The sequence below is a fragment of the Quercus lobata genome, chromosome 4 (assembly GCF_001633185.2).
Source record: "Quercus lobata isolate SW786 chromosome 4, ValleyOak3.0 Primary Assembly, whole genome shotgun sequence".
Classification (NCBI taxonomy): domain Eukaryota; kingdom Viridiplantae; phylum Streptophyta; class Magnoliopsida; order Fagales; family Fagaceae; genus Quercus; species Quercus lobata.
The window spans coordinates 4,239,381-4,310,217 of NC_044907.1; the positions used below are offsets into that span (position 1 = coordinate 4,239,381).

The following is a 70,837-nucleotide window of genomic DNA, read 5'->3' on the forward strand; positions in this document are numbered from 1 at the left end:
GGGCAATGCCCACTCGACCTTGGTTCTCCTTAAAGTTTTTATTTTTTTATTTTTTAAGAAACAAATACACACATGAAAGAGAAAATGTGGTTCTAATATAAAGGCACATCATAAACTTTATTAAAAAATTATTTCTATTTTTCATAGACATTTCCAAGTTGTAAAAAAATTCATTGTATATAAGAAACAAGTTTTAAAAGAATTCATACCTTTTGACCAATGGGAATCCCATTTCGCTCATCTGTCATAAACATATTAACTTAACATAGGATAACTTTTTGTCCAAAATAAAAAGTGCAAACTAATTCAAATAAAACAAACCTCATTAGTAAAACGAACCTGTGATGTTAATGCAAGAGTCCGTGAAGTAGCTTGGCTGCTGGTATTCACAAGGACCATCAGTAGCATAATTTGCACTATAATAGTTTATGCCAATGAAATCAAAAGACCCTTTAACCATAGAAGATTGCTCTTTAGAAAAGTGTGGCAGTCGTTCATGGACGTGGGCAACCATTTCAGCTGGGTAGAGACCAGAATTTAGTGGTTCCATAAACCTAGAAAAGTTATAAAAGATCTACAATTGGCTGCGTTCCAAAACATTGAACAGTAATTTTTCCTTTTTGGTTTGTGTTTATTATATTAGATGATATGTATATGAATTTCAAGTTTGTATTTAGAAATTGCTGATTTGTTGTATACCCTATCTTTTACTTACAAATAAAAATACCATAGCTTCTCAATCTAGATCAGTTCAGAGGTGACATCAAATTATTTGTCTGCTTTAATTTTATTAACTTATTTTTTATGTATAATTTTTAAAGCCTCACTTTTTAAAAATATATATTACATATAACTATAATTTTGTAGATAATCGGAAAACTACATACCAATCATACATAAAAGCAAGGGCTCGAGATGCTGCATCTTTATCTTCAGTTGACTCGGAATATGGCAATATCCACGGTGAATTTAGTGTAATACCAATTTGACCCTTCTGAGACATCTACATAAATCATATATTCTAAATTTGGATTATTTAGTTAGACTAATTGAGCTCTTCTCAGAGAAAAAATAAAAGTTAGACTAATTGATTGAAAATCGTACTGATTTTCAATTGAGTGGTATATTAGTACATTATTCACCAAATAAAAAGATATTAAATTCAATAAGAATGTGGTGTGAAACTCAAGTTTTACACTCTTCAATCCCAATATGTCATATCATTACATTACATATTAAAAAATAAGTATAATCATACTCAGTCAATTCTAATATATCCATATGAAAATCCAATCCAACCGTGAGATATTGAGTTTTTTTTTTTTTTTTTTTTTTTTTTTTTTTTGAGGAAGGTATTAAGATATTATTAGGTATGTTAAGATTTATTGAGTTTTAAGTAAAAAGCTAATATGACAATCTCATATTAAATTATGTAAAATATAAGTTTTACACCTCATCCTTACCAAATTTAGACTCAAATAAAAATAGTATATTAGTACTTTACAAAGATATAAATAAATCAAGCACAACCTTAACCGTGATATATTCTTAATTATTATTCGGTATCACGTTTAAATTCTAGTTGATTATGCTAGTGAATTACAATAATCATACATATACTATAACACTAACCTGGTACTTGTCCTTATAGACTTTGACTGCAGCTGTATGAGCAAGAATTTGGTGGTGAGCAACCAGGTAAGGTTCAGTAGCTGAATCACCCTCATTACACTTTGAGGACAACCATTTTGAACATCTACCAGGTGCAAATGCACCATTTCCATACCCCATAGTAGTGAAGGTTTGTGGCTCATTTAAGGTGATCCAATGCTTCACCCTATCACCAAACTCTTTATAGCAAAGCTCAGCATAGTCCCTAAAGTCATTTCTGTTTATATAACCGATTGAGATGAGTTAAACTATAATTTGGAATACAGTAATGTTACAAACACAATTTTGTTCACATTTTCTCAACTTACTAAGTTGATAACTTGTTATTGATTTTCAAATTGGATCATTATATATAGATATTACTTTATTATCTATCATTCATAACTGTATCTCTCAACAATAGTGAAAATATTTGTGGACAATGTTTTGTCTATAGAGATGTTATTTGGATTATGTTATATGGATGCGAGTTGGGAGTAGGTAATTATAGTCATTGCTTACACAATTTGGTGATTTAAAAAACCGCCATAGGTGTCTTCAAGTGCCTGTGGAAGGTCCCAGTGGAATAGAGTCACAAATGGCTTCAATCCATTGGATTGAAGCTCATTGATGAGATTGTTGTAATATGTAATGCCTTCCTGATTCACTCCCCCATTTAAGTTTCCACCTAATTAAAATAGAATTCAGTAATATAATTGATTTAAATAATTCAATTTGGAATCACTATACAGGGGTTGATCATCTCAAATTTTATGATCCAAGTGATTTTAGTTTAATTGAACATAGAAACTAGAATTAAACAAAGCATAAATTCAAATCTAAGGATTAAAACCTTCTTGAGGATTTATAAGAAAAAAAAAGCGTAATTTAGTAATCTTACTCGGTAATAATCTGGACCATGAAATCGAAAATCTGTAAGCATCAAACCCAATGTCCTTCATTATACTCACGTCTTCCTGCCAAGTTATTCAATTCATTACCAATCAGTGCCAAATAATACAAGTAAACGAAAAAGGTATCATTGCCACAAATACATAATTAATCTTCACTAACTTGGTCATATGAATGTAAAAGAAAATCCAAAATACAACAAATGAAGTCTTAAATCTGAAATCTTTGGAATCTGATGTAGCTTGCAACAGATTAAGCAAAGTAATAATATGTAAGCAAAGTTTCACTAAGAAAATCATGACAAAAGTATGACTAATGTTAAGTTGAGGTCTTGATGTAGCCCTCTACCTAATAATTAATTTATAAACGACTATAAGAGCAAAAGGACTTTAATGATATAACTTTCTTGAGACTATTATGAGTTAACTATTTCATACGTTTGGTATTGACTATAATTTTCTTATCTTCTCTTGAATTAGCACATCTGCATTATAATAAAACATTGCATTATGTCAACAATATAATATATACCTTGTAACGATGATAGGAATCATCAGCAAGTACTGCATTTTTACCATCCTTTATCTTATCTGCAACACCAAAAAAGTCTCTAAAAAATCAAGTTCTAATTAATATGTTTAAGCAACTAAAGATGTTTGGGTTCAAAAGCTTAGTCTTATGAAAGCATTTTAACGTATTCCATATTAGTAACTTTAAAAAAAAAAAAATTAATTAATTAATTAAACAAATACATTCCGTGCACTTTATTAGAGTTGTTGAGAGTAGTCATGGGTGGCCACCAACTTTAGAAGGATAAAACCTAACAACATTAAAGCTATTTAAACTAATGCAGTAATCTAAGAGCAATTATATCTTTCTTATCACATGAATAATTAATGAACTCATATCATGCATATATCTATGCTTATGCAGTAATCTAAGAGCAATTATATCTTTCTTTTCACATGAATAATGAACTCATATCACATAACTAGGATACACATCTCTCTACACAGAAAGAGAGAGGTGTTACCTGGGTAGCGCTGAGTGAAAGAGTCCCATATACTAGCTCCTCTACCACCTTCATTTGTTGCACCTTCATACTGCACAATAACATAACAAACTAAATCAACAGCCTCTAGTATCATAGATTTTTGCATATATATATAAAATCTTTCCGATATGTTAGTTTTGATTGGAAAAACATGTATATATCTTAGATAATTCGATAGTTGCGGAAGGGAGGATTTGTACTCCAGATGTCTTCATTGGAAACACTAGAAAGTGCCAGTTAAACTACAAAACGGTTTATAGCAATAGGTATATTAATTCAAACACAAACCTGATAAGAAGATGATGCTGTGCCAAATATGAAACCCTCTGGAAAACTGCTTCTATTAACAGAATATTTTGAGTCATAATTCTGAGTTGCACCTTCACCCAAAGCCACTGAGCCAACCATGACAATCAGAAATAGGAGGAAAGGACCACTATTAATCCCCATGATTGATTGCTTTTGATTCTCTAACATGTCCCCCCATCAAGTCTACCTTTATATATATAGGAGAACATGTCAATGGATTAATATATATATATATATATATATTTTTTTTTTTTTTGTTTAGTTCAATAAAAACTTAAAATGTCTCTGTGCCATCAAGCTTTGAGAACTGTTTTGCACTTTCTTTTGGGTATTTTTGGCAATTCAGTTAGCCATAACACATCTCATTGTATACTTATTTGGATCTTGTTGCATGCAATATACGTTGAGAATACTTTCAAAGTATAATTAGTCACATTTCCTCAAAAACTCTGTGACTAAGTAAAATTGTCTAGTTCTAGCTCTTTATTCCCACACCCCTACTTATTTTACGAACAAATAAGTCATTTTCTTTTTAGGTAGGCTAACCAAACTTGTAGTTCTAATCTGCTAGTGAGACATCATGTAATTGCATATTCAATCTTTATTGACAATATTGTATAAAACATGGCATGGCATTGTTATACTTTGTAAAATACTGGTTAAAATATGATTTTGGTTCTTGATTTACTAGTTATAGATTTGGTTTCGTGTTTATATACTTATTAATTATTTTTATTTAGTCCTTCAAATTTTAAAATTACTTCAATGCGAACTTTTACCATATCTTACTAGTTACTATCACGTAATGATGCATAACTTTTTTGTACACAAGCTCTTGTATAATGCAATACATGTAAATACTCGAAAATAAAAATATATTTAGATAGACAGTTGAATTTAATATCTATAAAATAAATAGAAAATATTATGGTAAATCTAACATGTAATTTTAGAAGAACAAAATCTTTTTTTTTCTGAGGTAAATGTAATTGTAAAAGCTATTTGGATATGTTAGGAGGCCACATAATATTCATTTTAATTTGCTTCATGCTTCTCAAATTCTCACTTGTCATGCATATTAAGTTCTACTTACGAGTGTCTATTTTCAATTAATTAACATGGACTGCAGTTTGCATGTTAAAACAAAATACATTTTGTGTTTATGATAAACTCTTATTTTAAATGGTGCCTTAACTATTTATTAATAAACAATTTTAAGAAACTTTTATTATCACTTTTATGAGAAATATAATAAACTGTAAGAGAATTAATTTTTTTTTCCTTTTTTTATAAAAATTTTTAAAAATATTTCTTGAACTAATACCCTAGCCCGTTTGGATTGAGAGGAAAGAAAGGGAGAATGAAAGGGAGTAGAGTAGAGTTAGCTGAAAATAAGTTAATTTTAGGTTAATTCTACTTTACTCTACTCCTCCTCCGTCTCCCTCAATCCAAATGGACAGCATTCATTATTTTTTTTTTCTCTAAACACTAAAGTTGACTGGAAAAAATGAACTAATCAATATTTTCCAATTACAGTGGACCAACCTTTTGTAAGCCTCAGTTGTAATAGTATTTGGTCCTTCTACGCTTCGTTTTTTTTTTTTTTTTTTGGATCATTTAAATATAATTATTTGTCGTATTGTAGCGATTTACCTTTTCTCTTCTTCTTTTTTATGAACATTTACGTTTTCTCTTCTTGTAGCTATGCTCTATTCAATTAACATGAATAGGTAAGAAAATTTGGTAATAATGATTGTAATATATAATAAATTTCAATTTTCATGAAGAGGTAAGAAAAATGGTAACAATTGTCAAATATAATAAATTTTGGTTGGAGGGTCATTTTGAGATCGGCCTTTGTTTACCTATCCAAATATTACCTAAATGATCAAAAGATTCAATACAGAGTTTGGAATCTTATTTATTTCCTAATCTTCAAAGAAACTTAGCATAATACGGTACGGCAAATTGATATATACGAGTTGAAACTTAAACTTTTGAAACTTGAAAGTTAACGATAAATTTTTTTTTTTTAATTTTGTGTGTGCATATATTTTAACAATTAATAATTCTTGCTTAAATTTCTTTAAATCATGACATGATAATCTATAATATGTCTATAATAAAAATAATAATAAAACTGAAGATGTTGAAATTCTAGTTAACTTCATGATATTTTGCCACATAAATTTTTAAGAACTCATCAAAAGCTACTCACACCTTTATCGACTGTTGTGGCCTTTAGAAAGAAATTGTTTATTTAAATTGTAAATGACACTTAAGATTTGTGATCAATTTGATTTTATGGCTTAAAGTTTATAATTTAGATTTAGACCCTTAACACTGCATGGCACTTTGAAACAAGCCCTATTCTCTATATCCGTTGCTAAAATTTTACCACCGATCGCAGATTTATAGCTAAAATAAAATGACTCCAAATCTCCTTTCACAACCCAAATCCAAAGCTAACCACTAAGCAAAAGCCCAACTTAGAGCAAAAATTCAAGCTTTAGTGACCCCAAAAAAAAAAAAAAAAAATTAAACTCATAGATATATCATATATCAAATTAAACTAATTTTAGAAAAAGAAAGCGGAAAATAGCAAAATACCAAAAGAAAAATACTTACATACCCATAATTCACCGTTTCAACACTTGGGCCTTAACGCACTTAGCAAATGCTACCGTTTTGGGCCTCTTCATATTGTGGATCACATATTTGAGATAAACTTATAATTAAGTAATAATTCAGCTACATATTGAGTTTAATTAGTTTGTCTAGAATGTATCTCAAAATTTGACTTTTCATTTATAATTACTAGTGTAAAATACGGTGCATATATAGGGTATATTTAAAAACAATCATAATTATATATATATAAGTTTAAATTATACATGGTATCAAATATGTAATGACTTCTCATTAATTATATATATATATATACCTAGTATCAAATATGCGATGGCTTCTCATGTTTTATATATATATATATATAATATTTAAAATCTAATCGGATTTGGATTTTTTATTTTTCGCACTTAATAATTCACTTGTCACAAAAATAAAAAAATTAGATAAAATACATAGCGCAAAATTGAACTCCAACTGAAATTCAATTTAGAATTTAATTGGATTTAAAACCTTTAATTTTTGCACCTAATAATTCACTTGACGTAAAAATTTAAAATTTAAATTGGACACACAGCGCAAAATTGGACTCCAATTTAGAATCTAATTTTACTTTCTCTAAACTTTGGCTTTAACTATATATATATATATATATATAATTCTCTCTCTCTCTCTCTCTCTCTCTCTCTCTCTCTCTCTCCACATTTTTTTTCTCATTTTAGAGTAAATTAATAAATAAATAAAAAACTGGAACCAAGTAAGTGATAGAAAGAGCTAAATACATACAACCACACAATTCTTGGCTCCATTTCAATAGTTTCACGCATTGCCTCTCGTTTTCCTTTGTTTTATACAATGTGAGATAAAGTTATTTAAAAAAAAAAAAATTAGTGAAAAGCAACCTTTAAAAAATAAGTTAAACTTTTAACAGAATTTTTTATTTATTAATTAAAGAAAATTTTCATTCAATCCATTTTTTATGATGTTATCAAACATAAGAAAATACGAAATATTATTTTCCCATAATGTTTTCCTAATTCATTGTTTACAACTGTTTACACTAATAATTTTTATTATTATTAATTGTTCCAAACTTCCAATATTGCATCTAAAATGTGGTTCTACCTTAGCTATCAACTATGAATCTGATGCTGACATCGAATAGGGGACAAACTCAGAATAATATTTTTTTATAAAATTACAATTAATTGGATCTTATTATATTGATAAATAAGGGAAGGTACAAAGCGTAACTTGTACGGCAAAGCGTAATATTCCTTTTTTATTTTTTATCTTCATAAGTTGCTAAGGTCGTCCATATTGCATGGATGCATTAATGCCATAGCTTAATAATAATGACATAATTGGTGTGAGCAATGGTGACACTCTCAAATATTGTAGCACCATGTGGACGAATTGAACTACCAAAAGTGTCAAAACTAATAATAAACCTAAGCCTATTCCAATAGAAAAAAGTTCTGTTTAGCTCATTGGACTAAGATTAACCTGGATTTCATATTCTAGTTCATAATTAGACAAGAAAGGCCTCAAAGATACCTATATAAATTAGAATATAATTGACAAATGTGTTATAAACCATTATAAGCAAGGCTAGCTAGTCTCTGTGATTACTCATTGTTCTATATTATTGGCAAGAAACTTTAACTTTACTACCCTCTCTCACTCTCTAACACACATACACACATTTTAGAAGATGAAAAATACTAAAATAGGGGTTTGAATTTTGATATTTTCATTTTCAGGAATGGCTAAGAGACCAATTGTGGAGTATCTCCTTCAGATGATCAACTTCATCTTCACCCTTTGTGGCCTAGAAGTATTGTTCTATGGTTTATCTTGTTTGATCAAGTGGAAACATGCACCAACACAGCCTGATCATGTTGACAAAACGAATTACAGGATGACTAACCGACTGTTGATTGCAATTGATCTATCGAAGCTGTTGTCTAATAAGCTTCCTACGGCTTGGTATGTGGGTTTTATTCATTCCAATTACAGTCACATTTATTTTTTCATTTGAAGGTTAGCTTGCGACTTCAATGGTATTTCTTAGTTATTGAATCTGTAGAAAGCAGCATAAAATCTAAGATCTTTAGACTATCAACATGTTCCATTAGTGTTAGTCACAATTAAAAATAAAAATCTTTAATTATTACAGAATTGATTTCTTCAGATAGTCTGTTTGTTCAATTGACTGATCAATGTGAGGAAAATCTACTAAATTAAATGATCAGGTATTTATTGGATGCCCTATAATTATCCCTAATGGCATGAATGTGTTTCCCTTAGCCCTTAACGGGCTTTTTTCAAAAATTAAAGGAAAAAAGAAAAAGCACATCAAATAACTAACTTAAGACTTTTTTTTTTCTAATTATTTTTAAATATATATCGAATAACTTATGTTAATTTGGCTGTTTTCTCTCAAAAAAGAAAATGTCAATAACCTATTTATTATAGCAAGTAGCCAAGTAGTACTCTCTTTTTCAAAGGAAATTATAGCAAGCGGCAGTTAGTAGATAAGCATGATTTATAACTCTCTTTTTCAGGAGATTATAACAAGCAGTACTTAGTAGATAAGAATGATAACTGTTGGTTAAAAAAAAAATGATAACTCTTTTTTTAAGGAGATTATAGCAAGTAGTACTTAGTAGATAAGAATGATAACTATTAGTTTCAAAAAAACAAAAATGATTACTCTGTTTTTTTAAGGAGATTATAGCAAGTATAGTACTTAGTAGATAAGAATGATAGCTCTCTTTTTTTTCTAGTAAAATAAGAATGATAACTCTTAAAATGGAAGTTATGCAACATTCTCTATATATGTCACACTTTTAGCAATAATAATGTATGATGAAATTTCTGTTTCATTCTCTCTCTCTCTTTTCTTTTTCTTTTTTTCTTTTTTTTTTCTTTTTTTTTTTTGAGATGTAAACAAAAATGATAACTATTTTTTTTAAGGAGATTATAGCAAGTAGTACCTTTTTTTTTTTTTTTTTGATAACCATAGCAAGTAGTACTTAGTAGATAGGAATGATGACTCTTAAAATGGAAGTTATGTAACACTCCATATATATGTCACACTTTTAGCAGTAATAATATATGATGAAATTTCTGTTTCATTCTTCTTCTTTTTTAAAAGAAATAATTACAACATACTGTTATTTTCTCAATTTGAACCATTTATCCCCTAAACTTCTAAGTACTTTATATAAAGAGAATGTGTCAATTCAACTGCAAGGCTCTTATCCAATTCCATAATTTCATTCTCTTTAAGAATATGTTATAAAATTATAATACAAATAAGTGAAATAACAAATTAAAATGCTACTTTTCTATTCTCAAAAAAAAAAAAAAAATGCTACTTTTCTAAGAAAGTCTTCCCTATTGAAAGATCCAGATATATTGATATATGCAAATTGAGGTACGTCTGTTTTAGTGAAAAATATTTTTCATATTTTCTAGTGTGTGGTATGATGAAAAATGAAAATTGCAAATTAATGAGTTTTTGTGGTCTATAAAAAACAAGTCTAATAAAGAGAAAAACATTTCCAGTTTTTTAAAAGCAAAAAATGTTTTAAAACATTATATATACTCAATAAACAGACTCTCTCAAATAGTAACTGTAAGGACACGATTTTTAACGACCCAAGGATGGGCTCGTATGTAAAGGGGTCCGAACAATACGATTTGTAGAGAGTGGGCTTGGAAAGGCTGGACCTTGGTCGCTGGGCGTCGGTTTGGTTGGGATTTTCATGGAAGCCTATACGAAGGTGGGTTTGGCCTTTGTGGCTAAGCCTTACACGAATGTGGTGTGAAGATCTATCTCCTCGGAATTAGTCCGAGGAGCATCTCGTCCTCACCATCCTCCTTTTTTATGAGTTCATTCTCCCCTCTTTCTCTGATTCCTGGGCCGCCCTTCTTTTCTCAGCTCTTTCTCCCTTTTATACTAGTATTTCCTTCCCATTCTTCATCTACGTGTCCGTTTCTCCTTGTTCGGGGTGGTTACTCGTCTTATCAACCCTCACGTCAGAGTGGTTGGGAAGAGCTGGATAGCATGATATGAGTATGGGTTTGTCAGGCAATGGGCTCCACATTAAGGTGCTAGCAGCCTTCTCCCCTGCGCTGTTCCTGTACCGAATCTGTCCTTTTCTTGAGGCGTTTTATGAGATGTCGGGCGTAAAGTCGTCCTCGACCACATCCTTGGGCCTTCAAGGAGCTTTTACTATGTCCCTGACAATAGGGCTCCTCGGCCTGGGCTTTGGGCCCTTAATGTGAAGCGGGCTGGGATTCCAAATTTCAGGCCCCACAATAGCCCCTCAAAATCCTGCTTCCTGACTTTTTAGTTAGGAATGAGGGTTTTGGTGATGCTGAGCCCACCTCGTGACTTGCTCACATCCTGTACTCTATTATTATTTACGTTTTTCCATTTACATGGGAGTCGTGTCAAAACAAGGGACACTCCTTTATCTTTCGTTCACACGGGGTCCTTTGACATTTCGGTACTCGAGGCGCCCCTTCACGAGGATCTTCAAATCCTATGGCTGAGGATGAGGTTGGAAATTGAGCCGAGTCTGCTTTGTCCGAAGCATTCCTTGGAAATTTGCATGAATTAAATGCCACCGGTTTACTTCTGTGTATAAATAGGGTAGGGGGTCACTCCACCTGTACATGAACTCTCCTGTTCCCTTCAGAATCATACTTCTTCTTTCATATTCACGATCTCCATTTCTAGTGCCACTCTGCCTCAAAGCAAGATGTTTGAGGCGTGGATGGGGATGAAAGGTCTCCGCAAGCTTCAGAGGCACCGAGTACTCAAGGTGATATGGTACGGACAAGGATGGCACAGATTCAAGCCAGTCCCCCGTGTTGACAGGGGGAAGATGGTATTCCTCCCTCTTTTAGTCAAAATCCAAAGCAGGTTCTAGTCATGCCAGATTTTTGGTATGTCAGAAGAAGAAATTTCCGCCATCAGCGCCGTCTGCCTTGTCGCAGGCAAATTTTCGCGGGGGCTCCTCAACTTCTGGCTCCCTGCACCTTTTCTTCAACGGTGCGGGCCTCAAGTTGGGTTCCCTGCACCTTTTCTTCAGCTGCGCTAGCCTGAAGCCCGGCTTCTCTGCGCCTCTTCTTCGACTGTGCAGGCCCCACGTTGGGTTCTTTGGCTGCCTGAGTTATGGGCATGTAAAAGTGTTGAGGAATGATTTCCTTAAACAACATCTTAGAACAGCAGCCAACCTCTCATCTGCAATTCTTCTTCGGCTTTATCTTCATTCTCTTATATCTTTTCTTTTCACTTATGTAATTAGCTTTAGTATAAGCTCGTTCCAGCTTTTCATTGTACACTGTACTATTTCTTTGTCTTAATAAAAGATGAGTTTACTTCTTTCTAAATACTTTTCCTTTCGGCAGCAATTACTTTATGAATGAATATTAAACATACGCTTGCCTTTAATGATACTTAGAGCAGAAAAAATGCCTTAAAACAAATTCCTACTATTTTAAGTTTACTGACATTATCAAGTATAACAATGGTAATTCTCAATAAATTAAACTCTTGGAACTAACTGGTATAACGGCCGAGCGCTGCGCGACGCATGCTAGACAAATGCCCGAGAACGATAGACTTTAAATAACTCATCCGAGAGGATAGCCGAGCAGTGAGGGACTTCGAATGTGTTTTTGGTAGCATACCGCTCCATATTACATCAATTCCTTTGGTACTGAGAATCCGAGAGTGGACTGAGGAATCTATGCAGTTTAGGGATTAACCCAACAGTTAACGGGGAGTTCTCCTCGGATGGATTTTAAGGTTCATGTAACATAGTTTTTCTTTTAAGTAGTTGGTTTCCCCACATGCTTGAGTCCGAGGACCGTGCAAGGCCTGGGTTCTGTCCAAAACTTGTAAGATTTCTCTTATGTACTTGGTTTCCCCATAAGCTTGAGTCCGAGGACCATGCAAGGCCTTGGTTCTGTCCAAAACTTGTAGGATTTTTTTTTTTTTTTTTTTTTTTTTTTTTGTACTTGGTTTCCCCATAGGCTTGAGTCCGAGGACCATGCAAGGCCTTAGTTCTGTCCAAAACTTGTAAGATTTTCTTTTGTACTTGGTTTCCCCATAGGCTTGAGTCCGAGGACCATGCAAGGCCTTGGTTCTGTCCAAAACTTGTAAGATTTCTTTTTGTACTTGGTTTCCCCATAGGCTTGAGTCCGAGGACCATGCAAGGCCTTGGTTCTGTCCAAAACTTGTAAGATTTCTTTTTGTACTTGGTTTCCCCATAGGCTTGAGTCCGAGGACCATGCAAGGCCTTGTTCTGTCCAAAACTTGTAAGATTTCTTTTTGTACTTGGTTTCCCCATAGGCTTGAGTCGAGGACCATGCAAGGCCTTGGTTCTGTCCAAAACTTGTATGTACTTGGAGGCCCCATCTCTTGCTTGTACTTGGTTTCCCCATAGGCCGAGGACCCATGCTTGACTTGGTTTCCCCATAGGCCGAGGACATGCAAGGCCTTGGTTCCAAAACTTGTAAGATTTCTCTTATGTACTTGGTTTCCCCATAGGCTTGAGTCCGAGGACCATGCAAGGCCTTGGTTCTGTCCAAAACTTGTAAGATTTCTCTTTTGTACTTGGTTTCCCCATAGGCTTGAGTTCGAGGACCATGCAAGGCCTTGGTTCTGTCCAAAACTTGTAGGATTTCTTTTTTGTACTTATTTATTTTCGAACGTAAGCCCCTAGACCAGGGCGGGGAAAGCCGGCCTGAGGCCAGAAGCCCCTAGAACTGTCCGCGCCACTGTCACTGCGAGGCGCAGCCCCTAGCAGAAGTTTATGTCAAAGCGACAACTGCATGTCGCCGGAGACGGAGGAAACTCCGCGAACCTCTGCTTGCTAGAGAGTTGACTCCACCGCCACCTACGCCAACGCGCAAGCCTTCCCACAGACGGCGCCAATTGTAAGGACACGATTTTTAACGACCCAAGGATGGGCTCGTATGTAAAGGGGCCCGAACAATACGATTTGTAGAGAGTGGGCTTGGAAAGGCTGGACCTTGGTCGCTGGGCGTCGGTTTGGTTGGGATTTTCATGGAAGCCTATACGAAGGTGGGTTTGGCCTTTGTGGCTAAGCCTTACACGAATGTGGTGTGAAGATCTATCTCCTCGGAATTAGTCCGAGGAGCGTCTCGTCCTCACCATCCTCCTTTTTTATGAGTTCATTCTCCCCTCTTTCTCTGATTCCTGGGCCGCCCTTCTTTTCTCAGCTCTTTCTCCCTTTTATACTAGTATTTCCTTCCCATTCTTCATCTACGTGTCCGTTTCTCCTTGTTCGGGATGGTTACTCGTCTTATCAACCCTCACGTCAGAGTGGTTGGGAAGAGCTGGATAGCATGATATGAGTATGGGTTTGTCAGGCAATGGGCTCCACATTAAGGTGCTGGCAGCCTTCTCCCCTGCGCTGTTCCTGTACCGAATCTGTCCTTTTCTTGGGGCGTTTTATGAGATGTCGGGCGTAAAGTCGTCCTCGGCCACATCTTTGGGCTTTCAAGGAGCTTTTACTGTGTCCCTGACAATAGGGCTCCTCGGCCTGGGCTTTAGGCCCTTAATGTGAAGCGGGCCGGGATTCCAAATTTCAGGCCCCACAGTAACATATCTCCCTTCACCTCTTTTTCTCTCTCCAATCCACCAACCAATCATTGACTAATGTTGACCAATTGTTTTCTCTTTCTCTCCGGTCCACCAACCAATCCTTGACTAATTATTGACCAATTGTTGACTTTTTCCAGACAACTAAAAGCTTTCTCACTTAATTGTTTCGTAAATACTAAAATTTAGGTCTATATTCCCATTGAAGTCAAAATGAGATAAAAATAGAAGGTATTTTCCCATTTGAGGTTTATTTTGTAAATGAATGTATTCATCATATGATATAATTATTTAGAATTATAAGAATATTGATGATTTTCGGTGCAAATCAAACGACAAAAATGTTTTCTAACCTATATTAAACATCACAACTAAGCACAAGAAAATGAATTAGCTATTCCAAAAAAATAAAAATAAAAATCTGTCAAAATATACGAGGTAAGAGTTTGAGTTATTTGCTGCAACATAAGAAGTGATGATTTTATCTCGATATGGAATTAAACTATTAAGCAGAAATGGTCAGTTTTTATTGAAATTTGATGTTCAAAAGCCAATTTCCATATTATAGCCATATGCATGTAAAATGAGCTTTTTTGTGCTTTTTCTTTTTTGTATGTAAAACAAAACATAACAAAGCTCTATACAAGCCTTAGAGGTCCCTAAAACCTAACGGCACGCTAACACTCCCCTAGGCACACAAGTACGCTTTTCTTTTGAGCATCAATACGGAAATTTTCATTATTTGAAAAAAAAAAAAAAAAAGTGGGAAAGAAACAGCTTTATGTGTGCTCCTAATTTTATTTACACTAATAGAAAGAAAGCAGCTTGATTTGATTTTAAGTTTTTAACAAGCTGCAGATTTATGTTGTCCATGTGAATATATTACAAATCATTTTTACACCATCCAAGGAAATTGGCAGAAAGACATTATGGGCCGTTTGGTAGCAGTATTTAAGTATTGTTATTCAGTTTTCAGTATTATGGAAATATGTGTTTGAGTGTTATAGAAATATGTGTCAGAAATATTATTGTTATTTAAACATTGAAAACTGTTATTTAAACAATAGTACCAAACAGTCCCTATATGTTTGAGTTAACAACTGTAAGTCATATATTATAGGAGGTCTACTAGTGGCGTAGCCACTTATACATTACTATTGTACTTTAGATCTGTGATTACTCAAGCTAAATATGATGATAGCAGTGATGATGAAAGATTGTCTACAATCGTAGTCGAGGATCAACTGTTGAGAGGAAGAATAACCAAGCCAGCAGCAAAGAACAGATTAGACTCAACAAGAAATATTAGTTGACTCTTGCTGTTGGTTATATTGTATGTAAAATCATTTTTGATAGCATAGTGGAAAAACAGGTTGTTGATATATTAAACCTGAAATATTTCTGAAGAAAAAAATAAAGCACTGAAAAAGGGTTGATTATCTCTTGACTCTTATCATATTTCACTTTGAAGTGTTTCATTTATCAAGGTCATAATAAATTGGCAGTTCTTTCATTAGGACCACTTTTTCTGTGAGAAATTAATTGCTCCACCAAGGACCACTTTCTTTTATCAATGGTAGATACTGAGATAGGTAGTGTTGGTACTGCTTAAGGCAAATGACTCCTCAGTCTCATTTCTATGCTTTTTCTTTTCCTCAGAATTCTTAGTGAGAGTAAAATGATTCAGAGCAAGGTTTTTGTTTTTCTCATGAAAAGAACTACACAATACGATTGAATAATAAGGTTCTTGCTTCTATATCTCTTTTCTAACATATGTTTAGATAGTAAGAGAAATATCTTGTTTCCTATATATAGGATTAGACTATAGATATTTTATAGTAGTCTTTTTTTTTTAGTATTATAGTAATTTTTTCATTTGTCTTTTGCTGTGTTTGATTTATGTTTAGTTGTTTAGTTACTGTTAAAGATATATATTAAGTTTAAATGTATTAGCCTAAAGGTCCAATTGTATTACTCAGTTCATGTATATTAACCATATATAGTTCTTAATCTCTATATATACCCTACTTAGACCGTCAAAGACTTGAGATGGTATTTCATGCGCCTAGTGCATATGAAAATTTTTCCAAAGACTTACTCCATGGGACCATAGATATAGGCTGTTCTATCAAACTACAAAATCTTAGCGTCCTCTATCTTGTCTCTATACTTTCTCTTTCTCTATATTTTCAGTTGTACTAGTTACAATAAACCCTAAATAGGGTTTATATAATAAAGATTAGGAGCTAGTGTTAGCCAAGGTAATATCTCTCACGGTTGAAATGGCTTGAATTTCAATGACGGTGGATTAATATTTCGGCTAAGCAATAAATGCTATGTTGTATGAATAGTCAAAGAAAATGGCAAGGAAACAACACCGACTTGAAGTATATTCATGCATGGCCGAAATTTTAGAACACTTGACATGCAGCCGAACATTCATGAATTGTCAAGAAGGCAAGGAAGCAAACCAAATTCATGCATTCTTTGTTCCAGCCGAAATGTATGACTTTATAGGCCATAAATGGATGCATGCCTATGTGTGAAAGTGTGGCTTGATCAACAAAGTCAACAATATACAATTCCTTTGTATGTAAGCTTGCGTGAAGAAACACAATATCCATGCATTGGAGGTTTCATGAATTGTAGCCACTATTGTTGACTTCCTTACCAATAGAAGTCTCTAGTGTGCTGTATTTGTGAGGGACTTCGGCTGGAGCTTGGCTATAAATAGAGATGGAGCAAATGAAAGCAAAGTGTGTGAGAACAAGGAGAGTTCCTACGTGAGCTAGGGAGAAAGATAACTTCTTCTGTGTGTGTGCACCAGAGCTACGAAGTTGTGTCTTACAAATCATCTAAATACAATAGGGTGTTCTCTATTTTCTTGTGAGAGAACCAAGGGTGTATTTGGGGTTTGGGCTTGTGTGAGAGTGTCTTCAATTCATCGTTGTAATCTCCACAGTTATAGTGAAAATTTATTCTGTCGCCTCCCGTGGATGTAGGCATATTGCCGAACCACGTAAATTCCTTGTGTCATATTATCTTCTCTCTCTCTTCTTTGATCTTGTGTAAACAGATTTATTTTCACCCAATTCACACAACACTCACAGTTTATTAACAAAAGAAGCTTTTATAGAGACATAAACGGTAGGACAAAGATCCTAGGCAACAACAAGGTTGTCAAAATCGGGATCCTACGTAGGATCGTAGGAGGTAGGTAGGATCGTGGATCATAGGATCAAATCGTGAATCATAAGATCCTACCTATTTTCAGATTTTAAGCAAAAAACCTATTGTTAGTGACTTTGTATGTTATATAATCACTTAAAATATGAATCCATCCATTAACAAAAATTGTATCATAAAATGTAATTTGCACGCACTACATCGTTCTTATGTCATTCTAACGAAACAAAATATATTTAAATTTTGACATAATGTATCTAAAAAATTCAATACATGTTTAATTAGCAACTGAATACCAAAATATTATCTACACATATGGAAAATGTTTTCCAAATTCTAAGTTCCAGATCCAAAATAAGTTAGATTAGTTAGCATATAAAAACTAGCCAACTACAAATTTACAATATGTAATCTAAAAGAGAATTCTCAATCTAAGGTAAACTAGTTAATTACAAATATGAAATCCAAAGAGAATTCTCATTCTAAGGTTCTTCTAATCTAATTACTGTCATTGTTATATCCCATTTCATCATCTAAATATTTTAGGTTTTGTTTTTGAAAACATTAAACTTAAGTACTATAGGTTTTTTGAGATTTTATGTTGACATAAGGGTAAATTTGGGACTTCAATTCATTATTGAGCTTCTGATAACCCCTTGGGCTTGTGGATTTAGGTGGATTATGTTACCCAAATGAATCCCACTTAAAAAAAAAAAAAAAAATCAAGTCAAATGGTAGGATCGATAGGATCTCATACGATCTTACAATCCTATGCGATCTTACATATGATCCTACCATTTTTGCAATCTTACTACAATTTTAAATGGGCAGCAGCATATACAACCATTAGGGACCAACAAAATTAGTACAAACACAATTAAAAAGTCCCTGACATAGCGTGGAAAGGCTATATTGCTAGCACATGCGCTCTTAGCCTGCTATTTAGAGCATTGACATCAACTCATACAATTTTCTTTTTTTTTTTTGTCTATTTTAACATAAAAACCTATCTTTTATATTTTACATGCTCACTTTTTAAAACACCATACGTCAAATTATTTATTTTACACTACATATCATTAAAATATCAATTTTTCTTAATTTTTTTTCTTTTTTTTTTTTACACACAACAACCATCATTCACTATTTTTCTTCAATTTTAAAACACATAAAAAAAAAAACTAAATACAAAATAAATAATAACTGTGTAAATTTTAAGTATCTTTCTATTATATATTTTAAAGTGAGTGGGCCTTTATTCAAAAATCATAAAAGCACGTGCTTTAAACGGGGCTGACAGCATTCCACTAGGAAACAACTTGTTACGTACTGCTCAGTTAAAAAAAAAGTTTGGTACTGTAAAAATATCAAAAGTTGGATTAATCACATGATTTTGTACACATTTGCCACCACAAGCTATTATACATATGTGTGTAATCCACGACCACGGTCCACGACCAATGGCTTAGATTTTTTTATCGGGGAAAGTCAAGTTCATCAGCCTCAGAGAAATGACAGATCGAGTACCCTCAGAGGACCACCTCTGTTAACGTGGTACTGTGCGTGAGTACTCAATAATTTCTCATTTCAAGTTTGACATGATAAAAAGTGGTACCTCATCTAAATTTTTTTTTTTTTTTTTGGTTAAGATACCTCATCTAAAATTTTAAACACACCACAAAAAATCATAACAATTTTTAAAAATGTGGTGGTTGATATATATATATATATATATATATATATGTTTGAAAACATGTGTAGAAATACATGTGGGTGAAAAAATAAATAAAAATAAGTGTAATATTATTCAAAAACTAAAAACATGTGTTTAAACAAGTTTACCAAACAGCCCTTACCACCTTACACAAGAGTTGTTAAAAAAAAACTTAAATAAGTCCTCCAAGACATACAACAAAAAGAGCATAATTATTTCTTTAGTGTACCCAAATTAACCTACCACCTTACACATGACCAATTAAAATATTTTAATTAACAAATTATTGTGGGTCCATATGTTAAGTGATACTAATTTAGGAATATTGTGTAATTGATGTGAATTTTTTTTTTTTTTTTTTTGTCTCTGGCTTTATTTTATGATTCTAGTATTCCACATAAATTAAGTGTAAGCTTAATTATATGTATATAAACTCTTGAGCACTTTCTTCTTACAAGTCAATTTTCAAGAGTGATTGCTTATTAGTGGAATTCATTTTAAGAAAGATTTTGTTAATAGATGTCCTATGAGCATTCGTTTAGAAAATACTTTTAGAAACTATTATAGTAAAGGAAAAGAAATATTTGATTGTTTTTACTTTTTTTTATATGTGATAAGTGACTATTGATAAATGAAAAAATGATATTAATAATAGGTTTATTAGAAAATCAATAAGAAACTGGTCATATCAATAATTTGTAAAAATAATGTAAAATAGTTTGTAACTATATAGCATTACTCATAAAAGTAGTATTAAGTTTTCTTAAAATGATTCAGTTACATACAAATATCCTTAAAAACACCCAACAAATATCTTTTAAGGGCGTAACTTCTGTCCAGTGCCTCTAGTACACAAAATCCACTACAATCATGATGCATGTCTATTTTTAATAACCTATCATCGTGTCCAGTGTTACAGTACAGTGGAAGCCACACCCCCTTTTAAAAATATGATTCGTAAAATATTCTTTGACAGTTGACATGTGTACGTACGAGTCGCACATTCTTGACCACTCATGTAAAAGAACATCCAAAAACAACACACGTGTCAAAAGTTCCAAGCCCATGTGCGGAGGGGTCTTTTAACACCCGCAGTGAGATACATCAATTTAACTTATTTCATCAAAATCTGTTCTTAATTTTCTGATTTTGAAATTAAGATCTCGTTTTATCATTCACCATTCACAAGTTTTCACCTCGACGGTTATTAAAAATTTTAAAACTCTAAAGTTATATCGACTTGAATGAGTTAACTTTTTTCCTCCTGTAATTCTATATATTAGGGAGTTTGGTAGTAGCATTGGGCAGCACACTTATAGCCATGGCACTCCAAGTCCAAGGTCCTTTCCTATTCTTTCTCCTAGCCTTAGCCTGCTTGTCTGCTTGCACTGAATGTGCAAAACTGAGTCATTATTCAATGCCATTCAACCGGAGCAGTTTTCCTACTGGTTTTATATTTGGAGCTGGTTCAGCTGCTTACCAGGTACACACACACACACACACACACATATATATATATATATATATGAAATGGAATTAGACTACTTTCATGCTTCACATTAGCTATCATGCATTTTATCCAGCCAAGATTAACCACAAAATATACATAATTTAACATTTCCTTCTTTTTGTTCTCATGGCTAGTCTGAAGGAGCAGCACATACTGATGGAAGAGGCCCTAGTACATGGGACATTTTCACCAAGAAACATCCAGGTCTCTCTCTCTCTATTTCTCGATCTCTTGGGGTTTTAAACTTTAACAGTATAACAGCTTCGCAATATGTTCTTCTGTGTCATTGAATTCTAATGCAACTCATCACTTGTTATTGTAGATTTGTAGGTGCAAATATCAACTTGATCTTGATTTTTTTGTCCTTCAATTTTTGCTTACATTATTTTTATTTTCTTGTAAAAGTACTCAATAATCCCAAAAACCTTCTGGACTCCTGTGGAGAGAGAGAGAGAGAGAGAGAGAGAAGTATTCCATTAAACTTATAGATTACCATTCTAAGAGCTCATGGCACCAGAAACTCGTATTTTATATCTAAAATAACTTTTACCTATGTAGGTTTATTTTGAATTCGCTTATTTTGCTAAAATTGAAATTTTTTTACTGAAAGTACAGTAAATAAATGTAAAAGTTAGCTAAATAGTATAATGAAATTCATAAATAATACCAAAAAATGCAATAAGGCCAATAAATAATAGCAAAAATAAATTAAAATTGCCAGTAAACTGAAATTTTCAACATAAAAGTTAGCTGAATAATATAATGAAATCTATAAATAATACAAAAAATGCAATAAGGCCAATAAATAATAACAAAAATAAATTAAAATTGCCAGTAAACTGAAATTTTCAACTTGTGTCAAATAGACGCGTAATCTATAAGAAATTTCATGCTCTCATAAATAAATAAATAAATATTTTACTTATTTATTTATGAAAGCATGAAATTTCTTATAGATTACATAGGTGAAAATTATTTCATGCAAGCCAAGGTTTTATCATTCTAAGTTTCTACCTCAAATTTGTAGTTTCTGTCGGCAGAGAAAATTGAATATATATGCTGCTAGGTTTATTTCACGGTTAAAGTTTTCAACTGAAAATAATGGCACCAATATGATTGAAAAGAAGTACATCCAAAGAGTCTGACCACAAGGTCCACAACAACTTGAATGGCCATTAAAATTGGCTCCTTCCGTACGTAGCGTGACAAATGATACCACATTTTTTTTTTTTTTTTATAAGTCATCTTAAGAAATGATTGTACTTGTGTTGTGCTTTTTTTTTATTATTATTATTTACTGTATTTTTCTATTATTTATAAATCTTATTACATTTTTTATACTATTTATAAATTTTATTATACTATTTCAACTACTTTTTAGTTTTATTTATAATTTTTTTAACAAATTTTTTTTTTAATTTTGGTTAAATAAACTATTTTCAAGCTATGATAAGCTAAAGAAGCTAATTCAAAATAAGGATTTTTTTTTTTTTTTACCGGCTTTTTTTTGGCTAAAGAAGAAATCACTGCATAGAAGAATAGTACAATTAATGATAACGTGTACTATGGTAGAAGGAAAATTATTAGGTACTCCCGGAGTACCATAAATGCGTGCTCCCTCCTCTCACATGAATGGTGGGTCCCACCATGATTTAATTAGTGGGACCCACAATTCATGTGAGAGGAGGGAGCACGCATTTATGGTACTCCGGGAGTATACAATAATTTTCCATGGTAGAAGCATATGTGTAAGACTATTTTTTTTTTTTTTAAATTACGTCTGAAATACTGTGTGATTAATAATACAAATAATGGTTGTACTTGTACCGCTGTGCCCGGCTTGATGCATTTAGCGGTTTAAAGCGAAAGTTAAAACTAAGGCATTTTATATATTTTTAAAAAAAAATTTCTCAAAAAAAAATATAATTTTTTAAAAATTAAATTTTATTTAAATTTTATTATCTTATTTTATATTCAACATTATTACTAATTAACGTAAACCACAAAGAATTTTTCTTTTCTTTTTTGAAGTCTATCAACACAAAAAATTTGACAAAATTTTTTAATATGTTGATGTGACAGATTAATATTAGTAAGAAAAAAAGTGATGTTAATAGTGTATCTAGATGAAAACTAGTAAAAGTTTATCAACTCAACTATTGTGAAAAATGTTGTGTGTGGGGCCCAATAATTCATGGACCAGGCCCATTTGCCCTTAGAGGGACCAAAGACCCGAGCCGAGGAGAACCACGGCCCAAGCCCTACACTGCAGAGCACCAAACAGTTTTTGTGGTGCAGCCGAGGACAACTCGGTCCTCGGCAGATCCAAAACCTCACCAAAAGAAGAAGGGTAAACCCGGTATAGGTCCAAACTTAAAAGAGAATCTAAGAATATCTGGAAAAGCTACTCTCATCGCCGTACAATGCGCTGCCCCTGACAGAGCCGTACTCTTCAGCTTTATCGACCATCCCCAACAATTCCGGGATGGGACTGATGGGACAAGTGTCAGTCCTGTAAAGATTGACCCTACACGTGGACGAAGGACAGCGAATGCAAGCTAGTATAAAAGGAGAAGTAAGTGAATCTAGTGGGGAGAGAGCCCACCGGGGAGAGAGCCCACCGGGGGGAAACCCACCGGGAGAAAAGAGAGACCGAGGGGTGGAAACATCCAGATAGCACATGCTGACCATAAAAGAAACCCGCCGTCGGGGAGCGAGGCGAGACCTCAACGGTCCTCGGACAGATTCCGAGGAGCCCAATCTCAGTGGCGCGACGACTTAGGGCTTAAATGTCCCAAACCCAACCCCTTTTTCTATAAGAACTCCCCTTAAATCAGGGTCGGAACCTCGCCCCACGACCCAACCCAAGCTTTTCAAGCCCACTCTCTACAAATCACATTGTGAGGGGCCTTTCACGTACGAGCCCGAAAACGTCTATGGGCCGTAAAGGAATCGTGTCCTTACAATTGGCGCCGTCTGTGGGAAAGCTTGCGCGCGGGCGCAGGTGGCGGTGGAATCAACTCATTGGTAAGCACAAGTTTTTGTGGTCTCCTCCGTCTCCGGTGACGTATGGTTGTTGCTCCGACGTACACTTCCGCTAGGGGCTACGCCTCGTAGCGCTAAGGGCGCAGGCATCTCTAGGGGCTTCCAGCCTCAGGCCAACTTTTCTCGCCCTGATGAAGGGGCTTATGGTCTTCCAGCCTCAGGCCAACTTTTCTCGCCCTGATGAAGGGGCTTATGGTCGAAAAATAAAACAAGTACATTAAAAAAAAAAAAAAAAAAAAAAAAAAAAAAAAAAAAAAAAAAGATCATAAGTTTTGGACAGAACCACGGCCTTGCATGGTCCTCGGACTCAAGCCTATGGGGAAACCAAGTACAAAAAAAAGATCATAAGTTTTGGACAGAACCAAGGCCTTGCATGGTCCTCGGACTCAGCTATGGGGAAACAAGTACATAAAAAGATCATAAGTTTGGACAGAACAAGGCCTTGCATGGTCCACGACTCAAGCCTATGGGGAAACCAAGTACAAAAAAGAAAAATCATAAGTTTTGGACAAAACCAAGGCCTTGCATGGTCCTCGGACTCATGCCTATGGGAAACCAAGTACAGAAAAGAAATCTCACATGTTTTGGACAGAACCAAGGCCTTGCATGGTCCTCGGACTCAAGCCTATGGGGAAACGAAGTACGGAAAAGAAATCTCACAAGTTTTGGACCGAACCAAGGCCTTGCATGGTCCTCGGACTCAAGCCTATGGGGAAACCAAGTACATAAAAGATATAAGTTTTGGACAGAACAAGGCCTTGCTGGTCCTCGGACTCAAGCCTATGGGGAAACCAAGTACAAAAAAGAAAGCTCATAAGTTTTGGACAGAACCAAGGCCATGCATGGTCCTCGGACTCAAGCCTATGAGGAAACCAAGTACAAAAAAGAAAGCTCATAAGTTTTGGACAGAACCAAGGCCTTGCATGGTCCCCGGACTCAAGCCTATGGGGAAACCAAGTACAAAAGAGAAAGCTCACAAGTTTTGGACAGAACCAAGGCCTTGCATGGTCCTCGGACTCCAGCCTATGGGGAAACCAAGTACAAAAAAGAATCATAACTTTTGGACAAGAACCAAGGCCTTGCATGGTCCACGGACTCAAGCCTATGGGGAAACCAAGTACATAAAAGATCATAAGTTTTGGACAGAACCAAGGCCTTGCATGGTCTTCGGACTCAAGCCTATGGGGAAACCAAGTACATAAAAGATCATAAGTTTTGGACAGAACCAAGGCCTTGCATGGTCCTCGGACTCAAGCCTATGGGGAAACCAAGTACATAAAAGATCATAAGTTTTGGACAGAACCAAGGCCTTGTATGGTCCTCGGACTCAAGCCTATGGGGAAACCAAGTACATAAAAGATCATAAGTTTTGGACAAAACCAAGGCCTTGTATGGTCCTCGGACTCAAGCCTATGAGGAAACCAAGTACATAAAAGATCATAAGTTGGACAGAACCAAGGCCTTGCATGGTCCTCGGACTCAAGCCTATGGGGAAACCAAGTACATAAAAGATCATAAGTTTTGGACAGAACCAAGGCCTTGCATGGTCCTCGGACTCAAGCCTATGGGGGAACCAAGTACATAAAAAGATCGTAAGTTTTGGACAGAACCAAGGCCTTGCATGGTCCTCGGACTCAGGCCTATGGGGAAACCAAGTACATAAAAGATCATAAGTTTTGGACAGAACCAAGGCCTTGTGGTCCATCAGACTCAATGCATGGGGAACCAAGTACATAAAAAGATCATAAGTTTTGGGACCAGAACCAAGGCCTTGCATGGTCCTCGGACTCAAGCCTATGGGGAAACCAAGTACATAAAAAGATCATAAATTTTGGACAGAACCAAGGCCTTGCATGGTCCTCGGACTCAAGCCTATGGGGAAACCAAGTACATAAAAAGATCATAAGTTTTGAACAGAACCAAGGCCTTGCATGGTCCTCGGACTCAAGCCTATGGGGAAACCAACTACAAAAAAAAAAAGGGGAAACTACTATGGCATATAAACCTCAAATTCCATCCGAGGAGAAGTCCTGGTTAACAGTTGGGTCAACCCCTCAAGTGCACGGGTTCCCCGGTCTACTCTCGGATCTCCCGTGCGAAAAAGGGTCGATGCGATACGGTACAACATATTACCCAAAAGCACAATCAAATTCCCTCGTTACTCGGACGTTGGTCTAGCTTGCATCGCGCAGCACTCAGCAGTTATCCCGGTTAGTTCCAAAGGTTTAATCTATTAAGGATTACCATTGCTATGCTTGATGATATTTGTGAATTTAAACCAATAAGAATCTGTGTTAAGGCATTTTTCCCGCTCGGAATCTCATTAAAAGCAGGCTTAGATTTAATGTTCATGCACAAAGTAGTTGTTGCAGAGGAAAAAAGTATGTATAAAGAAATAAACACATCTTTTATTAAGACGAATAAACAGTATAATGTACAATGAAAAGCTGAAACGAGCTCACATTAGAGCTAACTACGTAAGTAAAAGAAAAATACAAGAGAGTGAAGGTAAAGCCGAGCAGGTATCTCAGACGAGAGGTTGGCTACTGCTTCAAGGCTTTACTCCTCCTCAAAGCCTTTGCACGCCCATAACTCAGGCAGCAAAAGAACCCGACTCGAGTCTCACACCGCCGAAGGAAAGGTGCAGGGAGCCGGAAGTTGAGGAGCCTTCACCAAAAATTTGCCTGCAAAGAGGCAGAGGCGCTGACGGCGGAGAATCTTTCTTCTGACACGCCAAAATCCTGGCGTGAACAGAACCTGCTTCGGATTTTGACTGAAAGAAGGAGAAATACCCTTTCCCCTCTGACGAAGCGGAGTGTTCCTTTGAATTTACGCCTCCTTTGCCCGTAACTCACTACCCTGAGTCTCAGGAGGACACGGCGCCTCCATGGCGGAGAGAGCTCTTTTTCCCCAACTCTCGCCTCAAACATGATAAACTTAGGGAGGAAACTGAAGAACCTGCGTACAAGTAAGACAGCTTTCTCTCCTATTTATTCAAAAAGCTAAAGTGGTGGCATTTAATGCACGCAACGTCCCAAGGAGCGCTACGGACAAAATGTCTCCGGCTCGATTTCCCACGCCATCTGCAACATTAAAGGAGCCTCGTGAAGGCGCACCTCGAACACTGGAACGCCAGAAAGTACCGCGTGACCAAAGACCACGGAAATGCCTCTAAATCTGTGGGCCTAGTTAATTCACGTCTCAGGCCCGTTCTACATGGAGGCCCACGAACTACGGCCCACGCCAGGGAATAACTGTTGCCAAGGGCAACCTCCCGCTCGGAAACTTGTGAGATACCTGAGGAAAGACCAGATGCGTAAAAGGGGGAATAAAGTTTTGGACAGAACCAAGGCCTTGTATGGTCCTCGGACTCAAGCCTATGGGGAAACCAAGTACAAAATTTTTTATTATTACAAGTTTTGGACAGAACCAAGGCCTTGTATGGTCCTCGGACTCAAGCCTATGGGGAAACCAAGCACAAAATTTTTTATTATTACAAGTTTTGGACAGAACCAAGGCCTTGTATGGTCCTCGGACTCAAGCCTATGGGGAAACCAAGCACAAAATTTTTTATTATTACAAGTTTTGGACAGAACCAAGGCCTTGTATGGTCCTCGGACTCAAGTCTATGGGGAAACCAAGTACAAAATTTTTTATTATTACAAGTTTTGGGCAGAACCAAGGCCTTGTATGGTCCTCGGACTCAAGCCTATGGGGAAACCAAGTACAAAATTTTTTATTATTACAAGTTTTGGATAGAACCAAGGTCTTGTACGGTCCTCGGACTCGAGCCTATGGGGAAACCAAGTACAAAAATTTTTATTATTACAAGTTTTGGACGGAACCAAGGCCTTGTATGATCCTCGGACTCGAGCCTATGGGGAAACCAAGTACAAAAATTTTTATTATTACAAGTTTTGGACGGAACCAAGGCCTTGTATGGTCCTCGGACTCAAGCCTATGGGGAAACCAAGTACAAAATTTTTTATTATTACAAGTTTTGGACGGAACCAAGGCGTTGTACTTTCCTCGGACTCAAGCCTATGGGGAAGCCAAGTACAAAAATCTTTATTATTATAAGTTTTGGATGGAACCAAGGCGTTGTACTTTCCTCGGACCCAAGCCTACAGGGAAACCAACCGCTCGGATAAAAAAAAAGGGGTTTGAATTTCGCAAGATGGGCTATTTAATAAAAAGGTCAGGTCACTTCATCCACGGTTTAAACGCCTTAAAGGGTAAGGCCCAGCGAAGGAGTAAGGAAGGTGCTAGAACGTCCTAGTATTTATTGGCCTAAGAGGGCTGTTCATCTGGTGGGTGATATGTCTTCAAATAGTTATTTCTCACACGGCATCAAGCCTTCAGTTCTCTCCTCAGCCAACATGGGTAATTATTACTTTTCACTGGTCGGCCTTATTGCGCCAAGCGTTTTTATTAGAGTTTTAGCGACATCTTTTTATTATCAAGTATTTTGGTCTTAGTTAATATTGATCTAAACGCTATGTTATTGTGCCGAGCGGGGCTAGCAAACTTATAAAACAGAGACAAAACACGCAAAATGAAATAGAAACAACTTTTATTAATATAAGGAATTATTACAATGTATAAAAAGGGGCTTCAACAAGCCTATACAAAAGAGGGGCTGCCGAAGCAGCATTAACATCCACAGTACAGATAAGCAAACGGTCAGGCGCCTTTTTAAACTCGTCTTCAAAGTTTCTCCAATCTTTGCCTCATTACTGCTCGTACTAAGAGAGGAACTCACTTCAAAAAGAAAATGGATGAAGAAGAAGGAAATAGTAAGGAAGAAATCAATGAAGAAGATGGAGGATATGAATGAAGAAGATGGAGGACATGAGTAAGAGAAGGAGGAGAAGAGGAGGGAGAGAAATGGAGAGACAAAGAGAGGAGCAAAAGAGGGAAAAGGACAGCACCAGGGCGGAACTGGTGCTGGGAAGACTATAAGAAGAAGGCGGGGGAGGGCACCAGGGAGCAAAGAGAGGGAGAAGCAGAAGCACTTAGCCCCTGCCTCAGCCCTGACTCCTAACACGCTGGTGCCATGTTAGGTACGCTCGTGAGGAGCCGGGTGGTGCTGATCTTGGGTGTTCTCGACTCAGTCACGCCGAGAATTCGACATGACGAGCCCCTGCTTCGGATTTTGGCTGAAAGAGAGGCGAGACAGATCTTAAGTCTGCGCCACCCTTGCCCTGACCGAGCCATTTCAAGTTTTACCAAAACATGGTGTTTTGAGGAGGAGCGTGGTTCCTTTATCATTCGTTATGAAGGGCGTGTACGGGTATGGTGTATAACAAACGGGCTAAGTAGACGCTAAAGGAGGATACGGGTTTCAGATCTCAGAGGGAAGGAGAGGAGTATGTACGAAAGTGACTGCCTCCTGATTGTCTTCTTATAGGAGGGGCAAAAACGGATGGAATTAAATGCGTTCAAAGTTTCCAAAAGAATCTGAAGAGAAAAGAGGCGCCCGTTCCGTTTCCCCACCTTATCAGATGAGCCGCCGGACATAAATGAGCCTCGTGAAGGGAATTCATTTAAGGACGCGTCTGGGACATCCAAGCGGCAGGAGTAGATCACGAGCGGATTAAACGGAATCCCTTGAAAACCGGCTGACTTCCTGGAAAACCGCTCACATAAATGCGGGGTCGAACTAAATGGGCCATATTAAGGGCCCGGGTTTGCCAAAACCCTCCTTTCCAACCCGGAAATCGGATAGAAGGGTCTTGAGGGGCTATTGTGGGGCCCAATAATTCATGGACCAGGCCCATTTGCCCTTAGAGGGACCAAAGACCCGAGCCGAGGAGAACCACGGCCCAAGCCCTACACTGCAGAGCACCAAACAGTTTTTGTGGTGCAGCCGAGGACAACTCGGTCCTCGGCAGATCCAAAACCTCACCAAAAGAAGAAGGGTAAACCCGGTATAGGTCCAAACTTAAAAGAGAATCTAAGAATATCTGGAAAAGCTACTCTCATCGCCGTACAATGCGCTGCCCCTGACAGAGCCGTACTCTTCAGCTTTATCGACCATCCCCAACAATTCCGAGATGGGACTGATGGGACAAGTGTCAGTCCTGTAAAGATTGACCCTACACGTGGACGAAGGACAGCGAATGCAAGCTAGTATAAAAGGAGAAGTAAGTGAATCTAGTGGGGAGAGAGCCCACCGGGGAGAGAGCCCACCGGGGGGAAACCCACCGGGAGAAAAGAGAGACCGAGGGGTGGAAACATCCAGATAGCACATGCTGATCATAAAAGAAACCCGCCGTCGGGGAGCGAGGCGAGACCTCAACGGTCCTCGGACAGATTCCGAGGAGCCCAATCTCAGTGGCGCGACGACTTAGGGCTTAAATGTCCCAAACCCAACCCCTTTTTCTATAAGAACTCCCCTTAAATCAGGGTCGGAACCTCGCCCCACGACCCAACCCAAGCTTTTCAAGCCCACTCTCTACAAATCACATTGTGAGGGGCCTTTCACGTACGAGCCCGAAAACGTCTATGGGCCGTAAAGGAATCGTGTCCTTACATTGTGAATTTTTTTGTGTATTGCCTTTTTTTTTTTAAAGTGCTACATTTGCAATATTTTTCACAACAAATCCTATGTGTTAAGTTGTTACTGGTTCTAATTTGAAGTCACATAACAACTTGCTACTTAGGATTTGTTGTAAAAATGTTGTAAAAAATGTTGTGAACATAATTTTTTTTTTCATTTGATAAAAAAATTATTTTATTTATTAGCTAATATTTGGGTTTAATTAAATTAAAATTTGGGGTATTTTTTCTACTTGGGACCTTATAGGACCACATCAATTGCTTATATAGTAGAGTGCGCTGCCTCCAATTACAAAATCCGAAGGACTAAAAATTTTGTCTCACGTAACAGAAAATAAACTCAAGCTCGAAATATACGGAAAACTAAATTTACTCCAAAAACTAATTAGCTTTTTAGTCAAATAAAACTAAATTTTTAGTGCTACTTTATATGAAACGAAAAAAAAAAAAGTTGCATACTAGCAAATAATAATAGGTATCAGACTAGGCACTAGCATTGTAGCATTCTGTAAAAAATTTTCTTCTATTAGTTTACATAATCAATCCCTCTCTCTCTCTCTCAAATTTTTTATAAAAAAAGTCATTCAGAATGAACATTTAAAATTTTTAAATGTATATATAAAAATGAAGAGTGTAAGATGTATTTGAAAAATAAAATTCTATTTTTAAGTATCAAATTCTATTTTAAAATTTGGTTAAAGTTTATAAACTAGATGCGAACGCTCTTATAGAGCTCTTAATTACATAATGATTACCTTTCAAAAGAAAAAAGAAAAAAAAGTACATATGATTACATATTTAAAATAAGATTGAGCAATTTTGTGTTCCTTGTATTTCAATTTCTCTTTGTTTTAACCATTGTGAAAGTTGCATGAACATCACAGAAAAAATTGCGGATGGTAGCAATGGAGATGTGGCTGATGACTTTTATCATCGTTACAAGGTAAAGACTAGCCAGCAGATTATTTACAGAACGGTCAGGATTTTTTTTTTTTTTTTTTAATAATGAAAAAATGTTTTAGGAGGACATAAAGCTGATGAAAAAAATTGGATTGGACTCTTTCAGATTCTCTATCTCATGGTCAAGAATATTGCCTAGTAAGATCACCCAACTTGAATCCATATTCACCATTTGTACTTAGTAATTAAGCTAAGCATATAAAGGGGTGTTTGGTTTGTTGTGTGTTTTTAATATAATGCACATTATAATGATGTGATATTAATGTTTTTGATTTTTTTTAATATTATTATAATTTGAAATTACAAAAAGTAACAATGAATTTCAATAATATTTTTGAATTTATTAAAAAAAATTATGTATATACAACTTGTTGAGATGATAAATTATAATTGGTGCAACATAATTTCCATACAATCTTATCACTGACATTATTTTTTTTATACATGACTTACAACATACTATCTCGTAAAAACAATTATGAAATTATTATTATTATTTTTTAGTCTTTAGACTTATTGTAAGAATTCATGTAAGCTTTTATGGGATCCCATGATGTTGAGCATATTCAATTTTATTTACAGAGGGCAAATTAAGCGGGGGAGTGAATGCAATGGGAGTCAAATTCTACAACAACCTCATCAATGAGCTCCTGTACAATGGTGAAGTTCTATTTTACTTTTATTTTCAGTTATAATTTTTGCAATGCTAACTGTATATATGAACTTATATGGATGAACCATTAGTATAGTGATAATTAACTGCACAATAATTAAGGTAATCAAATCCTTTCCTTTCAGGAAATTAACAGAATATTTGTATATTTGTTCATATTAAGTTATCACATGATTTGGAACTTTATTGGTTTTAGTAGGATGATTTGAAAACATAAAAATTTAAAGAGTCCTAATTTGGTAAGGATGGAGTGTAAAACTCATGTTTTACACAATTCAATAAGAGATTATCACATCAGTTTTTTACTTAAAACTCAATAGATCCTATCACACATATTAACATCTCATTAAACTCACAATTAATTTGGATTTTCAAATGGGTATTAGAACTGATTGAGTGTGGTTGTGCCCATTCTATAATATGTAATATAATGATTTGGCATGTTAATATTGGTGGGGTAAAACTTGATTTTTACACATCCTTATAGAATTTAATCTCAAAATTAGAATGTTCACCATTTTCAAATGGAAATTGCTAAAGATGTTACTAATTTTTCTACAAAACCCTTAATGACTAATGTAAATTTAATTGGTGTCACATGAATAATATAATAAAACTTAGGTTTTTTTAAACAAGTTGACATGTTAATTTGCAAGATCTATGTATTATAAAATTTGTAATACTTATAACATTACTCTGTTCGTATAGATCCTTTTCTTTAATTTTAAATTTCACATTGTGGGCAGGTATCAAGCCCTTTGTGACTTTGTTCCATTATGATCCTCCCCAAGCTCTAGAAGATGAGTATGGTGGACTTTTAAGTCCTAAGATAGTGTAAGTTTAAGCAATTCAACCAAATACATACCCTTCAAATGCTTAGAAGGTTGTGCAATATTAATAATAATTAACTATCCGTTTTTATGAATAGGAATGATTATCGAGATTATGTGGATTTTTGCTTCAAAACATTTGGGGATCGAGTTAAACATTGGGTCACATTGAATGAACCAAATAATTTAGGAGTCAATGGGTACACCTCTGGTACTTTTGCACCAGGACGATGTTCTAGCTATCTTGGAAATTGTACTGCTGGTAACTCTGCCACTGAATCCTACATTGTTGCCCATCACCTTATTCTTGCTCATGGAGCCGCTGTGAAATTGTACAAGGACAAATACCAGGTTTGTATGATTAAAAAAGAAAAGGAAAAAAAATGATTATATTAATATTTAATTTTGAAGAAAACAAATTAAGATTATAATTGTTCCACTATTAATGTTTTAATGCTAATTTAACTAATTGAATCTGTGATGTTGGAGAAATTTTGATTGACTTAATATGTGTGCAGCCTTACCAAAAGGGGATAATTGGGATTACAATAGTGAGTCATTGGTTCATGCCAAAATACAATACTTCTGCTTGTAGCGAGGCTGCCTCTAGAGCTCTTGATTTCACATTTGGTTGGTGAGTATTACTGACATAGATTTCTACTCTAATCTAATTAATTTGTATATATGTGTGAAGCTCCCTCCTAGAGACTTAAACCCCGATCCTTTGCTCCACATCCTATACCCCACACCCTACAAGCACTTATACTGATATAGATTTTTAATCCTTCTCTCCACCTTCCTTTTTCTTTTTCGATATTTATGGTATATCGTATTTCTAGAGCTAGCTCTAGAGGTGTGCATGGATTGATCATGAGTTGGATGGGGTTTTATGTATTATTCAATAAAACTAATTTTGTCTAAGTAAGAAATCTTCAATCTAGCCAACCTATGGTAGCTCTAAAAGGCAACAGAATCAAGTTGGGTTAGGTTGGATATTTTTGGGCTAAGATCATTTTGTTAGACCTAACAAAAACAATGGATTTTCTTTCAAATATTTAAGCTTATTATCAATTAAAAAATTACAATTCATACAATTGGGCATTATATTCCAACTTCACTGAAACCATATGTCTTAAAATACTAAAATAAATCAAACTATCAAATTTAAACTAAATCTCAAAACAAATGTCTATATACATATATATTTTTTCAATTTATCAATGGCGTGAGTTGGGTTAGGTTACTTAAATTAAAATTTTGCTAACTCAAACATAACCTAACATGAGTTTCAAAAAAATTTAACACCTAACACAACCTAACCAATCAATTCACAAAAACCAACACAAGATATTAGGTTGAGTTGGTGGATTAAATACACACCAAGTTACATTTGATTTGTTAATCTTGATTCTATCTTCTGTGTACATATTTCAATTTCCAATAACTTTCTTGAAGGCCTGTAATTGTAGTTTTTAGTTTTATACATAAACTTTCATTAATTATATTCACACAAATGCTTAACAATATCATCCACAATCTGTATAGGTTTGCCCATCCAATCACATATGGTGATTATCCCCAGAGAATGAAATCTTTAGTGGGTAATCGACTACCAAAATTTACTGAAGTTGAATCCAAATTGCTAAAAGGGTCCCTCGATTTTCTTGGTCTGAATTACTACACAACAAATTATGCGGAAAGTGCTGCATCCAACAGTGTTAACATTAGTTATGTTACAGATAGACGCCTCACTCTCACGAGTATGCTTCAAATCATAGCCCTTTTTTAAAATTTTATTTTCCATTCCATGATTTTGTCCTTTATTAGCTTAATACATTTACCTTTATCCACAGCTGAAAAAAAGGGGACTCCTATTGGTACACCGGTACATTCTCTCTCTCTCTCTCTCTCTGCATTTATATTGTGAAAATTAAAAAAAAAATGGTAAATTGCAAATTTCACTCTTAAAGTTTGGGAGTGTTTAGATTTTATACTTTGAAATTACAGAATTTAGAATTTACCCCCTCAAGTTTGGGAGTGTTTGGATTTTACACCCTGTCGTTTCATAATTTGGATTTTATCCCTTAAAGTTTGGGAGTGTTTAGATTTTACACTCCCAAATTCTGAAACTTTAGAGTGTAAAATTTTAACACCAAAAAACTTTAAGAGTGTAATATCCAAACACCCCTAAAATTTAGGAGGTAAAATCTAATTTCTGAAATATCAGGGTATAAAATCCAAACATCCCCAAACTTCAAGGGGTAAAATCCAACTTCTTAAATTTCAAAGTACAAGATCCAAACACCCCCAAACTTTTGGGGTGTAAGTTGTAATTTACTAAAAATAAATAAAAACTTTTGTTCCATGTCACACTTAATAATTTATACTCTACTCTACTAATTGTAGTATGACATGCGTCTATTTATTTTTCTTTTATAATTTGCTGTTCCATGTTCCCTTTTTCCCATTTACCTAATGGATATGGTGCGAATTGTTTTGTAGACTGCTTTGGATTGGCTTTACGTCTATCCTAAAGGAATTCGAGAGCTTATGCTATACATAAAGAAAAATTACAACAATCCAATGATATACATAACAGAGAATGGTATACCCTTTTTTTCTTCTTTTTTTTCTCTTGTTATTACTATTTTTAATAATTTTTTTGCAATGTCTAAACTTGTACTACTAGTGTAATTTCACTAATTTGTTGTCCTCTTCTTTTGTAGGCGTTGCTGATGAAAATAATAGCTCTTTGCCGATTAAAGATGTCCTCAAAGATAGTTTAAGGATAAGATACCATTATGCACATTTATCATATCTTTCAAAGGCTATCAAGTGAGTGTTGATGAACATAAAATCGTGCCATTTAAAAAAAAAAAACTATAAAGGAAAAGGGGGACATTAATTTCAAACTAAAATTAAAGAACACATAAAAACAATTTATTTGTTATTATAACAAAGGATATTAATGGTGAAATTTTGGCTTGCAGGGAGGGTGTGAATGTGAAAGGATACTATGCTTGGTCGTTTTTTGACGACTTTGAATGGGATGCTGGTTACTCTGTTCGATTTGGCCTTACTTTTGTGGATTTTAAAAACAACTTGAAAAGACACCTCAAATACTCTGCTTACTGGTTCAAGATGTTCCTCCTAAAATAAATTGTAACTCTGAGGAATTTAAGCCAATTAGAGAGGAAATCTTCCTCCAACCAAGATTTAAGGTTCATAAGAGATTCTACCTACTATATGATCTAGTCTTGTGCACAAACAATTCCAGATGTGTGGTTGTGTGTACAAGATTTGTTTATGTGTACTAATCCTCATTTAAAAAAAAATAAAAGACACATCTCACTTGTGTCTCGTTTTATCAGTTGTGTGGCATATGCTGCAAAAAAGTATTATCTATGACTAATTATTAAAGAGTAATGCTAGAAATATTTATTACTAATTATTAAAGAGTATTAATTTTGGTGAAAGTATTTACTAATCATTTCAAAAATCGAAAAGTTTGTTAATTTTTATATTAAAGGTAATACACTAATACCACATTTAAGGAGAATTATTATTTTTAAAAATATAATAATTTTATAGCAATTTCTTAATTTTAGTGTTGATATTTAGTTATTTACTACTTGTAAGGACACGATTCGTAATGAACCACAACAGTGTTGGGTTCGCACGTAAAAAGGCCCAAACAATATCATTTGTAGAGCGTGGGTTTGAAAGGCTAGGCCTTAGTCATCAGGCGGTGAGTCTTTCGTGGTGTTCATACATGGTTAAGTTATTTTTGCCCTAGGAGTCTTTCTCCAAGAGGCGGGCTAGGAGGCTCTGGTTTTTGGCTATTTTTCCCAGCCCCTTGTCCTGGTTGTTCCCTTTTCTTTTTATACTAGCTTGTGTTTTTTTATCCTTCGTCCACGTGTAGGACTGATATTCCAAGACTGATACTTGTCCCATCAGCCCATACCCAGAGTGGTTGGGGGTGGTTGTAAAAGCTGGAGGGTATGGCTCTGTCAGGTGCAGAGTATTGAATGGCGGTAAAGACAGCTTTTCCTGGTCGTTTTTCTTTCCAGCATACCCTTTTCTATTGGCGCAGGTATTTTAGATTTTTTTCCAAGTTGTTTCTGTACCATTTTTGCCCTTTCTTTTTATGGGACCTCGGACATGCTGAGGACTGAGTCGTCATCGGCTGTGTCCCAAGGCCATTTTGTACTTGTTTTAGTGATCCTGGGCTATAACCCTTCTCGGCTCGGGCCTTGGGCCCCAACGAATAAATGGGATTGGCCCACGAATTGTTGGGCCCCACACTACTCATTACAATAATTGAGGAGTTTGTTAATTTTATATTAAGAAAAACACCATATTTATTGATATATATATATATATATATATATATTGCTTAACTTACAATTTTTTTTAAAAGTTAACAAAATAAAAGAATGGTCATCAATAAAATTTAACTTATGTAGGAATTAAATTCTGAATCTATTTATTTTAAATATTTGTAAATATAACCATGCATATGCATAAATTTATAGGCTAGTTAAGCTGAAGCTCTTGGCTTGTTCCTTCAAGTTCTATATCAAATATCCAAGAATAGTCTTTTATATAAAGGCAATTTCTAATACATCTATACTTTCTTTTTTATGATTAAACGATTCCTTCACCTTTTGGCTAAAATAAAAGTGTCGAATTTATAATGTTATCAAAGTATAATAGTATCAAAGTATCTTGTATCTTTGAGTGGAGTTTGTTATGTGCTTTTATGTTGGAACCTCGTTCCCTTCTCTTTATATGTGTATACTTGTTTCTGTGTTCCCTATCTCTTGTTTGTATAAAAGGAAAAAAAAAAAAAAAAAAAAAACGTTGCGGAATAACTTGCGGGAATTATTTCTTTACCCATTGAATTCACTACAAGTGATTTTGAATAATAAAATGACATTAACATGTTGCTTCTTATTGGCTTTCTATTTATCCACCACGAATTCAATTTCAACCAATTCTCCTCTCTCTTCGAAGGTAATTGAGATTCATGAATTAGTACAGTCTTACTTGAGGACATAGAATTGACGTGTACATATAGCTTAATGCGAGTATTTTATATCTTGGATAGTTATATGAACTCATAATGATAAAATCTCATTTCGAGAAACTAAGAATTGACTCAAGATAGTCATATTCTTTTGTACACAAAGTTATAACGTGAGTATTTTCAATATTGGGATACAATTATGTACATTCCTTATGTGCTTTACTTATATTTAGTTGACATCTTATTAATATACACATTACAACATATTATATACAATAAACTATTTTTTTGCCCTAATAATTTAAGCCTTTCGTTTCAACTTCCAAGCCTTGGATTATTTTGTCCCAATACAAAGTCTAAAATTTGAATGTTTAACTTTGGAAAGGAATGGGTATTGTGAGGGATTTTATGGTCACAATGGATAGCTTTGAATGGGGGCCAAAATGCCCAATAGCATTAAATTTTTGAAATATTTAGCAACAGAGCACTGTTTCGGAAATAATTAGGAAATACCACTTTTTTCCGGTACTCGGCATGGTGAGCTCGAGTACATCTTTTTCATTGGTCAAACATCTTCTCAAAAAAAAAAACGCCGCTATAGGGCCCGAAAACGTCACTATAGGGCTTAAAAAACGCCACTATAGGGCCCCTTGAACCTGTTATGGGGACTTATAAAAAATTTTTTGCAGGAAAACGCCGCTATAGGGCCCAAAAACGTCACTATAGGGCTTAAAAACGCCACTATAGGGCCCCTTGAACCTGTTATGGGACTTATAAAAAAATTTTGCAAGAAAACGCCGCTATAGGGCCCGAAAACGTCACTATAAGGCTTAAAAATGCCACTATAGGGCTCATTGAATATGGGGCGATGGTGGATTAAAAAAACATGGTACTCGTGCTCACCAAGCTCGAGTACCAGAAAAAGTGGTATTTCCCTAATCATTTCCGAAACAGTGCTCTGTTGCTAAATATTTCAAAAATTAATGCTAATGGGCCATTTTGGCCTTTGAATGGGGCAATGGTTAACAATGCTTGCTTGAACATAAGACATGTCTTCGGCCCATTCAAAGAAGTGTCTAAAACTCACTCCACTCTTTCGTACAAGCCCAAAACCCCCAAAAGACAAAAGCTTCCTTCTAACATAGGCATGTATTTTAGAGGTAGATAGACTACCTGCACCAACTAACAGGTATCAACAACCTCTCTTCTTTTTTATTTTATTTTTATTTTTTTGGTACCAGGGAGTAGTAATTTCTTAATTGCAAATCATTCTATTACAAAAAAGAGTGGTCTTATCGAAGGTCAGCAATGGCTCCACCACAAGTGGTTGATTATCAGAATCAATAACTGAATAAGATGGTTAACCATCTTATTGCTGGAGGAAACACTTAACCATCTTATTGGGAGGTTAGAAGCACTTTGCCAGAGCTGTGTGGCATGGCTCAAATCTAGCAATAAGAACTTCTGATTGCTTTAACCTTTCTATTTCTCAATGGGTGGAGAATTGTGTTATGCAGAATGATCCTAGCAATCCTACCAGAATGGGTCTACTGCAATCTATTTTTACTATCCTTTGGTCTATATGGAACCATAGGAATTTGGTTCTTCATCAAGGGAAAAATCCTAATCCTATGGAAGTGCTTCTAACCTCCCAATCTCTTTTATGCAGGTACCAGCAAGCTTTTAACAACAGCAAAAATCAGAAATCCAGTAGCAGCCAACAATCGAAGAAGCAATTCACTAACCAAGACTGGCAGCTTCTCATCAAAGTAGCAGCTTCCAACAACAGGAAAACCAAAAGGAGTGGCTATGCTTATGAGGCAACAAAGGTGGATGGAAGCAACGTGTTTACAGGCGGCACTAGCTGTGGAAGGAAGCCCTTTTGTCTTGCCATACAAGATGCTATTGGAGAATCAATGATTAAAGCTCTGGAGATGGGTTATAGTAGAATTCTAGTCTTGACTAACTGTAAAGGCCTCTCACAAGTTTGCAAGCTCTACAAACAACCAAGTTGGTACCAGAGGACTTTAATTGCAGACTTGAATCATTTTCGGAATCAGGGACTTCACTTAGACTTCCTTTTTGTTCCTAGATATGTTGTAGGCCATGTTTCTGATTTAGCTTTTATCACCACTTGTTTCCCTGTTCATAGGTGTAAGCTAAATCCTAACTTTTTCCAGGTCTGATGTCTGTTTTTGTACTGTTTATGTTGCTGTTTAATGAAGATGTTTTTCTTTGGTATCAAAAAAAAAAAAAAAAAAAATAACTGAATAATCTTCAAGCCATGTACATGAAAAAGATTGAATCATCCCAACTCATCAATGGTTACCGTATAAAGCCATCATTTTAATACCAATATCTATGTAATTAGAGTTGTTGAGCACCAAAAAAAACGAAGAAGTAATTACATATCCAAAAACTGAAAAGTAATTAGGGTTGTCAAGCACCCAAAACATATTAATTCAATATATTTTCTAATTTCTTTTCTCAAATAATTTTTTATGTTTATTTTTACATATATGAATGATAAATCAATGGGGCCTGTAATCAAAATGTAGACTTGTGAAATACAAAAAATTACTGATGATACATTCTTAAACAACACTACAACATAAATTCCAAAATGAAGATAAAATTAAAATTTTTATTTTAATTAGATTAAGTGATAGTGACAAATTTTTATTTTTATTTTTATACGTGTGAAAAATTCTATTTAATTTTTTGAAGATCAATAATCAACTTCAAAATTTTAAAACTAAGATTTTATCACTGTTGTAATTAAATTAAGTAATAATACAAGGACAATTTTTTTTTATAAAAATATACTGTAGCAACAAAATATTTACTAGTAAAATTAAGATAAATTGAGAATGAGAATTGAGTAACAACATTTTTAGGTGGGAGCATACACAAAAAAAAAAAAAAGGGTAAAATTGCAAATTTGCAACTCCATTCATTCCATTATCATCTCTATTTTCATTCAAAAAAAATAATTTATTTATAAAAAATAGAAAACTAGCAACAAAAATAGGGGAAAAAAAAAAAAAGTAGAAAGAAGAAGTGTAAACCTAAATATGTCTAGGCCCAACTCCCAAAGCCCATTAAAAGGTTGGGTTTCCAAATAATCAGAAAGCTTTCTCACTCTCTCTCTCTCTTTTTCTCTGTGTCTTTTTGTCTCTCTTTCATCACATAAAAAGGGCGAAATTTCGCCGCCTCTCACAGCCTCAGCCACTCCTCCCTCTGCTCCTCCCTCTATACCCCCTTTTGCTTACACCCCACTCTCTCTCTCTCTCTCTCTCGCTGAGTAATTTCATCGAACACTTTATCTGCGATTGGTGGAGAGCTTTATCTCATTGGTAAGACTGCTATATTTTCTTATTGCTTTTACACTCCTGCTTCGTTTTCTTTATTTTCCCGTCTAATTATCCGTTTGTTTCTCGAGAAAATGTTGACTACAGAAAAAGAAGAATTGAAATTTTGAATCTTTGTGTTGTTTACTCTATTGGGTTTTTGAAGAACTGCCAAAACTTGTGTTAGAGTGAGTCAAAGAAATTGTATTGGCTTCAGTTTTCAGTTAAGGTTTTTAGTATCAGTCTTTGGCAGCTGAAATAGTAGGCTTTATATGTCTATAGTTTGCTTTGTGCTTTAGGTGCTGTTGTTAATGCTTAGTATTAGTGCTTATGACTAAAGCTCCGTTTTTTTTTTTTTTGGGGTTTTATTTGCTTTCATTGTAGTTTGAATTTGCATTTCATGGATTTATGGTAATTGGGTATCTGTTTCTTTGTGGGATAATGGCAATTTAGCTGTAAAGTTTTCATTTTGGGGAGTTTTTGACAATTTTGTTTTGGTGAGTATGTGGGTTACTGGGTTTGCTGTACATTTGTATGAGTTGGGGTATTAGAGGGTTAGTGTGTTTCTGAATAGGGCATCATAAGATTACTCTGAAAGAAATGATGGGATCAATTATTTGATAGCGTGTGTTGCCGTATGTGTATTTGTGTTTGTGTGAGCCGTGATTTAAATGTAAAGATGTTACATTCTTTGCATTGGTGTTCTTGGGCTTTATTGTTTTGTTTAATATTGTTTGAGTGAATGAAATTATTCCACCGATTTAATAAGTGTAGTGAATGTAGGCTTGTGTCTGCTGCTAATCACTGTGTCATATATTGCAAGAGAGTAATTCTATGTGACCTTTCTACTGATGCAGATTGTCTGAATTAGGGGGCAGAGATGGCGGGGAAATCGAACAAAGGGAAGAACAGGAGAGGAGCACATAATACTACAAATTCTTCTGAATCAGTGGTTTCATCTGATGCTCCTGCAAAAGATAATTTAAGTGCTTCAGAGTCCACTAAAGCTGATGCAAATGGTGTTCCTACTGTGGATGTAACAACTAATGCGGTGCCAGAGGTAAAGGAGTCTGAAACAGAAAATGCAGCTGGCCAACAGAAGCAAGGTGAAGGTAGTTGCATGAGTATAGCAAGTGGCTTAGTATATATTTGTTTGGAATATTGAAATCACCTCAAATGTTGAATTAACTTCAATTTTATCTTTTCAATGCCATAGAAATTTAACCACATGAAGGAAATAAAATCTACTTTCAGTAGCTTATGACATTAACTCCAATACACACAATTTGGATAAGATTGTAAAAACTGTAGATGGCAGTTTAATCTAAAGAAGAAGAAAGTTCAACGCTAATTTTTGGGGGTTTCTGCTAGGTGGGAACAGTATGCATCAATACATACCTTATCTATGTATAGGCATGAACACATATCTTATACATGCTGAACATATTATATATATGTGTATATATATATGTATATGTATGTATGTATGTATGTATGTGTATATGTGCATAAAAACAAGTTGGATAAGATTGCAAAAACTGTAGATGGAATTTTAACCTAAAGAAGAGAAAGTTAAATGTTAATTTCGAGGTTTTCGGCAAGGTGGAAACAGAATGTGGCGATACATGTCTTAACTACATGTTAGCATGAGCACATACTTCTATACATGCTGACCATTACACACACTCACATGTACAAGTATACATAATCATATATTAACAGATACGCAAATATTTGTCTGCTTAGCTTTTGTGTATTTTTTTTAATAAATTTTTTTGGTTACTTAAATTATTGAAGTGGGAAGAAAACCTTTTTAACCGATTGATTTATTACTTCTGATTTCTTTTAAGTTGAAAAGGAGATAGGTTTTGTATTATATGTACAGATAGTGACTTTTTGGTCAATTTAGTGGGTAATGACATATTACTCATAATAACTTGTGTTCAAGCTTAATCCTTTGATTGCCAGCTCTTATCTTTCATTTATAATGATGTATTTGGGTGCAAAATCTCGACCAACTCAAAAAGCCTCATTCCAATATATTTTAGTTTTTGGCTGTTGCAATGGATTATGATACTTGATCTTCAGCTCTCTGTCGTTTATCTCATCCAGTTTCTTCTCCTTGGCATAGCAGGTGACATTCATCTTTACCCTGTCTCTGTCAAGACACAAAGTGGTGAGAAACTTGAGCTGCAAGTGAGTAAACTTTACTTTTGGCTTTACTCCTCGTTTAATTGATTTAAAATGCAGAACAATGCATGCATTCAGTAGTTTAATTTCTAGGCACTTGAATTATTCTATTCATAGTTGCAAGTGGAAGGCAGTTAGTCCTTCATTCTGGCATTTGATTTATTTATCCTTGGCATCATATTTACCTTATCCGTTATAAGATCTGGACTGCCGAGTTGAATTTCTTAATCTACTTGCAGCTGAATCCAGGAGATTCTGTCATGGATATAAGACAATTTCTTCTTGATGCTCCAGAGACATGCTATTTCACATGCTATGACTTATTGCTGCACACGAAGGATGGTTCCGCTCACCATCTAGAAGATTTTAATGAAATTTCAGAAGTAGCTGACATTACTACCGGTGGTTGCTCGTTGGAGATGGTTCCCGGTATATTGACAGTTTGACACAGCTATGTTATTGTGATATTATAATCTATTTGTGGGCTCTAACATAGAAACTATTTTGGCAGCATTGTATGACGATAGATCTATAAGGGCTCATGTTCACCGTACAAGAGAATTGCTTTCTCTTTCCACACTTCATGCCTCTCTATCAACGTCCCTTGCATTGCAGTATGAGACAACACAAAACAAAGCTTCTAGTCCAGGAGGTTTGAGATATTGAACATGCAATCAGTTTCCATCATTCATTTTCTACATTATTAATGCTTTAAGACACTTAAGCTTTCCATATTTTACTTTGATCCAGATACAGTAAAAACTGAGGTCCCAGAGCTTGATGGTCTGGGTTTTATGGAGGACGTTGCTGGATCACTGAATAATTTGCTATCATCATCTTCAACAGAGATCAAATGTGTGGAGAGCATTGTGTTTTCCTCCTTTAATCCTCCTCCAAGCTACAGAAGGTGGATTTTAGAATTTCCCCAGCACCATTACCTTATTGCCTAAAATCATTAAGACTGTTTTCTGTGGGAACCAAATTGATAACATACTAATGGTGCTTTTGTTGACGTCAGGCTTGTTGGTGATTTGATTTATTTGGATGTAGTAACATTGGAGGGTAATAAATTCTGTATAACTGGAACTACAAAAATGTTTTATGTCAACTCAAGCCCTGGGAATTCACTTGACCCAAGGCCGAGTAAGACCTCCTCTGAAGCAACCACCCTTGTTGGGCTCTTGCAAAAAATAAGCTCCAAGTTCAAGAAAGGTAACAGGTCATGGTTTAGACGTATAATTCTGTTAAAGTTTGAAGTGGGCTAATCTTACAACTGACATTGAATAAATTTTTTTTTCTCTGTTCTTATTTTGAAGCATTTCGTGAAATTTTGGAGAGAAGAGCCTCTGCACATCCTTTCGAAAATGTTCAATCTTTGTTGCCACCAAACTCCTGGCTGGGATCATATCCAGTTCCTGGTGAGTTCAACATCAAAGAGTTGTAAAGAGCCTGCTGTTTTCCTTTGAAGTTGATACTTAACAACCTCTTTTCTACTATAATATCAAAGAGTATTGCAATTAGTTTCAGCATGCTGGGTAACATCTTTTTTATGGTGCATTAAATTGACCCCTACTAAAATGCCTCAACTGGAAATACATCTTTGCTATAATACTAAAAGCATAGTTAGTCACTTTTATTATTGTAAATAGAAAATAAAACAACACATTATGTGAGGTTTTTAGCATCTATATCTGCATGGCTTACAAATGATTTTATTTTGTGAACTTTGAGGTTGCTTGACGCCATGGTTTGTTTTCTTCACTTATAAATTAATTTTGGTTGTGTTTCCCCCTGCCAGAACATAAACGTGATGCAGCCAGAGCAGAGGACACATTGACTCTTTCATACGGCAGTGAGCTGATTGGCATGCAAAGAGATTGGAATGAGGAGTTGCAATCTTGTCGAGAATTCCCCCATACAACTCCTCAGGAAAGGTATTTGATCTTTGGTGGACTTGTTACAGTGATTCTCATTCCCTTAGCTTTTTCTGTACTTTGATAACTAATGCTAAATTATAGTTTCTTCTATATGGTTTCCACCATCTCTACAACTAAAGAAGGTAATTTTGTTGCAGGATTTTGCGGGATAGGGCCCTCTACAAAGTAACATCAGATTTTGTTGATGCAGCGATTAGTGGTGCTATTGGAGTGATCAGCAGATGTATACCCCCAATAAACCCAACAGATCCAGAGTGCTTTCATATGTTAGTGGGACCTTCAATAATAATCTATTTTTTAAATTATTTTTTTGGTTACATTTTTTCAGATTTTAAGGCATTAATTTGATATTATTTGTAACTTATAAAAGTAATATGTTGTCCACATACTGTTGTTTAACATATATTTGTCCCTCAATGTTGAGAACTTGTCTTTCAGCACAGTAAGCTAATCAATATTAACTGTACTCTAGTGCAGGCTATAAGCTATCTTGACGTAGATGAACTTTTACATGTTAAATTTGTGACATTGCTTTGCTTTGTATAGATGCTTATTGCCTGTGAGAATTATTTACATTCTGTAATGTGCTATTATGCAGTCTTATTATTAAGTGACAGATGCATTAATTTGTCAGATTAACATTAGGTTGTATCTTTTTTTTTTGGATATAGGTATGTTCACAACAATATATTCTTTAGTTTTGCTGTGGATGCGGACCTTGAGCAGTTGTCCAAGAAGCGTTCATTAAATGCTAATTCAAACATTGAGAATTCAAGCTTGTCAAACAGTTCATCTGATAAGGCTTCCAGTTTGTTGCACGGAGACAGTGGTATTCCGAATGGGGAAAAATGTGAACCAAAAATTACAGGTGAAGGTGATAATGTAGTGGAAGTTCCTTCCAATGTGTCTGCCGAAACACAATTGACAGAGAGTGAGCAGGCTACATATGCTTCTGCAAATAATGATTTGAAAGGCACCAAGGCATACCAGGAAGCTGATGTGTCTGGACTTTATAATCTTGCTATGGCCATAATTGATTACAGAGGTCATAGAGTTGTAGCTCAGGTGTGTATTAAAGATACATATTTTTAATTTTTTATTGTTAAGTTACACATGCACCCAATGGTTCTTAAACTCATGATCTCACAATCCAACTAATTATTGTGGGAGACAGAAGTGCCAGTTGAGTTATGGCCTTTAGCTCATTATTAAAAATAAGGTACTGTATTTGATATATCATTTATTCCTTTTTTTTTTTTTTGACTTAAAAGGTAGAATATATCATTTATTCTTAAAGTGTTTTTATGATTTAACACATATTTTCTGCGAAGGTATTTGTTAAAATACTGGGATCGCATTCTCTTCCATGCTTGTGTTTTCCTGTTCCCGGCTCTCTCTCTCACATAAAGTCTTAGTTACATCTTCTGTTGCGGCCAACTCTATTGACATTCTTGTCGACAAGAAAGGATATAAGCCCTTATAGAAAAAAAAAAAACTTATTATTATTAATAATTTTATTGGAGGACTCGTTGGCAAGTATTTTTTACAGTAACATTAGTTACATGACCTGTTATTTATTATCAGCAATTTTTGCTTTGTGTTTACTAAATCGTGTTGTGTTAGGACATATTTGTACACATACTTGGAAGCTTTTGTTCATGATAGCTGTTTTTATTTTGGCTTGCTTAAATTGATCTCTAGCTGGCCCTCAATTGCTTTTATACATTCCGTTGCAGAGCGTTTTACCTGGCATTCTTCAAGGGGATAAGTCAGACTCTCTTCTGTACGGTTCTGTTGACAATGGCAAGAAGATATGTTGGAATGAAGATTTTCATTCCAAGGTGAGGGAGCATATAAGATTTGTTGCATGTCATGTTTCAGATTTTGCATAATATGCCTTTGTTAATTGCTATGTGAGAGTACTTCTTAAACTTCTCTTGGGTTAAGATATCCATAATGGCTTAATTGTGCTGTCTTACAAGAAATATAATTTTCGTTTATACCTATAAAAATAATATATAACTTTCATTTATGGTGTAAATGTAATTGGTATGTTTTATAAGAACATGTTATTGCAATGAAGATTCCAGTTTGATCTCTCTTCTTGGGTTTGTCTATGTGAATTGTGAAATGAGTTTCCTTGTTAGAAGTGCTAAGCTTTTATTATCCTTAGGTTCTTGAGGCTGCTAAGCGCCTTCATTTGAAGGAACACACTGTTCTAGATGGATCTGGAAATGTTTTCAAATTAGCTGCCCCAGTGGAATGCAAGGGTATTGTTGGTAGTGATGACAGGTGATACTCTCTTGGATTGGTCTATTAGTCATACAAACCTGACTACTTGGTTACGTTCTTCTTCTTAGTGCTTGGATTTCTTTATATTTAACTAAATTTTGTCAAAAATTCTTAGTTAAATATGCTTAACTCCTGTACCCAGCACTTTAAGCATGCATTTTCCTCAAACATTATTTTAGCTAGCTAGCTTGATGATTTAAATATTGACATTTTATTAGCTATAAAGTAGTAAAACTCTGTTTCTATGCTTCTAGTTTCTGACTTTATTCATGATGATGCCACAACTGTTAAATAACATGCTTATTTATATTTATAAAAGCACGTGCACTTGTTTATTTTTATTTTTTATTTTTTTCTCCTTTCTACTTTTTGTAGGCATTATCTTCTGGATTTAATGAGAGTAACTCCTCGCGATGCAAACTATACTGGACCTGGATCCAGATTCTGTATCTTGAGACCAGAACTAATTACCGCCTTTTGCCAGGTAAGTAATGACATTCTGATATTAACTACACTTTGGAACTTGTTTTATATGTTCCATTTTTAATATAAATGTTTGCTTTATGGGAGAAGGCCCAAGCTGCAGAAAGATCAAAATTTAAGTCTGAAGGAGATGCTCATGTGACCACTGATTCTTCAACAGTTGCAGGTGTTAACGAACAGGTGAGAAGAGTGGCAAATGCAACCGCAGCTTTTGATTGCTGTATAGTGGTGTTTTTGTTAGGAGTGTATTGCATCCTTGAAAGTTAATTCAGTGATTAAATATTTATTTATATTTTATTGGTTTTGTCCCTTTTTTTCCCCACCTTGTATTCTGGGACTACCTACTGCTAACTCACTCTATGTGCCAAGTATATATGTTGCAGTATGATTCACAATGGAATTAGCAGTGATTTGAACTTTTTCTGTGTGTAATGCATGTGTGTTTATTAAATGACAATATCTCAATGCCCTTGAATTAGCAGAATCTGTCATGTTTGTGTTTCTAGAAGCTGCTTTGGTGTGAATATAGCTGCTATAGTTGAAGCAACAAATTGAGCTATACACTTACCCCCATTGGAGTCATTTTTAGCAATTTGCCTATTTCTTGCAGTAAAGGTTGCCATACTTGAAATTGTAACTCTGCATGTTCTCGCTCTCTTTCTCTCCTTTTTATTATTATTTTTTTTGTGGATATGGTTCTGGAGTAGCACCTCCATCGTGCCTATGGTTCGTTTTTTGTGTCATTATTTCTGGTTTACTAGAGTGTTTAGTGAATGGGATATTTATGGGCCTATAGAATTAGCAAATTCCAAGGTTGAATTGGAGTATATATTTTTATATTTTGTTAAAATTAATTAACGGAAAAAAATCTGGTGGGTGCAGTAGTTGTGGGGGTATATTTTCATTTAAGGAATTGTGTATTTACTTGGATTTGGGCATGAAACTATAAATCACATGTTATGTTACTATCATCATGTAAGACCAGTTCAATTTCTGTTCACTATATATTATAATAAGAAATAGTTTGTGCCTTGAATTTCCTCTTAGTAATCTGCAATATGTGGTTCTTTCTGTTTCTGTTCACAGGATGTAACAAAAGAAGGGAGGGACGAGAATGTTAAGGATTGTGCTTCTTCCCAAGCTGAAACTGAACCACATGAGGACATTCTTTTCAACCCTAATGTCTTAACTGAATTTAAGTTGTCCGGGAGTCAAGAGGCAAGTTTGAACCTATTAATATTGTTTGTTAAGTTTATTGGATTCTAAATGTGCTAATATTCAGCCAGAAAATAAAAAAATAAAAAAATGAAAAGAAATATCTGATATGTTTTTGACCCTTTGCCTTCACCAGGAGATAGCAGAAGATGAAGAAAATGTAAGGAAAGTGAGTTCATATCTTACGAATGTTGTGCTTCCAAAGTTTGTACAAGATCTCTGCACGCTTGAAGTTTCACCTATGGATGGACAAACATTAACTGAAGCACTCCATGCTCATGGAATTAATGTTCGCTATATTGGAAAAGTAAGGGGCTGTTTAGTAACGTTGTTCTAGTAATGTTGTTTGTATTTTTTGGAAATATGTGTGGGTGAAAAAATATGTGGAAATACGTGTAATGTTGTTTAAAAACTGAAAAGTGTTGCTTAAAATACCTTACCTAACGGCTTGTAAGTGTTTGTGAATGCTTAAATATTAGCATATAACTATGGGAAATATATATAAATCAATGCCTGAATTGAAATTTATTATTTGTGTTAAAGCTGTCGTGTTCATAACTTTTCCATCTTTCTGCAAATGATTGTATTGCTTTTGACATGTCTGGAGCTTTGCTACAGGTGGCTGATGGGACAAAACATTTACCTCATTTGTGGGATCTTTGTTCTAATGAGATTGTTGTTAGGTCTGCAAAGCACATCCTCAAGGTGATAAGCATAATCTAAGCAGTTTCTACATTTTAAATGATGTTACAAAGTGTATACACTGTTTCAATTAATTCCACAGTTTCACCACAATAATTTGCAAAGAGGTGTCGCATGTTACTATGTCAATTGTAAAATGTGACATCTTTTTCCTGCCGTTGGTGTTAGAGATAGAAACCATCAACTTTGCCTACAAGAGGGCAGTCTGGCATGGCTTGCACACATGCATGTGGAAACACATTTCCTGTTCACATCCACTCTTCCCTTCCTAGTCTGATTAAACTGACTCCATCTTGAGCAGGATGTTTTGAGAGATATAGAGGATCATGATATTGCGCTAGCTATATCACATTTCTTCAACTGCTTTTTTGGAAGTATTCAAGCTGTTGGGTCAAAAGTTGCTGCCAACAATATGCAGTCCAGAACCCACAAAAAGGTATGTGTCACATGGAGCAATAGTCTGAGGATTTCTTAAGGGTTTTTTTGGCTTTTACTGCTTTTCAGCTTTGAGCTTTTTGTGAGCTAACTCTTGAGGCCATATGTTCCCTCTGTTTATGGTCTGTCATTGTAATTGTACAACAATCAAAGCAATTAAGTTGCATCTTTTTCTTCGGAAGAAAGTTTAAAGTTTTTTTGAAATATTAAATGATGTTTAGAATCTAAAATCTTTACTAAATTCACTAAATTTTCTTAATGGAAATCGTAAAATGAAATTTTACTCTTGATGGAGAAATCTTGACCCAAGGCTGTTCTTTATGTTTCATATTTTTTTAGGACCAAGGAGGCCATCAATCTTCAGGAAAGCCTTCTAAGGGGCAAGGAAGGTTTAAAGGTGGGGCGTCTGCAAGGAAGAATCAATTGTCATTTATGAATGTTAGCTCAGAAACTCTATGGTCAGACATACAAGAATTTGCTAAACTCAAATATCAGGTATCAGTTTTTATCAAGTCTCTACAAGGACACTGATATTAGAAGGTCGAAGGAGTCATTTCTTGCAAAAAGTATTTAAAATAAATTTTTTTTTTTGGGTTGCATCTGAGTAAATTTATTAGGCTATATCAAAAAAAATTTAATTATGTGATTATTATTATTACTTTTTTTTTTCCATGCTTAGTTAAAAAAATTGTGCAATCGGGAGATCTTTTACTGTGATTTTTTTTCCAATAGTACATCATCTGACATCAAGGGGCCATATTCTGAAATGGGATCACATTTTAGATTGATCCTTTCCCTTTTGATGCTGTAGAAAATAATATGGACTAATCTGTATCATATGGGATCCTCAAGCACATTCTTTCTTCCTTCCGTGATTCATGTCTAATGTGTATTGGTATATGTTTAAAATATATTTTCTCATTGTTGTAGTTCGAGTTGCCAGAGGATGCAAGGTCACATGTAAAGAAAGTTTCTGTTATACGGAATCTTTGCCAGAAGGTAATTATAAGTTCATCTTCTCAAATTGATTCTCGTTTGAATTTCATAACGCCACAATATATTGCGGTGAAAATTAGGGGTGTTGTCCTTTTGTAATATGATTGCCCTTTCTTTATAAAAAAAAAAAAATGATTGTCCATTCTTATGCTACTATTGCCTAATGTTAAAAATATATATATATATATATATATATGTTGAGCACATGCTCTGAAGGATGGACGATAGTTTTAAGATTAGTTCCATTGCATATTTATGGTATGTGATGTCTTACATTTATGCATTTTCCTTCTTATGCTTGGCGCTTTCTCATGCTATTGTCTGCTTATTTCCTATTATACATGTCAGGAGTTCGGGTCTTTTATAGTTGGATGTGTCTAACTTATTATGCCTTAAATCATGTTCCACGAGTATTGATTTGTTAATATCTGAACATAAGCAACTACTATATGTCATAGGGGTAAATTACTGTGCTTAGAGTCCCAGAACATGCTATTTTAGTTGCAATATGTATAGTTGCAACAACAGAAATGGATGTAAATATTTTGGTTCCCATGTTACCTGTGTGAACAATGATGGTAATCGTTACTTCATTGCCACAGTTTGTCTACCATGATTACTCAGCTTCGAAATTCATTATAAACCCAAGTATTAGATAGAAATTTCAGTTCCAGAATTCAGAAAACTTATACCACACTTGCCAAACTAGCTGGTCTTCTTGAAACTAGCTATTGTCCAAAACTTTGAAGCAGCACTTTTCTAATATGTTTTTCTTGGTATACACTGCCTATTTCGATAAGTACTTGTGGAATAAGATTAGTTCTTGGAACCTGAGTACAGCCACCTAAATTCTTAATATGCTGGGACCTGGGATTGCTTAATTTGATTTAGTTTGAATATTTGAGTTTCCTGTTTTGCAACCCTGCTCAATTCTAGTTAGTTCAAGCACTAAAATTTATCTGCCTTAATGAAACTAATTGTGTATCTCATGTTAATATTTCTATTGGTAAGCTTAAGCTTCTGAAATAGCATACAACTTGCTTGAATATGGTTTTCTTTACAGGTAGGCATAACTATTGCAGCTCGCAAATATGATTTTAATTCTGCAGCACCTTTCCAAACGTCCGACATCATGAATCTCCAACCTGTAGTGAAACATTCAGTTCCCTTGTGTTCAGAAGCCAAGGATCTTGTGGAAACGGGTAAAATCCAATTGGCTGAGGTATGAGTTGTGCTTTGCTCTATTGTTGAGATCCTTGCATGAATATGTATTTTCTAGTCAACAGAATGCCACATTAATCATAAAAAAATTTACAATCCCAAACATAATTTTGGATCATGAATTTGGTGGCAATTGTGATATTCATCTTGAGTATATTAATGCTTGGTGAAATTGGTTTAAAATTGAATCAACATTTGTTTTAAGCTATTATTTACTATTGAAAAAGCATATACTGTTATTTTGGAGTTATTTGAATCTTTAAAAGAGTTTTTCCAGGGCATCTGTTAAGATAAAACGTACACTAGGTAGAACCAGTCTAGATAGATTTCATGAAAACTCACACAACTACCTATTGCAGGAGATTAAAACTTCTGCTGAGTGATTGACGCCATGACTTTTTATTTTGTATTCTTGTATGGAAAGATATGGTATTTATAATTTAGTCATGTGACTCTTTGTTCCAGGGAATGCTTAGTGAAGCCTACACATTATTTTCTGAGGCATTTTCAATACTTCAGCAGGTATGTTATTCCATTATTTTGCCCTCTTTGAATTCCTTTGGTATGGTTTATAATTTTTTTTTTAATTGTGTTGCAGGTTACTGGTCCAATGCATCGGGAAGTTGCTAATTGCTGTCGGTAGACATCTCAACTAAAACGATTCTGCATATTTGTTGCTAATATTTTTTGGTTGATCTTAGTGATATAAAAATTTATGCATCTTGTACTTTGATTTTGATCAAAGCTGTCAGGCACTAATGTTCCCCTGCAAGACATGACTGATTATAAATATATGCATCTTTAAATTAGCTATTATTTGGTTATAAGATTGATTTTCGATTCAGTGATCTGCACTTACAAGAGTAAATCAGATCAATATGAAAATTTGTTTATGATTTGCTTAGCCTGACCGGTGTTTCCTTTCTTAACTTTTCAGGTATCTTGCCATGGTTTTGTATCATGCAGGAGACATGGCTGGTGCGATAATGCAACAGCACAAGGAACTGATAATAAATGAACAGTGCCTAGGTTTGGACCACCCTGACACTGCTCACAGGCATGCTCTTCTATTCTTTTCTTTTGTTTTAATGCACTGAGGTGTTTGGATAGTATCTGTCAATTTGCAGTGTTTGATAATATAAACTCATTGAATGTAGTTATTTACTTATCCCCAAAAAAAAAAAAAACCCAATTACGGTCGTGGTTATTTCAATTACTACAAGTTACTATTTCAAATATTAGCCAATGATCTCTTTCTCAAATGACTCCTTCTGTTCTAAGTGCAAGTTAGAGGGTGAGGTCATGAGTTCAAGACCCACTTTATGCGTACATAATTTACCAATAAAAATAAGAATTCTCATATAATGAAATCAAAAGTGGATGCGGTTTTCAGAATGAGTTAGGAAAATCATGTGTAACATGAAATAGATTTGTTTCTATCTATTACTTATAAAAAAAAAAATTTGTTCCTATTTCCGTGTATAACAAGAGAAAATTTTGTTTTCTTTTAGTGTCCAAGCAACCCTCTCTTACAGGCACATAGAGATCTAATTCTTGGTTCACTGCAGTTATGGCAATATGGCTCTTTTCTACCATGGACTTAACCAAACAGAACTTGCGTTGCGGCACATGTCTCGGGCATTGCTCTTGCTAAGCTTGTCATCAGGCCCAGATCACCCTGATGTTGCTGCAACTTTTATAAATGTTGCAATGATGTACCAAGACATTGGAAATATGAACACAGCTCTTCGTTATCTGCAAGAAGCTTTGAAAAAAAATGAAAGGCTTCTAGGCGAGGAACATATCCAAACTGCTGTATGCTATCATGCTCTTGCCATTGCTTTCAATTGTATGGGTGCCTTCAAGCTTTCTCACCAGGTATGTGCCTTAGTAAAATTTAATTTGTATAATTGGGACACAATTAATTATAATTCACTAATTTTTGCCTTTGGCATGCCAGCATGAGAAGAAAACCTATGATATACTTGTCAAACAACTTGGTGAGGAGGATTCAAGGACACGTGACTCCCAAAACTGGATGAAAACATTTAAGATGCGTGAGTTACAGGTAATATATGATCTCCTTGAGTAGATGTGAACTTGTGATAGATTTTTTTGGACAGTTGTTTTTTGTTCTTAATGAGATTCTGTATTCCCTTTTGGTTTCTGAATTTGGTGAACCTTGTTTGACAGATGAATGCACAAAAGCAAAAAGGCCAAGCTTTGAATGCAGCTTCTGCTCAAAAAGCTATTGATATTTTGAAGGTACTTTAGGATTCCTTTTTTTGCTTATTTGTTCTGGACATTTTCATCTTTATCCAAGATGAAAGGGAAGGGATCAGATCTCAGAACCAGTTCTGCTTGATAGATATAAATGCTTCCCTGTGCTCATGCTTTTGTCCTTTTTTGCATGGCCTCTCATTCTCTGTATGGTGTCTACAACCCCTACATTTCTGGTTTGAGTTCTTAAAACCCAGGTCTTTTTAGCCTGGTAGTACAGCATGGTGTATAAAAATCCCTCGATGGATACCTTTTCAAATTATATTTTTTGTTAAAAGAAAAAGGCTTTAAATACACTGTCAATCCCTAAAGTTTAGCACACAAAATTTTTTTAATTTTTAATTTATAAGTCTAGCGCACAAGAAATTTTAGTCCCTGTAGTTTAAAAATAGTCGCTTTTACTCATATGATGCGACCAAATTAAAAACTGACATGTCATCACTCAATTAGATACATTATGAACTAAAAGTGATCACTTTTAAACTCTAAGCTTTCTAGGGGCTAAAAGGATCTCTTTAAGTTTGTTAGGGACTAAAAGCTAGCACTTAAAACTTAAGGAACAAAATTGTTCATGGACTGAAGTTTAGGGACTAACAGTGTATTTTGGCCAAAGTAAAAAAGAAAAAGTAGGAACTGCGAAGAGCCTTGTAGCTCAACTGGTACCTTCTAGTGTTTTTAATGGAGACATCCAAGGTTCATATTCCCCCACCCCCAAGTATTGAATTATCAAAACGAAAAATTGAGAACTGAAAACACTTCTGGGTATCAATCAGATGCTTGTTTCTTGCTTGGAGCTGTCCTAACTTCCCTAAAAGATATATTGTTTCTTTTTTGGTGGGTACTTAGGATTTCTCATTTGATATTTGATGTTGCACGACAGGCCCATCCTGACTTAATACAGGCATTCCAAGCTGCTGCAACAGCTGGAGGGTCTGGGACTTCGGGCACTTCTGTCAATAAATCTCTTAATGCTGCGATAATTGGTGACAATCCTCCTCGAGGGAGGGGAGTTGATGAAAGAGCTGCCCGTGCAGCAGCTGAAGTCAGAAAGAAAGCTGCAGCTAGGGGCCTCTTGATACGTCCACATGGTGTTCCGGTACAAGCTATGCCACCACTTACTCAACTCCTCAATATTATCAATTCAGGTATGACCCCTGATGCGGCAGAAGGTGGGGAATCTGATGGAGTGAAGAAGGAAGCCAATGGCCATCCTTCAAATGGCCCAGTGGATTCCAAAAATGATGAATTGACATCAGGGCAAGAAGATCAGGCTCCTGTTGGATTGGGCACAGGCTTAGCATCATTGGATGCCAAGAAACAAAAAGCAAAAGCCAAAGCTGCTGCTTGAATTGTTGCACAGTTGAGATTACGCTGATCGGTAAGGAAACCCCTTATTTATCTATGAGAATTGGAATGATTTCCAATATGGCATCAGAGCCTTTTGTTTTGTTGTTTGAGTGATGAACAATCCCGTTTATCCATGGATCTCAGAAGCTATAAAGGGTATTGAGATGTGCCCGTTGACCTACAGGTATTCCTTTTCGTTTTAACCAATAATCAGGGTCATATACTCCGGAGATCATGCCAACCAATAGATTAAATATATTCTTCTAGGTACTGACTGAAGAATGAACTTGTCAGTTTTCCTATCTTTTGATTTTTAATTAAATTTTGAGCAATTTTGGGGCGTCATGTGAAAGCATTTCAATGTTTAATATGTAAAACAGTGTGTTAATTTCCCTCAAAAATGAGATGAGCTTATTTCCTTTGTTTGAGAATCAGCTCTCTTTTTGATTCTTTGTTTTGTATAGTTTTAGAAATCATTGTTTTGATGAAGAAAATCCTCCATTCATTGGAAAATTTTTCTCAACTAAAATTGAGTTGGTACTCCAAATCAATAAAAACAAGTTACCTAATTCCAAAATATGACATAAGTTCAACAGGCAACTTTTCAACTCCTAATGTAGCACTCATTCAAACCATTAGCAAAAGTCACATACGTAGCACTCATTCAAACCATTAGCAAAAGTCACATTCGTAGCAACAGTAATAAATTAAGAACAATCCCGTTTAGCAAATATGATGAGTATTCATCATTTTTTTTTTTTAAATTCTTAGAGATGCCTTGTGGGAAACTAAAGCCACACTTGCGAGCAATTTTAAAAGCTGATATTCCAGGGTTATTTTCCTTTTGAGAGAGATGCACAATGTGATCACCTCTATGTACAGAAAATTATCTTTTTAGATTGTCTCATGTTGCATATCTCTCTTAAAGCATGTGGGTTCTCAGGTGGGGACAAACAAATATGAGAGGAATAGTCCATGAAATTGTTTCAGAAGGTAATTTTTTTTTTCTTCATTGACAAGGAACTTTATTTTTCGTCACCTTTTTATTTTATATTGGTTGAAAAAGAATATAAAATAAAAACTCTCAAGGGGTGGGTGGAAAGATATGATAGGGTGCAAAGTCTTCAACTATCGCGGTCTAGGTTATCTCAGATAATGCAAAGTTCTAGACAAGTATTCACTATGAAATGTTTTCCAAGAAGGTAAGATGCAAATTTACTTTTAAATTTCATGGTTCTTAAAAAAAAAAAGAACAAAAAAGAAAAAAAAAGAAAAAGAAAAAGAAAAGAAGCCTTACTATTATGGAAAATTATTAAGTAATCATGATGTATGAAACACTTTCCAGGAAGGCAAGATACAAATTTAGCTTTAAATTTCATGGTTCTTATAAAGAAAAGGCTTCATATTATGGAAAATTTATTAAGTATTCATGGTGTATAATTGATGTGGTACATCAAACTAATAAAAGCACCTTGTCTAATTCAAAAATATGACATAACAACAAATAACTTATCAACTCTTCTCCACCGTAACTTTCCATTGAAAAGTATCTTTAGCAAAAGTCACATTCATAGAAACAATTAAGAAATTAATAACCTCTTTTAGTTTAGCATAAATGATGAGAAACTCGTTATTTAAAGAAAAAAAAAAAAATCCTAGAGATGCCTTATTGGAGGAAGCTATGCCATGTTACTTTTGTGGGAGATCAATGGCGCATATAGTGAAATTATCTTATAAGACGGTCTTATTATGGTGTACCTTTCTTTTTTATTTTTATTTTTCAAGCTTTTTGATATACAAAATTACTGATTATATTTTTAAATTTAAGTTTTTCTAAACTTTTAACATTTTTCAAATGATTTTTTATTTACCTTAAATAAAGTGATACATGGTGAAACAAAATTGACATCTAATTTTCAATTTGATTATGAGAGAGAGAGAGAGAGAGAGAGATAGAGAGAGAGAGATTATTTGGTGTACGGTCATGTGAAAGATTGGATGGCTAATATTGACATTCTATTGTGTGGGAGAGGGACATATAAAAAATTGAAATCTAAAGTCGTTATGAGAAATCAACTTTAATGATAATTTGATGCATTCATATAATTTTATTTTTGTAAAAAGTTAGGGATTTTAAATGAGTTGGATTTTTATTATTCCCACCATTTTAGAGGCCTTCTTGAAGTAAGGGAGTTCACATTTTTTTAATTATAAAAAATAATTATTAATTTAAAATTTTTGCCGCCCTAGGCAATGGCTTAAGTGGCCTTGCCCAGGGGCCAACCCGGCTCATTGTGCCAATATTTTTTTTATCTTTTCATGTTGGAGCTACATCCTTATATCTTTTTATAATATTCATAGCATTTTCACCTCTTTGGTGAAAGCACATACCCTTTGTCTTTTTTTCTTTTCTCAAAGAAAATGAATAATTTTTTCCCACCTTTTATTTTAGTTGAAAAACAATTTCCATGGGGGTGGGTGTATGGATACAATGTATGTCAAAGTCTTCAACTCTCGTAGTGTAGGTGCAAAGTTCATAATACTAGCATTTACTATGAAGCAATTTCCAAGAAAGCACTGGATATGAATTCATAAAAGGTAGTTGATCTGATGAGGCCTAAGTTCTTGGCATTTAGTTGAGTCCAAGTCTTCAAAAAGAGGGAAAAGTCAAGGGATGGCCTAACAATTTTCCCCTAACAATTGCCCCAAACGTCTTTGGCCTTAATTTTCTTGAGTTTGGGTATTCTCAATTAATGCAAAGCTGGTAGTATCAATAGACTAGTCATAACGAAACATTTTTCAAGATAGTACTAGATACAAAATTAGAATCAGCAACATTCAAACCAAATACTTTGGCCTCTTCTTGAGTGTTGGTCTTCTTGAGTTAGGACGAAAGAAAACCAACACTCCAAGATAGTACTATATATATATTGCTTTCTTTTGTGTGTTTTTTTTTCTTTCTAGACATGATTTTTATTTTTTAATAAATTTAGGTGATTAATTTTTTTTTTTTTTTTTTTGGATTGTTTATCCCTTTTTTGGTTTTAATTGGGCATCATTTTTTAACAAGGGTATATGTATAAATTTATACAAACTCACTTTTTCTATCCTTTCATTTTTCCACTCTCAACCAAACAAAAAGGAGGGAAATTAAAATTTTTCTATTCTCCCACTTTTCCATCCTCCTACCATTTTCTATCCTCCCACTTTCCCACCCCTCCAACCAAACGGACCCTTAAGGGATCCTACCAATTGCCCCAAAATTCTTTGGCCTTAATTTTCTTGAGTTTAGGTATATTCTCAATTAATGCCAAGTTGGTAGTACCAATAGCCTAGTCATAACTAAACATTTTCCAAGATAGTACCAGATATGAAATTAGGATCAACACCATTTAAACCAAAGACTTTGGCCTCTTCTTGAGTATTGGTTTTCTTGAGTAGGACATAACTGCAAACTTACAGACGAAAGAAAACAAATCACTACAAAGAACACGCTTTGCATTATTAGACCAACCGCAATAATATAACATGGACTGTTTGATATAAGTATATATATAGCATGCTTGTTTGTGGCCTATTTCAATTGAAGACCACTTTGTTTGGAGAAAAATTTGTCTTACTCTTGTCACAGAAATTCTGGAAAAGAGAAATGAGATGAGTTGGGACTTTTTTGCTTTTTGGTGGTAGGTGGTGTTAATTTTGTTCAATTAGATATTAATGGGTGCTTTGGTTGCTGGGAGTATGAGAGAATAGCTCTCTTATAACTCAAAGCTTCCATGATCAACTACAGATGAATATAATTTTACATCTTGGGACTAAAGCAAAAACATTATGAAATGATATTGAAATCAACCAAAAGTCAAATCTCTTTCATAAAAGTGTATCCGCAAGGCCATTGATTCTTTTTTATTCCCTCAATGAAAGTATTCATTCATTAAAAGAAAAGAAAATATCTTCTTGAAACTTTTCAATTTAGAAAAGGTTGTCATTGGGGTGGGTGGAAAGACACCACGATGCAGAGTTTTAGAGTGTGTTTGACATCAACTTTTAGTTTTTAGCTTTATGTACAACTTTTTAAAACCTCACTTTTTTAAAAATTTTTAAGGTACGAATATACTTTAACACACTTTTTACAAAAATTTTCAACAAAAAGCTATATAAATTGTTCCCAAATGGACATTTAGTCTTACTCATCTTGTTTCTCACATAGAAAAAAGAAATAAAAGAAATCTTAGTCATCTCAAATAATGGATGTAACTTTTTTTCTTTGGAAAAAAAGCACAAATATGATATGAGAAAGCTCCTTTGTATAGGGATGAAGCTAGGTGGGGTCCCAAGGGCCTAGGTGGAAAAAGAAAAAGTATATTCTCTACAATTTTATATTTGGCTCCATTTTTCTTATAATTTTACAATGAATTTATTATAATAATGTAGTAAGAAATAATGATATTTTGTGTCTTCTAATGTATTACATATAAAACAATGTTTTTGTGTCTTTGTCTGTCTTTGGAATTTTATAATTTTTTTTCTTATACTTTGCATTCCTAACTTGAAATTTTGGTTCCATCCTTGACTATCTTTGTATTAGTAGTGGATGTAGCTTTCCAGCTTCTTGATTGAATTAGACAAAAAAACCTAAGATAGAGAGGAAAACGTGAATGAATTAGATAAAAACAAAAATAAATAAATAAATAAGTGTGTTAATTTTCTTCTATTTTATTTTGTTTTTGTCTCTGAGAGATCTAAGAATTTGGTAAATTCCTAGAAAAGAGTGCAACAACATTATGAGATCAACCAAAAGTCAAACTTGATACAATGAAACTATATCGATAAGTCCATTGGTTCTTTTTGCTTCCCTCAATCAAAGTATTTATTGATCATCAAAAGAAAATAAATTATCTTGTTGCACCTTTTTTATTTAGAAAAGATCTTCATTGTACGTAGTTGGGTGGAAAGACACCACAATGTGGACTGCAAAGTCTTAGTCCAAGTCATTCATATAATGGATGAAACTTTTTTGCTTTTGGAAAAAGGACAGGATATTTGAGAAAGTTGTATATGTAGTAGGTATATATAGGATGGTGGTAGTGATATGTCAACTCAAAACCTATTGTGCTTGGAATTATAAATCAGAGTTGAGCAAAAATTTTGTCAGTCTTATTGTTATAGAAAATCAGGAAAATAAAAATTAATGGAGTTGGGACGTTATTGTTGGTGGCCAGTGGTGTTACTTTTGGTTCATTTAGGTATGAATGGGTGCTTTGGTTGCTGGGAGCAAGAGAGAATTGCACTCTTGCAATACAAAGCTTCCGTCAACTACAATGATGATTATGATATTACACCTTGGGACTCAGCTGACAAAGAGAGTGATTGCTGTGAGTGGGAAGGTGTCAAGTGCAACATCACTACTGGCCGTGTAATCCAACTTGCTCTTAATAGCACGATTTCCTATTGGAGTGGAGAAAGTGGGGGAGGTTCGCACTTTAATGCCTCTCTGTTTCTTCCCTTTGAAGAGCTCCAGTACCTCGATTTTAGTGATAATTCCATTCGTGGATGGGTCCCAAATGAAGGTACCAAGTTTATATCCCAAGAAAAGTAGGAAGTATTTAATTTGTTGATATTCTAATTTTATCTATTACATCCATTTTTTTAAATAGTCGAGAAAAAAATAGTTGTATTTTAGGAATCATTTTATACTGTTTTCTGGGAATATATAGTTGCAGATGTGAAAATTGAAGCATCTAAAAAACAGGTTTTGAAAGATTATATGTGTTGAGCAAGTTGGAGGTGCTTCACTTGGAGTATAATAATTTCAATGACAGCATTCTTTCATCCTTGAGTGGAATTGCTTCCCTCAAGGAACTATATTTGGGGTACAACAATTTGAATGGATCAATCCCCATCCAAGGTAAGCCTTTCGGGTAAAATCCTCCAACTAATTTGTTTGACCAAAGTAAATTGTTTGAAATTATTTTTTTCTTTTTTACCTTTTCTTTAAAAATAAATGTAGACCACAGAGTAGTTGCATGTTAAGATTCATTTTGTACTGTTTTGTGGGAATATAAAGTCACAGATATGCAAATTGAATAATCTAAATTGCAGGTTTTGAAAGATTCTCTTTGTTGAGCAAGCTGGAGGTGCTTCACTTGGATGATACTAATTTCAATCACAGCATTCTGCAATCCTTAAGTGGTATTGCATCGCTCAAGGAACTAGATTTGAGTAAAAACAATTTGAATGGATCAATCCATATCAAAGGTAAAACTCTCATTAATTTGCAAAGGAATATAATTGGAAGAGTGTTTCATGCACGCTAATTGAGCATGTAGCATTTCTTATTTCCCTCCTATCAATCATTGATATTTATGCAACTAAATTTCACCCTTTTTTCCTTAGCTATTTTAAATGAAAAGTATTTATGCACCTAAAGTTCCTTTTTTTTTTTACTTTTTTTTTTCTCATGATTTTTTATGTAATTTTTTTTATTGTAGAATTTAAAGCATTTAGGAACTTGGAGGAGCTTTACTTGAGTCAGAATAATATCCATGACTTCGTGACAACAAAAGGAATATAGGCTATAAAAATATATGTTCATTGATTCAAATCAAATACTTCTTTGGTATGGTATGCCAAATGAAATTATCATGTCGATGTTTTTGAGATATTTCTTTTTGCCCTATAGATTCAAGCATCTTAACTAAGTTGCAACTCCTAGACTTGAGTGGGAATGATTTCAGTGCACAAGTTCTTGAGTCATTAATTGCCTTCCCATCGTTGAAGACATTAGATCTTTCAAATAACAATTTGGAGGGATCGTTTACCACTAAAGGTAAGTTATACCATTGACATCAAGGTGGCGTTGTTTTGCATTTTACTTTTAATCACTGGCATAATAGTAGAAAATCTCTATAAAAACCCTATTCTAAATATTGATAATCAAATTTCTTGAAATTCAATGAGACTAAACTTATTGTCTTTCATAAGTATCATAATCTATTTTCGTCTTGTTAAAATTTTGTATTCAAAATGTTAAAAACAAAGACTACACAGCGGAGATTTTAATATTGGTTTTTTAGCATACCTTTCTTGGCCTAAACCAACAATCACATAGGAGCTTCAAGGTCGTTCTACGTTGCCTAGAGTGAGCAATTCAAACTTGTTCTATATTCCTACTTCAGTAACCCACGAATAGAGTTCCAGTTAGTTCAACTGGTAAAGTCTCTTATGGTTGTATAAGAGATCTGAGGTTCAATCCCCGCTTACGCCAAAAACTGATTGGTGTCTTGGTCTGATTATAAAGAGCTATTATCAGGAGCGGACGCTATAGGTTGAAACTCTCTCAAAAAAAAGAAAAAAAAAGAAAGCAACCCACGAATAAAATGTTTACGGTGTTGCACACATTATAATACTTATTTAGTGATTTAGATGTTGTAGAAAAACGGGAAAAAAAAAAGGTTTAACAACGCACTCTTAAAATAAGACTGAGATCTTCAAGGAAAAGCATCATCTTTAGTTGAAATAAATTAATTTCATAATTTGAATTAAATTCTAAAATATGAAAGTATACATTACGTGGTAGTCTATACTCTATACACTATTATTAGATAAAATAAAATTACTTTCTTTCAAAGAATCTTAGTTACGGAAGTGGTCTTGGCTACTTTAACACTTCTGTGTGGTATCTTAATAATTTTGAGCAATCAGTACTAATTTATGCTCTATCGTATCACATATTTTTTTTTTTATTGATTTACATACCTCTAAGCTTTCTGCTTTTGTTTTAGAGTTGAGCAAACTAAACAACCTTGAGCAGTTGAACTTGGATGGTTCGTCGTTTGATAAAAGTCTTCTTCATAAAATTGGAGTTATGACTTCTCTTAATGCATTGACAATGGTAGCATGTGGACTGAATGGCACCTTACCTGACCAAGGTGGGTTTTTTTTTTTTTTTTTTTTTTTTTTCACAATGATATTACTTCAAATAATTACAATAGTAGAACCTAATAACTAATTATCACATTATATAGGCTGGTGTGGACTTAAGAAGCTCCAAGAGATAGACCTCAGCTACAATAATTTTGAAGGGAGACTACCTTCATGTATGGCAAACTTGACATCACTCCGGGTATTGGATCTCTCTAACAATCACTTCAATGGGAACATTGTCCAGTCTCCACTATCAAGTTTGACATCACTTGAGTACCTTTCTTTCTCAGATAACAACTTCGCGATCCCATCCACGTTGTCCTTCCTTTCCAACCTCTCAAATCTTAAGATCCTATTAAGTGATAACAATATATTAGCTTTGGAACCTGACTCCCTTACTTGGATTCCCACCTTCCAATTAAAGGTTTTCAGTTTGTCAAATTGTTCGTCTAACATTCACAATAGGACACTTCCCAGACTTCTTCATTACCAATATGATTTGCGAGGTATTGTTCTCTCTCACAACAAGTTGGTTGGGCAGTTCCCTACCTATTTGTTAGAGAACAAGACAAGATTGGAGATTTTTATTGTAAATAATAACTCTTTCACGGGGCCTTTTATGGTGCCATATGATATTCGTCCCAACATGTTGCGCATAGATATTTCTAATAATTACTTACATGGTCCAATTCCCACAAACCTCGGTTTAATTTTTCCAAATTTAGAATCTTTAAAACTGTCAGGAAATAAATTTGAAGGCAATATTCCTTCTTCTTTTGGGAATTTGGTTTTCTTACGGAGTCTAGACTTGTCTGAGAATCATTTCTCAGGAACCATACCAATGCATTTCATAATGGGTTGCTACAATTTAGAATTACTCATATTATCAAGCAATAGCTTCAGTGGCCAAATATTTCCTGCCAATTCTAATTGGACTAATCTAAGAAATTTACATTTGGACAACAATCAATTCTCAGGCACACTTCCAACATGGATAGGGAATGTGACATCTTTAGAAGATATTGTTATGGCCAAAAATCATTTTGAAGGTCCTATTCCAATTGAGTTATGCAAACTCGTTGATCTTGCATTTCTTGACCTTTCTGACAACAATCTTTTTGGCTCTGTTCCATCTTGCTTCAATTCCTCAAGTATCAGTTATTTTCAATTAAATAAAAATTGCTTGAGCGGTCCAATTCCAAGTTCTTTCCAAAACAACTCCTATCTACTTGCACTGAATCTTCGAGATAACCATCTAACTGGAAACATTCCCAATTGGATTGGCAGCCTCTCATCATTGAGAATTCTCCTCTTGAAAGCGAATCATTTAGAAGGTCAAATTCCAATTCAAGTATGCCTTTTGCAGAATTTAAACATTTTGGATCTTTCCTACAATAAATTTTCAGGTCTAATTCCTTATTGCTTGAGTAACATTACTTTTGATGCATCTGCCCACAAAACTTCTTTAAGAGGTTTATCTTCAGGGGTAACTTTTTTAAGGAGTTTGTCATTATATTTGAACACAAAGTCAAATATTATCAAATATCTCCCTTATGATCTATCTACGTTTCGCGGAGTTATGGATGCTGAAGAAGAAGTAGAGTTCACTACAAAAACTAGAACTTACTCCTACAAGGGTGACATCCTCGAGTACATGTTTGGAATTGACCTCTCATGCAACAACCTAGTAGGTAAAATTCCCACTGGAACTCGGTAGGAAGAGCAGCAACATTCGTGCATTGAACTTGTCACACAACAATCTATCCGGACCAATCCCAGTAACATTCTCAAATTTAAATCAAATAGAAAGTCTGGATCTTTCCTACAATAATTTGAATGGCAAAATTCCACCTCGGTTGACTGAAATGACCTCTCTAGCGGTCTTTATTGTGGCACACAACAACTTATCAGGAACAACACCCGACAGAAAAAATCAATTCGTTACTTTTGGTGAAAGCAGCTATGAGGGGAACCCTCTCTTGTGTGGACCTCCATTACATAATAGTTGCACCAAAATGAGACAACTATCTATAATGCCAATGGATATTGACGGGGAAGAAGGTGATAGTTTCATGGACATGGGTATCTTCTACATAAGCTTTGTGGTGGCTTACATAACAGTCCTGTTGGAAATGGCTGCAGTTCTCTACTTAAAACCATACTGGCGTAGGGCTTGGTTTAATCTCATTGAAGATTGTATTGATACATATCGCTGTTTTTTTGTGGTTCTTTACCGTAAGTTGTTGAATTTCAGCCTTCCATAGCCTTGTATTGCTACTTTTTTGTTGTGGTTTATTACCGTAAGTTGTTTAATTTCAGACTTGCATAGCCTTGCATTTTAATGATTACATGTATGTGTGTCTCTTCTTGTTGGATTTTGAATCTAAAGATTGAATTTTAATACTACGTTGTGCAAAATCTGTATTTGCTGTGTAATTTTAAAGCACTAAGATTGTATTTTTGCATTGTTGCTTTAATTGAATATATGATTTATGCAAAGATAGAGAAATATAGCTACCCCCAAGGGGCTAGGAGTCTAGCCATGAAGTGCCATGTAACGGCAAGAAAATCTTAAATCTTGCAAATTATTTCGAAATTGCAACCTCTTTTTCTACTCACCATGAACTCTGCCAAATCACATAAAACATGCTCATGAATTCACAATGTTCAAAACCAAAATATGGGGACATCCAATCCAATGCACAAGCACTTGTTTGATCTAACAGCTCCAAAGAAAACCAATAAATAGTGTTTTTTTCTAAATGCTTTAGTAAATATTGAACCATCTATATATTCAAAAGATTTATTCCAAGTTACATCTAAATATCCTTTGATATCGCTCCGAATCAGTAAGGTGGATGGTTTGGCTTCGGTGGGCTATCGAAACGGTTGATGGCCTGCAAGGAAGGAAATGCAATCAAAGAGGAGACCGGAGAAGACCGGTCGAACCCCCTCCGATGGAAAAGTTAGTTTCGTAGAGAAGGAAGTTCCAAGTATTTTGGAAAATTGTCTGAGAGAAAATCTTACCTCTGTCGGGTTCAGACCGATCCCTTATATAGGGAGCCTGAGACGGTTACTTGTCCAATAACCGTCCCAGGATTTGTGGAAACCAACAACTCCGGAGTTAACTACCTCAACGGATATAAAACTGTAACCACTAATGGAAGTTAACTTATTCGAAGGGTTTGTTGAGATAGTTGCGGGTTTAGTCGAAAGTCTAAGTGTTGACCTTCTGTCTGTCTGGCGTAGGACGGTTTAGTCGTCCAAGGATATCTAACGATTGCTCATGGACGAACCTGATGGACGATCATGTCGTCCATCGAAGACTTAATTTATGGAGTGGTGCTATTATTCATGGACGTTTCTTCTTCTTCTGGATAATACTCTGGAATCAACCTGCGCTGTAGGCTCTGGACGAGCCATTTGGACGAGCTGGAGATGGATTATTTTCTGCTTCTCTATCAGTTGCCCCTTTGTTCAAAGGGTCGTCCAGGACATTGTCGTGATTTCAACAAAATTTCGCTTTTTCGTACGCCACGTGTCACGAAACTGTTGGTTGGCCAGTCGCGTCGATTTCGTTTCCCAAAGGGATCGCCACGTGTCAATCTCTGAGTGGTGAGTGTCGCTTCGTTGACCCTGTTGTTGGGGCCTATAAATAGCGCATTCTCTTTCATGCCCCTTACTTTTTTCCTCATTCTCTCTTCTGCCAACTCGTCCAAGATTTTCGTCTAGCTCTCGTCCTAGTTTCATCAGGTATTTCCTCTTTCTTTTTTTTCTTTTTAGGCTCTCATTTTAAGTCCTCTACATTTCAACCATGCCTTCATCTTCTAGTCTAGAGAAAGAGATAGACGACTACCAGGACGGTTCTTCTGAGAGTGACGGTAGTGTAGATAGTTCGTCCTGTAGTGATTCCTCAGACGAGCATTACTCGTCTGGGGTTCCTGGCATTCCCTTAGAGGAATTTCAGGAACAACGACGTAGGGCGGCTTCTGGATCTGGGGCTAGTTCGTCCAGACAGCCATCAAGTCCTCCTCAAGACGAGGAAGAGGACGAAGATGTAATCTATAGTTGTGCCCCAGAGGTAGCATCCACCTTAGACGATGCTAAGTTAAAAACTCTTGTAGATAGATATCAAATCCCTAAAGAGCTTAACCCTCGTCTACCCCATCCTGGAGAATGGTGTTGTTCCCCTTCCTCTGGCTTAGGGGTATACGCTTCTTACCTATTAGCTGGCCTTAGGTTTCCCTTAAACTCTTTCTGCAGAGACCTCTTCCAAAGGTTGGGTATTGGGCCAAACCAGCTCAACCCCAATGGTTGGAGGACGATAGTTGCCATGCAAGTATTATGGCGTGAGGCATTGGAAGGGAACCGTCCAATTACAGTGGACGAGTTCCTTTACTGTTATAAGCCCTCAGAGATCAAAAAATCTGCTGGGTTCTACCAGTTCTCGTCCAGAGGTTCATATTACAGTTTAATAACGGGCCGTAGTTCGTCTGACCGGCTTTGGAAAAAAGAATTTTTTATTATTTCTGGAAATTGGGCTGGGGACCCAGCTGATGTGGGTATTCCCCTCTTCCCTCCTTTTACCAGCCCTCTAGGTCGTCTTCGTCCTAAGGGTATGTTTTTCTTTCCATTTTATCTTGTTTGTCCTTCAAAAATTTTTATCTGTCACTCGTCTAACCCTTTATCTTGGTGATGCAGCTGTCGTTCGTCCACGTTTGGATAAGTTTTTCTTGGATCAGATAGAAGTGGTTCGCACTTTTCCAGGAAGGACTTTCCACGACTTGCTTACTTTTACTCGTCTAGCAACTTGGGGACTCGGTCCAACTCCTACTGCTGAGAACTTAAGTCACGAGGAGCTCACTCGTCGAAGTAAGTGATCGTCCACTGTTTCAGCTCTCCTTTCCCCTCTTTTTTTTTTATCTTATTATATATGTTTTTTTTTTATATTAAATTTCCTCATCATAGGAATAAGCACGATGAGGGAAAACAAAGAGAGAACAGTGGCTAGCGGGGACGAGGATGTTGCTGCCCCTACTGCTAAAGTGGCTTCCGTCCAGGCTGGGAAGAGGAAGTCTAAATCAATCTCGAGTACTGTGGATCTGGACGACCTCCCCAGTCGTCGTGGCCACAAAAAACAAAAACCAAGGACTTCCCTTCCAAAGGTTCCCAAGTTTGTTCCACCAACAGTGAACTTGGACGAGCCTGTGGTGGACGTGGAGCCCGTCCAAACGGTTCATCCTGTTCCGTCTGATCCTCCCCCTGCTCCTAAAACTTCTCACAAGCCTGACCCGTCTGAGTCCTCTGATCGTCCCTCTAATTTGGTTCTGGACGAGGGTTATGCATGGAGGACGTTCAAAGGGATCGTCACTGATCATGAGGTTAACGAATGTTACAACATGTCAGTGAAGAAGTTTGAGCGTTCTGGCATCCATGACCTTTTCAAGGTAAGTTTCTTCCTCGTCCTTGTGTGTAGACATTTAATTTTGAATGAAATGTCTAACTCCTTTTCGTCCAAATGCAGGCTATGTCAAAGTTTTATACAGCGACCTGCCAGGCCAAGGAGCTTGCTTCAGAGGCCAAGACAGCCAAGGATAAGGCTAAGGAGCTGGGCCATGAGGTTTTGCTCAAGAAGGGGGAGGTCATTAGGTTGACAGAGGATTTTAATCGTCTGCTGGGAAGCGAGACGAAGTTGAAGAACGAAGTGGAGGAGCTCAAAGCTGACAACTTAGAGAAGGATACCCGCATCGTCCATCTCGAGGGACAAGTTTCAGAGCTTACCTCGTCCTTGGAGAAGGCACGTGAGGAAGCAATTGCTGCCTTTAAGAAGTCTGACGAGTATAAGAATCGTCTAGACAGTCATTATGCAGCTGGGTATGAAGACTTCCGTGCTGATGCCAAAGAGGCGTATCCTGATTTGGACTTCAACTCGTTCAAGCTTCCTCTTGCTACAGAGAGTTTTGTGTTGCAGACGAGTTCCGAGGACGTCAACATCATGGACGATGCTAACACTGAAGTCATTCAGGACGACCCCAAGACGAGCTTGCCCAAGTGAAATCTATTTCCTTAGAAAATTTACTTTTATTTGCCTTTTCATAGAAGTGCCTGTTGTTTTGGGCTTTTTACTTCTTTTTCTTTTTTAAAGTTCATGCAAGTACAATCATCTCGTCCAGGATTATGGACGAGTTTTATATACATTTTCATATTCAAAACTGAAGGGGTTTTTGGCCGTTGATCGTCCACCCTTTGAATTTCATGAAAGAAATGAATACTTCTATTTTTACTTCCATTGTGTTTGAATATACACGTTTTCCTGCTTTACGTATGAAATTTTTATTTTCATATCAGCAGTGTGGTTCGTCCATCTAGGAATTCAGTTCACCTCGTTTGGGCATGTGGGTGAATTTTATTACATCACCAAGATAAAGTAAATTGATTTCTTTTGGCTAGATTTTTCATCATTCCAAAATTATGGACGATCATTTTGTCGTCCTTGATGATTAGACTTTTTAGCGTTTTCTCGTCCTATGTAATGGATTGTTAAGCTAGTTTTGAAGTCTTTGCTCGTCCGTGTCTCGGACGAACACTTTTGGGAATTCACCTCGTCTTGAGGTCTAGACGAGTATGCCCTTTTCATCTCGTCCCATGTTCTGGACGGATGAAACTTTGCTTTATTTTTAGCTTGGGTTTCATCTCGTCCTATGTTCTGGACGGATGGACCTTAGTTTCATTTTCAGGTTAGGTTTCATCTCGT

The 70,837-nt window shown here is 35.2% G+C and overlaps 5 protein-coding genes across 7 annotated transcripts in view; 4 read left to right on the forward strand and 1 right to left on the reverse strand.

The window, feature by feature from the left end:
- Positions 1–4,066, reverse strand: part of LOC115983432 (beta-glucosidase 12-like) — a 5,616-nt gene extending 1,550 nt beyond the window's left edge. Inside the window, exons 1-9 of the mRNA XM_031106103.1 lie at positions 3,905–4,066; positions 3,596–3,665; positions 3,094–3,152; positions 2,552–2,627; positions 2,173–2,338; positions 1,633–1,888; positions 888–1,003; positions 340–554; positions 210–241 (exon numbers count right to left, since the gene is read on the reverse strand). Of these exons, the coding sequence (XP_030961963.1) occupies positions 210–241; positions 340–554; positions 888–1,003; positions 1,633–1,888; positions 2,173–2,338; positions 2,552–2,627; positions 3,094–3,152; positions 3,596–3,665; positions 3,905–4,066 (1,152 nt within the window). The remainder of the gene's footprint in view (positions 1–209; positions 242–339; positions 555–887; positions 1,004–1,632; positions 1,889–2,172; positions 2,339–2,551; positions 2,628–3,093; positions 3,153–3,595; positions 3,666–3,904) is intronic.
- A 16,323-nt stretch (positions 4,067–20,389) lies between these two features.
- Positions 20,390–36,050, forward strand: LOC115987305 (vicianin hydrolase-like). The gene is made up of 13 exons (XM_031110828.1): positions 20,390–20,584; positions 20,746–20,815; positions 31,102–31,160; positions 31,240–31,315; positions 31,760–31,837; positions 32,597–32,684; positions 32,779–33,031; positions 33,199–33,314; positions 34,226–34,440; positions 34,534–34,565; positions 35,183–35,285; positions 35,407–35,515; positions 35,671–36,050. Exons 1-13 carry the CDS (start codon positions 20,423–20,425, stop codon positions 35,837–35,839), a joined length of 1,530 nt encoding a protein of 509 aa, XP_030966688.1. The 5' UTR covers positions 20,390–20,422; the 3' UTR covers positions 35,840–36,050.
- Positions 36,051–36,708: 658 nt separating this feature from the next.
- LOC115984420 lies at positions 36,709–39,937 on the forward strand. Its single transcript, XM_031107446.1, has 2 exons — positions 36,709–36,773; positions 39,379–39,937. The coding sequence occupies exons 1-2, from the start codon at positions 36,709–36,711 to the stop codon at positions 39,893–39,895; spliced, it is 582 nt and encodes a 193-aa protein (XP_030963306.1). The 3' UTR covers positions 39,896–39,937.
- Positions 39,938–40,845: 908 nt separating this feature from the next.
- LOC115983645 (clustered mitochondria protein-like) lies at positions 40,846–56,588 on the forward strand. 3 transcript variants are annotated; one of them, XM_031106376.1, is made up of 29 exons: positions 40,846–41,065; positions 41,917–42,171; positions 43,191–43,255; positions 43,489–43,678; positions 43,761–43,901; positions 44,000–44,156; positions 44,268–44,461; positions 44,566–44,667; positions 45,048–45,183; positions 45,324–45,452; positions 45,858–46,251; positions 46,923–47,027; positions 47,360–47,478; positions 47,854–47,962; positions 48,052–48,141; positions 49,048–49,179; positions 49,313–49,483; positions 49,795–49,881; positions 50,180–50,314; positions 50,653–50,808; positions 51,244–51,312; positions 52,373–52,531; positions 52,996–53,052; positions 53,129–53,169; positions 53,468–53,587; positions 54,099–54,408; positions 54,491–54,598; positions 54,724–54,795; positions 55,691–56,588. In XM_031106376.1, the coding sequence occupies exons 2-29, from the start codon at positions 41,940–41,942 to the stop codon at positions 56,156–56,158; spliced, it is 4,248 nt and encodes a 1,415-aa protein (XP_030962236.1). In that variant the 5' UTR covers positions 40,846–41,065; positions 41,917–41,939; the 3' UTR covers positions 56,159–56,588. The 3 variants fall into 3 exon arrangements, with proteins under 3 accessions (XP_030962236.1, XP_030962237.1, XP_030962238.1); XM_031106377.1 differs by having other exon boundaries at positions 43,194–43,255; XM_031106378.1 differs by having other exon boundaries at positions 40,862–41,065; positions 41,917–42,165; positions 43,194–43,255.
- Positions 56,589–61,332: 4,744 nt separating this feature from the next.
- LOC115983663 (receptor-like protein 13) lies at positions 61,333–66,489 on the forward strand. The gene is made up of 7 exons (XM_031106397.1): positions 61,333–61,727; positions 61,910–62,065; positions 62,260–62,415; positions 62,649–62,723; positions 62,840–62,986; positions 63,942–64,088; positions 64,185–66,489. Exons 1-7 carry the CDS (start codon positions 61,349–61,351, stop codon positions 65,798–65,800), a joined length of 2,676 nt encoding a protein of 891 aa, XP_030962257.1. The 5' UTR covers positions 61,333–61,348; the 3' UTR covers positions 65,801–66,489.
- Positions 66,490–70,837: the final 4,348 nt, after the last annotated feature.

Coding starts and splice junctions, on each gene's coding strand:
- LOC115983663 (XM_031106397.1), top strand. CDS start 61,349: ATGGAGTTGGGACGTTATTGTTGGTGGCCAGTGGTGTTACTTTTGGTT. Junction 62,066..62,259: donor TGGATCAATCCCCATCCAAG/GTAAGCCTTTCG, acceptor TCTAAATTGCAG/GTTTTGAAAGATTCTCTTTG. Junction 62,416..62,648: donor TGGATCAATCCATATCAAAG/GTAAAACTCTCA, acceptor TTTTTATTGTAG/AATTTAAAGCATTTAGGAAC.
- LOC115984420 (XM_031107446.1), top strand. CDS start 36,709: ATGGCGGTAAAGACAGCTTTTCCTGGTCGTTTTTCTTTCCAGCATACC. Junction 36,774..39,378: donor ACCCTTTTCTATTGGCGCAG/GTATTTTAGATT, acceptor TCTTTTATGCAG/GTACCAGCAAGCTTTTAACA.
- LOC115987305 (XM_031110828.1), top strand. CDS start 20,423: ATGGCACTCCAAGTCCAAGGTCCTTTCCTATTCTTTCTCCTAGCCTTA. Junction 31,838..32,596: donor CAATGAGCTCCTGTACAATG/GTGAAGTTCTAT, acceptor CATTGTGGGCAG/GTATCAAGCCCTTTGTGACT. Junction 32,685..32,778: donor CTTTTAAGTCCTAAGATAGT/GTAAGTTTAAGC, acceptor TTTTATGAATAG/GAATGATTATCGAGATTATG.
- LOC115983645 (XM_031106376.1), top strand. CDS start 41,940: ATGGCGGGGAAATCGAACAAAGGGAAGAACAGGAGAGGAGCACATAAT. Junction 53,053..53,128: donor CATTTTCAATACTTCAGCAG/GTATGTTATTCC, acceptor ATTGTGTTGCAG/GTTACTGGTCCAATGCATCG. Junction 54,409..54,490: donor CCTTCAAGCTTTCTCACCAG/GTATGTGCCTTA, acceptor TTGGCATGCCAG/CATGAGAAGAAAACCTATGA.